The following is a 72089-nucleotide window of genomic DNA, read 5'->3' as shown; positions in this document are numbered from 1 at the left end:
ACCCTGTGCGATCCTTGCCATGTCGCCGCATAGCTGCATCGAAGTGAAGAGTGGTGCGAACCGTGATTTTATTACGGCAATCAGTTCTTCAATGGTGTCGTAGTCTCCGTTTAGTACCACTCTTGCTGCTTGTCCGTAGAATTTGTTCTTGATTAATTGTACCAACCCGTACTCAGCATTAGGAGAGATTATATTCTTCGCTTAGAAAGGTAAGTGAATATTGAAATATAATACAAAATCGCTAGTATCACAATAAGTGCGGCTAGAATTAGGAATACAATAAGAGATTATAATACGTTCGCCCTAGATTGGGAATACAATTGAAAATATGTAATTAGTAATTAATATATGTAAGTAAAAATTAATAATTGTAATTAATCGTAATAATCGATAGCGCTAACGCGAATGCGGCGTGGTCTTCTTATACAGTCAACACTCTGTTTGTTTTCAACAATAATTATGGAAACTAAACTCCAAAGGTTTGTGCTAGACTATTGGAATCAAGTTAACCCTTCCTATAGGTCGCAATCGGTTTCTGGTTATACCAGAGCCGTGTTAGACGCAGGCCGTTCAAGGAGCTCCGCTCCTCGCTAGCTCTTTACACTTGAGTGTTGGCTTAGCGTAACACCTGTATAACACGTTGCGCACCGCGAATAGGAGGTCCACTGATCCGTAGTCCTGCACGCCACCAGTGGAATAGTAGGAATTAGCTGTAGCTCGCGCTCTATCGCTGCCTAGACAGTTCAGCGCAAGCTCTTCTCTACTGATCAGAGTGTTGTCTGTTTCAGACCGAGGTCTGAGAAGATCTGCCATGAAACTGTGCGGAACGCCTCTATTTATACTCAGATCTTGCTGAGTCGGCACTTTTTTTCCGCATAGAGTTCTTGGGGTAGCTGGGTTTTTCCCGTCACGTGGTGGTCCAGCATCCCCACTCTAGAATACTACCCCACCGTATGGTTACTGGGGTTGCGCTCGCGCGTGCGCGGTCAGACGTCGATAATTTATCGGTAAACTGTTTTACCGTCCGACTTATCGACTAAACTTTTATCGATGTATTTAACAAACTCGGTTATCGACGAAAAATGAAAATGTTTATTACAGAAGTTTATACATATTAACAATAAAATAAAATAGAACACCTTGTATGAAATATAAAAATTAATTACAATAAAGAAATTAAATAAAAAAAAGATATTGTGTTTGGTTATTGGGTCGTTACACAACTGAAAATGACTATTGAGTTTAATGCTATTAATGCTTGATAATATTAATGATTACTATTAGATAAGTTCAATTCAAATACAATACTGGTTTGACAAGGGTAAAGATGCTTAACCTATTTCATATAATAATGACTATTGTTTGTCTGAAAATCGTGTAAAATATGGATAGCCTTTGATTCGCAGTTGGACTTCGTATAAATTATGATTTTAAACGTGTTATCGTATCTAGGTGTAAGACGACTTGCTCAGCTAATTAATATATTAATTGGATGGAAAATTAGCGGTGTTTGGCCGCGAGGTAACGACCTGAATGGAGAGGCTCTCACAACCCCCGAAAGGGCTTTACAGGTCGCCCCTGACAAAATATCGTAGTCGAGCAATCGTCACACACACAAAGTCGCGATAAATCAAAATTCGGAATTTTAGAATAGCGTATTATTTATAAACGGTACCTGAACGTAAAAATCGAGACGATCTAAAATGGAGAGGCTCTCATAACCCGAAGGCTTAATAGATCGCCCGTTTTGCCTTGTTGAAAATTCAATGATAATGCCGTGCTCGACGAATTAGTAATTAACAGGCTTACCGTGGAAATGTAGAATATGATATACGATAGATAAATCGCTTTGAAATCTTTTGCAGTTTAATCGTGGAAGAATCGCTGTTGCATCTGGAACACCAAGAGAGAGATGAGGAGGTTGTCGCACTAACACTTGTCGCGCGCCCGATTGCCCTTTATTGCGTATCAAAATTTTACTATAACGATCACAAGACGATTACGATTTTTGAAAAAATAATAGAATAATTATAAACGCGATTGAATTTAATACGATTTTACGCGATCAAACGGATTAAAAATGAAAGAGAAAAGATAGAAATATTAATAGTGTGAAAAGGCTTTACGCGTCACTGAGTCTTTGTAACGTATTTCCGAATTTCACCCTCGCGACACTCTGCCTACGGATAGGACTTGCCGCGCAGCTAAATCACGTGAAAGTACAAATTACAACTCTATCTCTAGACGCACGGGCTCCCGTCACGACTTACTCGATTGTTCAACGAAGAGTGATCGGAATCGATCGCGATCCTGGCCGGAAGGGCCCGTCGCGAGGATGATGTCCTGCGTGGGGACATTCCGACAAATCATAGCGCGTGACGACAGCGTCGCGTGCGTCGCTATTGGTCGAAGACGCGTGCTAGCTAAATTCCTCTAGACTATGTTCTTTCTCTCTCTTGGTGTTCCATCTCTGTCTAACGGCTTTTCGGTGTTCCTACGCCGTAGATTTTTCTGGAATATTCCATTTCTCGCTTTCGATAATCAGATATAACGAATATCAGCAATTATTTAAATCTGAATTAATGTTTAAACCAGAACCATTCAACAATGAAGCGAATAATTATGAATAAAATTTATATCCATCATACCATTATGTATTAATAATTTGATCGATTGGCAATCGCACGATTTAGACTAGCAGTCGGCGTAATTAATTAACATTATCAGTAGTCGTTTGTTCATAAATCGCAACGCGAGTTTCGCCGGCGCGCATGTTGTAAAACATTCGATGTTTGGATGAAATTCTCGATTAGCTAACATATTCCTTGATTATTAAATCGAATATAAGTTATTTCATTAGCAGCGTAGCTAGTTCTAGAACGTTCTTGCTATTTGAAAATTACCGTTGGGTCTTGGTTTCAGGCAAATTCTCGGAATTCGATACAAAGACTTTTATTGCCCCGTTCGACCCTTCGCCCCTAAACAGTCGTCGAACGCTTGCTAACGCTTGACTGCGAGGGTTCTCATTCCTCGTTCATTCTATCAACCAAATGTTCAAATAGATAGATTAATCCGCGCTTCCATTCCAGCACTCATCTCACGCATACGATCGAATTAGGGGCCGACTGGCGCCCACGCGTGGAAAAGAGGAGAGATTCGGTTGAAATTCGAATGATAAATTGATCTTTACGCTTTTGCGCAGTTAACCTGAGGAGACCCCTATAATGCGAAGCACTGGCTAACTGCGCAGCGAACGCTGTTTATGATACCTCTCCTCTGTCGAACCCGAGTTTTTGTATAGTTCGAAATCTGTTACTACGCAGTTGAGCACGACGATAGTCTCAAGGAGGGGTAATAACTAAAGAAAAGAATTGAGAGATGTAAGGAGAATAAAGAATAGAAAAGACAAAATAGAATAATTACGGACTCAAACTCTTCCCTGTGCCTTTCCCACATGAAGAAGACTCTCATAACCCGAAGGCTTGATGAGGAAACACAGAGTCGAGGAGAAAATTGAAAAAGATGAAGTAGTAATTCGCCCTCCCCACGTCCCTTACATGAGGAGACTCTTATAACCCGAAGGCTTGATAAGGAAGCGTGAGGCGGACAAATTTGCAAAATTTTCCAGACGTAACACTATGAACCATTCGATAGGTGATAAAAAAAATCAGTCTGTGCCAAGTTTCAACCCTGTATCTCATCTGGGAGGGTAGTTACAGGTACAAATGTAATCGCGAGGTTTTTGGCCAATTTCTCCTATTTAATGACATTCGAAAATTCTGAAAAAAATGAGGCACATATTACAGAATTTTTTCAGATTTTTATATTGAAAACTGAAGCCGTGAAAAATCAAAAACGTCAAAAAATCCTGAAACATGGCTATTTTGTATTGAAGGAGATGAGGTCCTACGATCATATTTTTTCTATAAGTGTATATTATTGATACTATCATCTTCAATTTTTTTCAGATTTTTGGCAGAGGTGCGCCATAGTTAAAAAAATTGAAAACCGATTTTTTCGCTGGTTTTTGCGTGTTAGAGTTACTTATTCGACGAATTTTCGTCTGTTATTTATCAAATACATGGTATATACACTGTTCAATGTTTTTACATGCAGTGGAATAGAATAGGAATTAAACTAAACAAACTTAATTGATAAAAGTACGTTACGTCCGTTATATTTCAAAAGATTGAAGGTATTTTGAACGGTGTCGGTGGTCCATCGGTAAAGCGTGACTCTCACGGCGACCGTGAAGGTGAACGGACGTGCGTGACCGCTGCTAAAGGGTAGTTCCTCGGTTACTAGTTTTTGTGTATCGATAGCACCCGTGGTCAGGAGTATTTCGTTTTTTTTCTCTCTCCGCGTTGCTGTGCTCTTGTGTGTGGTGGCTTATTTGTATATTAGCCCTCATGTAATTTTTACTGTGTTTTTCACGTGTCTGCTACACACGCCCGTAATAGTGTTTTCTATAGCGTTGTGGCGGGCTGGGCCCGTAAGGCCCATTCTGCAATGGCGTCCCCATCTACGCATAAGGCGAAGCGTGGGGCTTCGCCTAGTGACTCAGATAAACATGTGTCATCGCTCGAGCATTCCATCCGATTTAGGGAAGCTAAAACGCCTAGATTGCATTCCCTCCAACTCGACAAATTGTATAAACAAGTGATGAGTGAGAGTAACCCCAAACAGTGCAATATGGCGCCCAACCTGAACACGGCTAGGTCGCGCGCGGCCACCACGCTACCCTCTGGCGCCACCACCTTGGACAGTGCGCATGCGCAGAAACCAGGTACTAGCGGCTGGCAAGTCCCAAAGAAGACGGCAAAAATTACGGCCAACGAACCCGTAGCCCCGCTACTGGGTGGTGCAAACGGAGACAGCAATCGATTCAGTACTCTCTCATCTGATTGTGTCGAAATGGATGCTGATGATATTGACGACCCAGCCGACGGAGCTGGGCAACCTAAAGCAGCTAAAGTACACAGACCCCCACCAATCTACTCCGTGGACACATCATTACAGGCGCTCATCCATCTGGCGAAGAATGTGAATCTAACGAAGGGAGACTTCACAATTAAAGAAGTTGTGGCGGGCAGCCACACAATCTATTTTAATCGCCTAGAGCATTTCGAGCTGTTCAAGAACAAGCTCTCTGAAACCAAAGTGCATTTTTACACTTATACCCCTAAAGGCCAGAAACTGAAATCACTGATCATTAAAGGGATCAGAGGCAATTTTTCCTGCGACGATATCAGGGCCGAGATACAAGACCTTCAACTGGCTAATATGGAAATCATTAGCCTCAGCAAGTTCCATTTTAATAAGAAGGACCCAGATAGATTCCACCATATATTACAATTATCTAGTGGTAGCCAGACAGCCGAGTTATTCAAGGTCAAGTCCCTTGCTTTCCAGAGGGTGAAATGGGAGCACCTTAAGAAGCCCGCGATCTACTAGTGCAAGAAGTGCCAGCGCCTGGGCCACGCTAGCAAGAATTGCAACTTGCCGTACCGGTGTGTTAAATGTGCGGAAGCGCACACTCCGGGCAACTGTCCCATCCCTGAGGCTTCCGAAAAATCGGCGCTCAAGTGCGCGAACTGTGGACAGGAGGGGCATCCGGCTTCTTACAGAGGTTGCCCATTTATTAAGTTTGCGATGCAGAGAAGGAAGTCGCAAACGGCTAACCAAGCCAACCAAAAGCTGCGTGGTTTTGGTGCGCGGCAGAGTTTGGTAAAGAGGGGCACGAGCTTCGCCCAAGCGTTGGGCCTTCACCGGGGCGAGGACCCTCCAGCGCCATCTACTGTAGAGTTGCAGCAGACCAGTTACCCTTTGCCCGGCAAGCCTTCTGGATCTCAAGTGCCGTCGCGGCCACCACCTCGGTCACAGCGCTCTAATTTCCAGCGCTTCATAAGCAACGCGTATATATATAATAAGGCAGATATCCCTAGAATTGATAATTTTATTTTAAAACTTACTAGAAACTACTTTTGTAAACTTCCTGAGATTCAGAACCCGATAGTTCAACAGCTGGCTGAAATCGAGCCTCCTTATGCTCTCCGGCAATTATCCACAGGCTACGTCACACCGCAAGCTTTCACCTATTGCGATAACAATGGTCTAATCCAAAACGCGGATAACGTGCCTATTCTCTATCACTGGCGGCGTAATAGAGCCGACAAGCGGATCGCGCTCGAATTAACCGATATCAGACCTGGTTGTACCAATTTTAAATTCTCTGCGGCCGTCCCCCACCGAGACAAGATGGATTTCTCCCGAGCGAATTTCAAAAAATACTGGTGGCTATCAGTAAATAGTGCACATTTACCTGTTCTTATCTCGCGTATGAACCGCGCGCGAGGAGTTAGCTGATCCAGATAGGTGCTGTGCCCCTTGTATATACCCCCCCCCCCTCATTCTCTCTCCTCTCTTTTCTTTTTTCCCTAGTCTTTAAGCACCCCATGTACATATTCATCCCTCCTTTATTTCGTTTTAAGTTAGGTTAAGTACGCTAGACTGATCCGTGGGGTTTTTCTCCTCTTCTGTAATTTTTTCCCTTTCGCGTTAAGCGGTTCCTCGCAGTTATTCCTTTGGAGTATATCGTCATATACTCTGGCAATACATTAGTTCATAAGTTGACATGTGATCGCTATTACTTAATGTTAGCCTCCGAGTCCCGTCTTGTAACGGGCAAGCAGGCTGTTATTCACCAAAGATCGTATTGAATTTTTTTTTCGTTTAGTTTTTGTATTCGTGTAGCCTTAGGACAGATATATGTACAATTGTTAACAAAAACAATAAAACGATTTAAAAAAAAAAAAAAAATCGGTAAAGCGTCTGACTGCTAAAACGTTGGAGACTTCTTTTCGTAGGTTCGAGTCCGCTCAGACTTAACCTTTTTTTTTTTTTGGAAACACATTTTTTCAAACTTTTACCTACATGAGAATCGTTAATATATTTGTTTACAAATGTTTCAATAATATTTTTTTAATATTTTTATCTGTAATGTACATAAATACCATTTTGAAGTACTTTCTATTCTACCGTTTCTCTTGTCATGTATTTTGTCAGTTACAGTATTGTTTAATATTTTTCATTATCTCTAACAATTCTGGATAAGTAGTTTGAAAAAACTGGATAAGTTTGAAATAATGTATTTCCAAAAAAAAAAAAGATTGAGTCTGAGCGGACTCGAACCTACGCTACGAAAAGAAGTCCCCAGCCGTTTAGCAGTCAGACACTTTACCCCTTTTTTTTTTTTTTTTAAAGAACGTTTATTGTGCCAGAGATAACAGTATTTACAAGTAGTACAATAAACATAACGAACAAAATGATAACTAATAATGAACTTAAAAAACTAGACAAAAGGCTCCAGCATGGAGCTCGCACAGTCTCATAATTGTTATATCTTATTGCACTTAATGCTACGATATATAACTTTGACTAAGCCCTGTTTTGCTTATGTACTAGTGATGATGATTATGTGTTGCAGCATGGGCACAAGTACTGTAAATCGGTTTACGCTTAGAGAAGGGAAGGTAGGTAGAGGAGAAGGAAAAAAAAAAAGAAAATAACAAGGATATATAAAAGTATATATAAAAACGATGTATAAGTGATATATGAATTCTTTGGACTATGATAGACACTATTTATATACGTAGATAAGGTTATACTAGCGAAAAGATGAAGATATTTGGTATATTTGACTATATCTTTTTTTTTTTTTTTACTTAAACTTAGGCTTAAACTTAAAGAGAAAAAAGAAAAAGAAGGGAAAGAGAAGTATGTGGTAAGTGATGCTTGCTTCTAAGTTATTCACATTTATAACCACAGGGGTAGTACAAGAGATAAGATGTGCTATTAAACTTCTAGCTGTTTATTTCCTATAGCCACCAGTACCGCATAGTATTTTTCATGAATTTGTCTTTCTCGTCGTGACTAGATAACTTATATTTAAAACGCATTTCTGGGTCGGAAAACTGTATGTTTTTACTGTATTGGATTGTTTTATCGTAGGTCTTCCTATTATAATGGTAAATAGTTGGTTGGTTTTTGTTATTCAGTATGTAACCTTCGCTGTCAAGAAATATGAATGATTCGGGTGGAGTGTGTCCTGTTAATCTAGTTTTATCGAAGTATTGAGTATTGGGGTAGATTGAGCTATAAATTAAGCTATTAGATCGTATTTTTGGAATGTTTGCCCAACGGTTCCTTATTAATTTTAATATAAATAGATCTATTCTAATGATACTCGCTTCTTCGTATAACTTTGTGTTGCTAACCATTTTGGTGTAATTTGATTCGGGGGTCCTGTATCTATTTAGACAGGCGCGGAGACATTTACGCTCGAACAGTCTAATTTCTTCCATAGTGCTTGCACTTATGTTGTACCAAATTGGGCAGCCATATGTTAGTATCGGTCGAATTAGCTGCTTGTAGCATAACATTTTTACTTCTTTGTTTAGGTCTTTGGAGTAAAAGATTCGTTTGTTGGCGAAGAATGCTTTTCGAGCTTTATCTAACTGTATGTCTATGTGTTGGTTATGGTATAATCTAAAATCCAAATGTACAGGGTGTAAAAAAATTAAATGTCACGACCTATATGGGGTGATTCTACACCTCTGGATCGGTGGAGATCTGTCAAAGAAAGCGACCGCAAAATTGACCTTGACCCCTAATTTCAAGGTCAAACTTTTTTATTGGCTTATCGTATAGTGCTCATCGAGGGGATAAAAAGTCTGAAAGGAACCATGTACCGGAAATCAACCCTTCTCCTAGAAAAAAGCCGTCAAAGTTTCCATATACGTTAATGCATTAAACGTTGAGTCGCCCGGTACCCCTCTCCAGTGATCTTGGCGCGTCAGTCTCGTGTATCGCTCGAAATGCCACAATGCCAGCATATAGGAAGGGTAAATTCTAAGAGAGCATATTTAAAAAGACAAAATAACTACTGCGTGTAAAAGAACATAAAAATAAATTTAATTCACTGAAGTTTTGCACTTCGAATATAAACGCAAGATAAATGTTTAGTTTTATCATTTCACAGTTCGTTAACACATCGCAGATATGCAGTTAATGCATCAGTTAATTATTACGCAAAGGACTGCATCAAATATTTATTATCTTATTATATTTATTATTATATTACTTATTATTATTATTATCATCTTATATTATATATTATTATTTTATATAATTATTTTATATTATATTTTTATTATTATTGTATTACTTTTATTATTGTTATTTATATATTATATTACTTATCATACTTGTATCATATTATATTATATTACGAATGTTTCGATTAAATTCATTTTTATTTTCATTTAAACGCAATAGTTATTTTGTCTTTTTAAATATGCTCCCTGAGAATTTACCCTTCCTATATGCTGGCATTGTGATTGAAATTCAAGAATTGTCCTATACCATGAAATTCGAACGATACACGAGACCGACGCGCCAAGATCACTGGAAAGGGGTACCGGGCGACTCAACGTTTAATACATTAGCGTATATGGAAACTTTGACGGCTTTTTTCTAGGAGAAGGGTTGATTTCCGGCACATGGTTCCTTTCAGACTTTTTATCCCCTCGATGAGCACTATACGATCAGCCAATAAAAAAGTTTGACCTTGAAATTAGGGGTCAAGGTCAATTTTGCGGTCGCTTTCTTTGACAGATCTCCACCGATCCAGAGGTGTAGAATCACCCCATATAGGTCGTGACATTTAATTTTTTTACACCCTGTACACCCAGATAGCGGACAACTTTTTTGTGGGGAATCGTGGAGTTATTGTTGCTTGCATCATGGAGGCGGAATTTTTTGGCGTTAACGCGTACGTTGTTATTCGCACCTAAGTTTTTGGAAATGCTTGGTCTAAACAGTATTGTTTCGCACTTGTTGAGGTTTAATTTTGGTTTCCAGGTATGAAAGTAATCTTGTATTTTGCCGAAAGTTAGCTGAAGTTGTCTATTGATTTCTGATACTTTTTTGTTTGCTAGATAAATTATGAGATCATCCGCGAATGCAATCGCCCATTTTTTATTGCCGCTATTTAGGTCATACATCTGGAATAGGTCACTCATATAAATGCTGAACAAGATGGGGGAATTAACAGTGCCTTGTTGCAGGCCGTTTGATATTTTGAAGGCCTTTGAAGACGAGAGTTGACCCATGTTCATGAAAACCTGCTTATTATGTAGCATGTTCCAAAGTATTTTTATTAAGTGGTTTGGGAATTTCCTTTTATATAATTTGAAAAATAGTCCGTCTAGCCAAACCGTATCAAATGCTTTTTCTAAGTCGATGAGCACAGCACCGACACAGTCGCCGTCATTTCTTGCTCAGCATATGTCAGAGGTTAGTTTCGTAATTGCATGAATGGTTGAGTGCTTAAATCTGAATCCAAATTGAGTTTCCGGAAGTGGGTTGTTGCATTTAAGGAACGAATTGATGGAATCATTTATTGTGGTTTCGAATATTTTGCTGATGTTGGGTAGGAGACTGATTGGACGGTAACTGGTCGGATCACTGCTGGGTTTTCCTTTTTTTTAAATTGCAATTAATTTAGCCGTTTTCCAAATCGTTGGGAAGTATGCTGTATTTAGGCAGTTATTAAATAAGATTGAGTAGTTAAAAATGTACGAGTGGGGTAAGTTTTTTAATACTATATTGGGGATATTGTCGAAACTAGTTGATTTTTTGTTGTTTAGCTTTTTGAAGGTAACTTTTAGTTTATCGAAGGAGGTGAAGAAGTTTTCGGGGGTGATGCCAGTGTCTGGATTGTCTGCTCTGTTTGTACTGTCGAATCTACACACTGTTCTATTGTTCAGTCTGTCTTCGTCTAATTCGTTTTGTATTCTTTCAGCTGTTTGTTTGATGAGGTTGGATAGTTGAGGTTTACCCATGTGATTGTTTTGATTATGGACTGACTCGAAATGGGCTCCCAGCATGTTTAATTTATCTCTTTCGTCCGATATAATTAGGTTGTTGTCTTTGTCGGTCTGTATATTACTAGGATTTATGTCTGCTTTTGTAATAATGTCCGTGTTGTTGACTGTTTTGGGGATTTTTAAACTATCTATACTGCTTTGTTCGTTAGAGCGGAAAATGCTTCTAATTGATGGGAATAGTTCTTTCGGTTTATGTATGGAGATGTTTGAGATCCTATTTCTCCAGTAATCGCTTACTGAATTCTGGAAAGCTGTTTTAATATTGCATCTAATTTCTTTTAGAGTGCTTTTGAGGGTCTTAATTCTAGTCTCGTTGGCAGGAGTATAGTTAGTAATGTTAGGTAGTCTATTTAACTGAGTTATTAATTGACTCTTCTGTTTCCTTAGTTTTATTATTTGTGGGGTGATGTATCTATCAGTTGAGTTAAAGTCACTATTCACGCATGGGACTGCAGGTTCTATTGCGTTGGTTATATTAGAATTGAGTAGCTCTATGTAGTAGTCGATTTCGTTTGTCGAGAGGTTCCTAGTATTAGGGTTATCAACATAGGCGTTGTCAGATAGATACTTTTTAAATTTGGCCCAGTTGGCTTTGTTGAAGTTATATTTGATGTTAGGATTAGTTTCGTCTATTAATATGTGGGTATGATTTTGTAGTGCGATATGCATGACGACGGCTCTGGGAGTCGAGTCGGTCTAGTGCAGGGGGATCATGAAAATGTAGCCTGCTGTCTGCTATACAAATGTCTAGGAAAGCGTTGCTTCTCGGATATGATGGGGTTATAGTATGGAGTAAGGAGAGTCTGTATTGGATTTGGTTTTGGTGAAGCCAGTTGTTTAGAGCGGAACCTCTTTTATTGTCTGTTGGGTTATCCCAAGAACTATGTTTGGCATTTAAATCGCCTGCAAGTAAGAAGTAATTATTGTTTTTATGTAATTCTAATTTCTCAAAGATTAGGTTCAGTTCTGGTATAAATACTTCTTTGCAACTACTAGTTGCATAGGCCGAGATTAAAAATAGGTTATTATTGTCTTGCATTTTTATGTGTACAATTCTAGTTTCTAAGGCAGATGACTTAATGTAGCCTGGCTGGACGGACTTGAATTTGATGATGTTTTTTATTAGAATGCCAGTTCCCCCGGCTTGTTCAGCATTCGGTCTGTCGTTACGCTTTACCCCTGGACCACCGACACCGTTGAAAATACCCTCAATCTTTTGAAATATAACGGACGTAACGTACTTTTTAACCGACTTCGAAAAGGAGGAGGTTACTCAATTCGATCAGTATGTATGGTTTTTTTTTTTTCCTGGCTTTGTTCACCGATTACTCCAAGATGGATGGACCAATCGGAATGGAATATTTTGCGTCTTGTAGGATATGTCTTCCGATTGGTCCCGTTATAAAAACATTTCGCATTTTTTTATTTCGAACGGTTTTCATTATTGCAAAATACGTTCTGGTTCAAGGAATGCACCGATTGCGATGAAAGTTTTCACATTTCGTAGATCATTCCACGATGATTCCATTTCCCAAAATTTATGTAACTTCCTATTGTTAATAACTATTGTTATTATAATAAAAAGCCTATTCTTTAGGGTTACCCTCCAAGGAATATATCGATCGCGATTTTTCAAAGTTGTCCCTGCAAGTAAACTTCGAATACTGTTCGTTACACTAAAAAGTGTGAAATTAAATAATTTTTTACAAAAAAAAAATCCGACTTCGAAATGCACTAAAAAGTATAAAATAATTTCTATTTCATTTATATCTGTATTCCACAGCTATTAATATAATCTATTTAATCGTTAAATAAGATACTAAATATATTTCAACCTTTTCGGAGGCGGCGCAAAATTAAACATAATTTGTTCTTTGAAAAATAATAGGAATTTCATTATATCGTGTATCTTTACCATATCATCATCCCTTATCAATTATCGTACGTAATATATTTCTGTCCACCATTTATACGATCGCAAATTAAGAAGCAAGCTGTAGAGGGTAATCTCACACGTTATTAAAAATCTCCTTAGACCTAGTGAGCTGCGCGAGTTAAGTATGGTCTCTCGTGAAATGTAGTATACATGTACATCAGAAGTGCTACCAACTTCTGATACAATCGCTACAATTACAAATGTGTTCTGCCGTATCTATAACGTTTTCCTCTTACTACTTATTAATTACCAAGTTTGCCATACCGCAATTAAATCGTTATTGGCAGCATCGGTTGTTCGGGTATTTTTAATTTTTCGCCGCCTCCGAAAAGGTTGAAATATATTTAGTATCCTATTTAACGATTAAGTAGATTATATTAATAGCTGTGGAATACAGATATAAATGAAATAGAAATTATTTTATACTTTTTAGTGTGTTACGCCACGGCGGAAAATTTGAAATTGATCCGCCTTGCGTCCCTTATCAAGCCCTTTTGGGGTTCCGAGGATTTCTCATGTAAGGGTGGTGGGGTGGGTGTTTCACTTTTCCGCCAATCTTTTCATTCCCCCTCTACCTTGTACATTCTTGTCAAGCCTTTCGAGGTTCCGAGGATTTCTCATGCAGGGGTGTACAAGGAAGAGTTTGAGTTTAATTCTTTTCTATTTTTGTCTTCTTCTATCGCTTTCCCTTCGTCGCAATAGTTTACGTGACCCTCCTTGAAACTATCGTCGCCAACCATAGTAATACAATACAGTTTAATACCACGCACAAAAACTCGAGTTAGTTCGAGAGAGAGAGAGAGAGACGTAAGCATAACACCAGCGCTACGCAGTTATCCAGTGCTTCGCATTCCGGGAATTTCCCTTGGTAACTGCGTAGAAACGGGACAACCGTAATAACTTCTTTGTTAAGAAAACTGTTTATCTCTCTATTGCATAAAGCGTCAGCCGGTCCAACCAGGATCATTATTACCTGATCGGAATGATAGTTTGAAAGGATGGATGGATGAATATGTTTTTAAACGATGAAGCTAAGGAATGAGAACCCTTATAAAATCAAACGTCGCGAACGTTCTGTCATACACTCATAACAAATATTTCCTCTTACTCACTCCTGTCTCATCCAAAACTTTATCTTTCACTAGTCACCAACTTTCACCGTTACTCACTTTCGACCCTTCACCTTCCAACTCTCCCCTATACAGCAAAAGCCCAAAGTTCACCTTCCGAAATCCTTAAATAGCCCTATTTCTCAGCTCCCGGGTGAGTCTTAGTTTGGTCACGCGTAAAGCATTCTGTAACAACGCCGAGTTTATAATAAAGTTCTACTTTCCATGTAACGTCGATCTTTAATTAAATACATTCAAGTGATACCCCATTTCCTGCATCCAACATCGAGGTATTGGGTCAAACCGGGCATCACATACAAAAATTTGGTGTCAGAAGTGGGATCGCGTTCGTGGAAAGTATCGGAAAGAAGTGAATATTTTGTTATTGTTAGTGATAAGTGCATTGAACATTAAGACCATACAACATTGTGTTAAGGGAAGGAACAAAGGAAAGGAAGTTACATGAAGATCATAACAACGATTGTTCTATTGTAAGTTGATGTCATTCACTAATTATCGTAATCCACAAGAATTCTTTGACGACAGTAGTAGCTCAATTTCGACTCAGTATGTAAGCTCGAGTGAAGAATACATTAGCACGATTGCAATGGATTCCGATAAGATGATAAAAGATATGCAAGAATTAAAAGAAATTGTCTTAACGCTTGCTACAAAAATAACTTCTTTAGAGGCTAATAAAGACTCTGCGGGAAGTAGCTCGATGATGACGGAGGACCGTCACGGAGCTAATAGGATAGAATTAGAAAATGAAGATGTACCACAGTCAGCAGTAAGACTTGAGTTACCAAATATTAATTTTGACGAAGAGGAGAAGATCTCAAGATTTTTATGGAGTGAGGTCAAGGCCTTACCGGAATTTGATAATTGGTCTATTACAGTAGAGTCCTTCATATCGCAAATAGAGGAAAGTATTAGTCGAATACCTAGGCAATATCATTCGCGGTTCTCCAGGCTGATTAGGGCACACAAGATTCGTCCAAATGAAAAACGACTGCTCGAAGGTTACATTACCACACATATAGAGGAATTAGTACAAGTACTACGCACACAATTCGGTGACTTTAAAACTTTAGACGTCGTACAGACTGAGAGGAATTTTTGTCTTCAGAAATTCAATGAAAATATATTGGAATATAACAAACGGTTTATGACCTGCCAAATTGCCGTCGAACGGGCAATCAGTAACACACCTAACTTAACACCGGAACACAAACGTTACACACTCATAAATGAGAGACAAACGGGGTTGAATTTGTATTTACGGGGATTAAAAGAATCACTTAGGATAATGGTTACGGCAAATCGTCCAGCAACTCTTAAAGAAGCTCAGGATCTCGCACTGAATGAGGAAAGAACCGCATACGCTGCACAACTCGCTAGACAACAAACCTTTGGTATGAACCGCGTTCCAACGTTTAGACCTATGCAATCGAGGCCTATGCAAACAAGGTTTATACAACCCAGACCCATGTCCGTCACACCTGCCAGGAATCAGGTACCGAGAACAGGTAACGGATCTATTTACGGGACCGTAACTAGACCCAGTCAACCTACAATATCAGCACCACAACCCGTAAGGTGTTATCGGTGCAATGGAGTAAATCACTTTGCACGTGATTGCCCAAATTTTCACGGGGTTCCGAATACGACACGACCGCCGGGAAACAACCATCACATAAAATATATCGGATCAACGGAGCAACAGCAGCCGAACTCGTTATCCGCGTATGCAATAAACCCGTCAGGTTTTTGGCAGACACTGGAGCCGGAATCAACGTCATCAAAAGACGATGCACTACAGGACATAGAATTATCCACAATATCAGAAAACTCACAGGAATAAACCACTTAACCTTAACAACCACCGAGGATTGCGAAATAGATTGCGGTACACAAACTCATGTATTCGCCATAGTAGAAGATGATTTTCCGATAGAACAGGATGGCATAATAGGACAACCCTTTCTTTGTGATGAAAATGCTTTGGTAGACGTAAGACGGAGGACAATAATCTTTCGAGGTAAGACGACCAATGATAAAATTCTTAATTTTAACCACGATTACGGACGGGTAAGATTATTAAAGGAAAGAACACGATTGGAGCACATTTTATCAGAAAACGATCGTCAATCGCTGTGGTCAATCATTTCTAGATATAATGACTGCTATTATTTACCTGGAGATCCTCAACCGGAAACCAATTTAGATTCGCACAAAATTGAGCTGACTGAAAATAAAATCATCAACCAAAAGCAATACCGACATCCACCAATACACCAGGAGGAAATAACACGCCAGATCGGAGAAATGCTTGAAAAAGGAATTATACAGTCATCGAGTTCGCCTTACAATTCCCCATTGTGGGTAGTTCCCAAAAAGGAAGACGCCTCAGGAAAGAAGAAATGGAGAATCGTCATCGACTTCAGGAAGTTAAACGAGTTAACAAGACAGGATGCATACCCATTCCCTAATATCGAGGAAATACTAGACCAATTAGGAAAGGCAAGGTATTTTTCGGCGTTCGATCTAGCTTCCGGATTTCATCAAGTTCCTTTAGAAAAATCGTCACGCGAAAAAACAGCATTCTCAACGAATAATGGTCACTATGAATTCTTGCGCATGCCTTTTGGACTCAAGAATGCGCCTGCTACTTTCCAAAGGTTAATGAACAGGGCGTTACGAGGGTTGATAGGACGGATATGTTTCGTTTTTGTAGACGACATTATAATTTTTGGTCAAACCTTGGAAGAACATAACGAAAACCTCATAGAAGTTCTTGATAGACTTCGGCAATACAAATTAAAATTAGAGCCAGATAAATGCGAGTATTTGAAACCAGAGCTTCAATATTTAGGACATGTTATCACCGAGGACGGAGTAAAACCCAATCCGGAAAAGATTAAGGCTATTCAAGATTTTCCAGAACCGAAAACGCCCAAACAAATAAAACAATTTCTGGGACTAGCTGGGTATTATCGCAAATTTGTAAAGGGATTTTCTACAATAGCGCGACCACTTAATTCACTCTTAGTAAAGAACACACCGTTCGAATTTGGTCCTAATCAACGCGAATCCTTCCAAAAACTAAAAGAAGCATTATGTAATGAACCCGTTTTACTGCAGTTCCCAAATTTCGAAAAACAATTTACGCTGACAACGGATGCCTCAAACGGAGCAATAGGTGCAATTTTGTCACAGGACGATAAACCTGTATCTTACGCCAGCCGCAGTTTAAACTCTGCCGAACGTAACTACTCTACAACAGAAAAGGAACTCCTCGCAATAGTCTGGGCCGTTAAACATTATCGATCTTATGTGTATGGTAGAAAATTTAAAATAATCACAGATCACAAACCCCTAGAATGGTTATACAAAAATAAGGACCCCTCTTCGCGCTTGATGCGATGGCGAATCGCATTAGAAGAATTTGAATACGAAATAAGGTATAAAAAAGGTGCATGCAATCAAAATGCTGATGCACTTTCTCGAAATCCGGTGTTATTAGTTCAGCAGCTGAAAGGAAACATACAGATCTCCGACGAACCAATACCACAACAGCGAACAGAAAACGACACACCGATGTGTTTACAGGACGGACCGGAACACAGTGAAAAAATTATGGATCAAGAGGGAAGAGTGATAAAAGTTATTATGTATACTCCCAATAGAGAACCAGTATTTCCTAAAGTACGTAATACACCTGGACACCGAATACACCTCAACTTAAACGAGTGGTTGTTGTTTGGTAACATATCACGACAACGCGGGATGCAACTTATTAAGGATCATGCCAAACAGAATCCGGATACTCACATTACATTTCATGATGAAGAAATAGTTTTCCCAACATCAGAAGACATTCCACGAATATTAAAGGAGCATCACTGTTCAACAATTGGAGGACATAAAGGTGAGAAGAAAACATATACGCGGATTCTGAATAATTATTATTGGAAGCACATGATCAAGGACATAAAGGACTTTGTTAGGAATTGTTTGGAATGTCAACGGGTTAAAGCGAATAGGAAACCGTGCATAACACCATTGGAACTTACGGATACACCAAAACGATTCAATGATAAGATTGTCATGGATATTGTCGGGCCACTCAAAGAAACACAAAGAGGGCACAAATACATATTAACTGCACAATGTTTACTGACAAAACACAGTTGGGCGTGGCCTTTATGCAATTATACCGCAGAAAGTTGTGCTAACGTTTTTCTGAAACATTATATTTGTAGATATGGAGCACCTAAAACTATAACGTAACAGATAACGGGCGTAACTTCGTATCGGAGTTTATGAAGACCTTTGAAAGGATTATCGGAATTCAGCATGTTACCACCACCGCGGTTCACCCAGAAAGTAACGGTTCACTCGAAAGAAGCCACCAGGTATTAAAGGACTACCTAAAAATATATGTGAACAATGAACAGAACGATTGGGACGACTATTTAGATTTAGCGGTTTTCAATTACAATACCAATGTCCACGAAGCAACAAAATACTCCCCATACGAGTTAGTATATGGAAGACTTGCTAATCTACCATCGGGTGGAAGGATAAAAACATTAACGTATACGGACACTTTAAACGAATTGGCGCAGCGCATAAGGGATCTCCAAAAGACCGCCAGAGGTAATATTGAGGAAGCTAAAAGAAGAACTAAAGAGAGATACGACAGAACTTGTAGACCTTATGACTTTAAGAAAGGTGACTACGTGTGGATTACAAATGAAAGCAGGAATAAGGCCAGCGGACTGAGCGTCCCATTTGAAGGACCCTACCTAATTTTAGATGTTCCATCCGATACGAATATTCTAATTCGGAAAAATCAAAGATCTATATTAGTACATAAAAATCGATGTAAATTTGCTAATTTAAATATTTCAGGACCCTAGTGGTCAATGCGCAGGGTAAGGAGGTGCAATATGGAATTCGCGAGTTCGAAAACCTACCAACCCTTTACCTGGAACCCTTGGGACAAATGAGATTGTATACTGAGCAATGGAGGGTAGTCAGTTACCTGCCGCTTGAGGACCTGGTTCAACAAGAAGCCCACATCGAGGAAGGAATTAAGACTGTCAAAAAATTGGACCTCGAAGGTCGACACAATAGGACCGTGTATCAATTAGAGAGATGCCTGCTGCAAGCCAAGAAGGATCGTGAGCGATTATTCTCTTCAGTAGGTTACGAATTACCTTGGTCAAAACGGGTACGCCGAGGCGTATTCAATTTTATAGGTGACGTAAGTAAGATTCTTTTCGGAACAATGAACAACGAAGACGCGGAATACTATAATCAGGAGATAGATTTAGTACATAGAGATAACAAACGTAATGCTGAATTATTTAAGAATCAAACTCAAATATTAAGGGTAGTTTTAGAAAGAAACGATAAATTAATAGAAGATTATAAAGAAAAACTAGGTGTTATGAATCAAAATATTAATGAAATCAAAAACGTAGAAAGAATTAATTTGTTAGATGAAACTATTCTCGAATTAAGTGTAATGTTAGAATTAGAAATCTTTAGTTACCAACGAAACATAGATATAACTAATCAGGCAATATTAGATGGTAGAAAAGGAAATATATCGCCTAACATAATAGAACCTCGGGCTTTTTTCGAAATAATACAAAAAATAAGGGCAGAAGAAGGAACGAACCGTTTACCACAAGTCAGCGTTGCGGAACACTATTATGAATATCTTCAAATATGTAACATTGAAATAGGTATCATAGATAAGAGGTTAGTGTCCGTGGTTAAAATACCAATTCTTGAAACAAACTTCTACATGCAATATAAAGTACATTCCATACCAAGTGTTCAAACTGATGGGACTATCATTCGTTTAGAGGCTCCACAAGACTACGTGATCACAAATTTGGAAAGAACGCAAATGTCACCGAGTTCTTTCTTTTTCCTTAATAGCTGCAAGAAACTAAATAATGTATATTATTGTAAACGTTTAGAACCTAAGTACCGAGTATCGAAAGAAAAGAATTGTCTAAGTCGATGGTTAAGAGAAATTCTAGATAATAGTACTAAGATCTGCACACCTTTTATAGGAACCATGCAATATTCCTTGTATCTACCGTTGCAAACTGGAACAGATTGGATAATTATCCCTCATAGAAGCGAACAGGTACAAATCCTTTGCGGACAGACATCAAATTTTATCACAATAATCAAACCAAGCATTATCCATTTAGAACCTAACTGTATAGCCAGCACAGATTTTGTCGTATTAGAACCAATCCACATGTCCAATAGAATTGTTACAGAACTGCGATTTGATCTTCCTAATTATAATTTTACCTTCATACATGAAACTTTTCAACAACTGCAACACAAGGTAAACTTAAAGGAATTAAATATACCAAAAATAGGTAGATTAGACTCTCAGGCATTGGGCAGGAGATTAGATGACTTAGTTAAGGAAGCGGAGACTATAGGAAACCACAAACGAACGGAAAACTATATAGAGTCAGCTACAAGATTTGGGACGTACCTTGCATATGGATTATTAACAATATTAATTTTCTATGTGAGTTATAAACTTCAATTAATACGCTTCATCAAATGGTGCACTTCGATGCTGATAAGACCTTGCATTCATAATACATATAATAACCATATGCATGGTAATAGAGGTCAAATAATAAATACAACAACCGAAACTACAACAAGACACGAAAATGTTCCCGTGGTATGAGTCGATTCAACTCCTGAAGTAGATTTAACAGATATTAGGCGAATGTTAACACATGCTAATCGAACTAGAAGTAGACCTACGAACATGCGGCGAAACGAAGACATTGCCTGAAATAAGGCAATATCTTCAATTTTAAGCGATGGGGTGTCATACACTCATAACAAATATTTCCTCTTACTCACTCCTGTCTCATCCAAAACTTTATCTTTCACTAGTCACCAACTTTCACCGTTACTCACTTTCGACCCTTCACCTTCCAACTCTCCCCTATACAGCAAAAGCCCAAAGTTCATCTTCCGAAATCCTTAAATAGCCCTATTTCTCAGCTCCCGGGTGAGTCTTAGTTTGGTCACGCGTAAAGCATTCTGTAACAACGCCGAGTTTATAATAAAGTTCTACTTTCCATGTAACGTCGATCTTTAATTAAATACATTCAAGTGATACCCCATTTCCTGCATCCAACATCGAGGTATTGGGTCAAACCGGGCATCAGAGTTCGACCGCTGTTCGAAAATCAAGGGTCGTTCAAAGCAATAGACACTATTGTATTAGAAATTCTAAGAACTGCCTAGCGACAACGGCAAATTTTGAACAAAGGAACGTTCTCGAAGAAATGTTTAAATTCATAGGAAACGAAATGCCGAATCCACCGAAATAACTATGCGAATAGATTCTAAATGAACGCATAAGTCGCCACGGCATTACGATTATCGTAAATGCATTGTCCACTTTTATACTGATAAGATCTTTGTTATAAATCGGGAAAGTAAATAATTTTGATCCTGTTAAGGGAAAATATACGGATGTCGGTTTCATCTCTTAAATTATATATTTTAATTTCAAATTCATTCTGCATTTCAATCGAATCAATAGTATTTAATAGTTAATCATTTAATAATCAACTAAATCAATAGCCGCATTTAGAAGTTATACATATAAAGGAAATACTGCGTAGTTTCTAGAAAACCGTTGAAACTATCATGGCAACGAGATAGAAAGAAAAGGATCACCAAAGAAAGGGGATGAAGGATCTTCGTCTAGCTCGCGCGTCTTAGCCAATCACCGGGCACGCGACACTACCGAATACGTGCCACGATTCGTCAAACCGTCCCCTCCAAGGACGATGATCGCGCGACGGGCCCTTCGACCGTCGATCTCGCGCAAAATTTGTCACTCTTGATCGATCAATCGTTTAGGTACGTGATCGGGAGCCCGTGTGTCCGAGAGACAGAGTTGTTCGGAAATCGCGATAGTTTTCCTCTGCGGTAAAGACCTCCGCGTAGCGAGGCAGAGTGCCGTGGTAGTTGAAATCGTCGGATTCTTAACAAGGACTCATAGACACGCACGTAAAACCTTCCTTCTACCTAAATTACTATCTTTCTTACTGATTTTAAATCGTTTGCTCGCGTAATAATTTCGTATTAACTTCATTTCGCGTAAATATCTATGCCTTTTCGTTTCGTATTCGTTTGTCTCTCGTCGACGTACTCGTCCGAATAATTCGTTTTCCGCCGCGACAAGTGCAGTGATCGAAAATTGACCGTTCTTTGGTGTTCCAGATCATCAAGCGAATACATAAAGCGAACTACAAGCGAACATATTATCTTGTATTATATTAACAGCGTTTCGGTAAGTCGATCTTATTACATTTTTGAACACGACGTCTATCTGTTGGCAAAACGGGCGATCTGGTCCAGCCCTCCGGGGTTCCGAGAGTATCTCCGGTCAGATCGTTCCATCATATGAGGTATCGATTATTATTTTCGACTATTACTGCTATTCGATTGTTGCGGTTTCGTTTTCTATTTTCTATAATATCAAAAGGGACACCTTAGTCCAGCCCTTTCGAGGGTGCCGAGAGTATCTCCGGCTGGGGTGTACTCTCACGGCGAAAATACGCCGATTTCACGTTAATTCGAAGGAAAACGAAATAGCAACCATTTCCCATATCGGAATTTCCAGAGAAGACAACAGGGCCAATGCTTGGCCCGATACATGGTGACCAATGACTGGCCAGTATTTGGCATCTCATATTGGCCCATGCCTGGCATATGACTGGGCACTACTATACTGGGGAATTTCCAGAGAAGACAACAGGGCCAATGCTTGGCCCGATACATGGTGACCAATGACTGGCCAGTATTTGGCATCTCATATTGGCCCATGCCTGGCATATGACTGGGCACTACTATACTGGGCTTGACAACATGGCCAATGTTTAGCCCGATTTATGGCGACCAATGATTTGCCGGATATTTGGCATTTTCTGCTGGACTAAGTGTGTGCCCAACAGCGACCAGAATATTACTTTAGCCTAACCCAACCTATTCACTGATTAGGTAGAATAGATTGGGTTAGGTTAGGCTAAATTAAATTCCCGGCTGCCATCATAGCTACGATACGTTCAAATCATGAATACAGAAGTACACATGGTATATATTGGTCATCGGTCGCCGTGCCGCCGCCTACAGAAACAGCAGAAAAGCGGCGAAAAATTGTTCAAATTTCTAGACCCTTTGGTCTACCACCTTCACTAACACCCCCCTCCGCACGACACGCGTTTCGGACGCACGGGGTTAGTGGAGTCAATGAACGTATTCTATGATTGGTAAAAGATTTTCCAAGGAGGCCGACTCTCAAAATTCACGAAAGCTTAAAAATGCTTGAAAGAGTCCGTCTTGATCAGTACAAGTCGAAATTCACGAGAAAAACATATCACCCTCCTCAAGGGAAACATTTCAATCCCGCGCAAAATAACGTAATACAGTAATACTTTAGTGAAACATGTCGTTCAATTATTATAGACAAAAAAAGTTCCGGGCATTAAAAAAGTTCGAAGATAGTAAAGAGTGCAATAACACTGTTAACGATAACCAAAAAAGCAACTGCGTCGAAAATATTGACACTAATGTGATACCACATAGTAGTAGATTAGATACAAGTGATAGTGATTATGTAAATAGCAATAGTAACTCGGTAGAAACAGTTAACAATAGCAATAGTGATAATTATTTTGATTCTAATTGTAAAAGTGATCGTGATAGCGAAGATAACAATGATGACCCTCATGAAGAAGTGAACAGTGTTTCTAATCTAAGAACAAAAATCCACCAGTGGACACTTAATAACTTGGACACACTGCGATTAAATGTCGTGACAGATTTATTAAAAATATTGCGGGATGAAGGACATTTATCTTTACCCACAACTGCTCAAAAACTCCTAGGAACAAAACACCATCGAATTTTGCAGCAAATGAAAACCAATAAAAATAATGAAGGACAATACATTTATATTGGAATAGAACATTGTTTAAAACAGATCATCAACGCAGATATATTTAGGGAAAGAGAAATTATTGTACTAGTTCACATCGATGGCATGCAACTATATAATAATTCCGTAATGCAAGTTTGGCCTATTACTATCAAAATATTTCATAAAGATTACAATTGTAAGCCTTTTGCAGTTGCTTTGTATTGCGGTTATTCAAAACCTGCAAATGCTTACGATTATTTAATTGATTTTGTTAAAGAAGCAAGTAAATTAATTAACCACGGATTGATAATCGGCACAAAAAAGTATTCGTTCAGAATACTTGCAATTATAGCTGATTCCCCAGCACGATCATTTATAAAACGCATTAAACCACCCGGTTCATTTTATGCTTGTGAACGATGCTTAGTTACCGGAATCAGTATCGGAAAAAAATTGCAGAAAAAAAGAATATATCCCGAAACAAATTGTTCCAACCGCACAAAGGAATCTTTTGAAAATCAAGATCAACCGCAGCATTATAAAGAAAATGTCGTGTGTCCATTGTTAATCTTGCCAAATTTTAATATTATTAATGACGTTGTCTTAGATTCTATGCATCTGTTATATCTCGGGGCAATGAAATATTTGATAGAAGCTTGGACTGTGAAGAAAAGGTGTGCAAGACTTAAACGAAGTGTTATTAATAATTTCAGCAAAATAATGTTAGGTGTTACACCTAGTGTGCCATGTGAATTCCAAAGAAAAAGATTTGACGTTAATCTTGTTTCAAGATGGAAAGCCACAGAATTTAGATTTTTCTTACTATACTGTGGTTGTACCGTTTTAAAAAGTCTTTTACCTGATTATTATTACAAACATTTTTTATTATTATTTGCAGCATGTCGTATATTAAATAACAATGATTTATCTGCTTACACAATTTTTTGTATTCTTACCATCACTGTATGGGCAAAGCTCTCAAGTTCTGAGCATGCATAATTTGATACATGTAGCAGATGATGTTAGAAATTGTAATGTCCCGTTAAGTGATATTTCAGCATTTTGAGGTGAAAGTTACATAGCTATTTTTAAAAAATTAGTAAAATCTCCTAATAAACCATTAAGTCAGATAGTTAATCGATTATGCGAATTAAGATCTGGAAACCATTTAAAACTAAAGAAAAATCGTATTTTTTCGAATTGTATAATAGACGATCGCGCTGGACTATTTGCTTACAATGGATTTGAATATAAACTGATAGTGTCAATTAAAATAAATAATTATACTTTAAAATCAGTTCATTCTGATAACGTCGTGTTATTAAAAAATTCTCAGGTTTTTGTTATTAAACAAATTATGAAGAGATATAATAGCAACGAAAGTGGGATGATCATAACTGAAGATTTTTTTATCCTCGGACATGAAATGGATAATCAACGTGAGGCTTTCAATTATCCGCTTTCATCAAAAGAACTCGGTGTTTTTTGTGGAAATGGATTTAGTGCAGTGGATAAATTAATATCAATTCAAACGACTAAACAAAAATGTGTTTTATTAAACATAGAAACTGAATTAAATGCTGTTGCTTTGCTGCATTTTTAATCAATCATAAAGTGTAAATTAAGTGTAAATAAGTGACTTAACGCAAAGTAACTTAACGCTATTTAACAAAAAAGACTATATGCTATTGAACTTTTTATACGAAAACTATATGTTATCTAATTAATGTGTTATATATAATTAATGCTGTTTCGCGCTGTCGTCAACTGAACTTTTGTTTCTTTACTCCGATTCTGACGCGTCGCGGACCCCTCGCGACCCCCCTACCGTTGGCCATGCATTTCGAGAATATTCGGGAACGTTGACCGATCGGCTATTATTTCCTACAATATATAATAACTAAGTGTAAATATTTATAAGCATATAAAAGTAAAAGTGAGACAATAGACTGTGACGCGATCGACGATTGTCATTTCGCCGGAGAATCGGCTGTGGAGCGATCGACAATTATTATTTCGACGGAGACCGGTGGTGATGAGTGATGCCTATTGTGCAGTTTATAACGTGGAAGATTATTATTAGTGGTTTGAAGTCAAGGTAAGGATACAAAAACTATTCCGTTATGCATTTACAGTCAGTCAATAAAAATCGTATACCGCATTTATTGTTTTAATTTGTGTTAAAATTGGACTGTGTGAATGTGATACTTTTGCAAAAAACATGAAGATATTCCTTCCATGTTGTAGAGAATCGGTTGTACAAAATTGTAAATGCGGTGTACAATTTTTTCTGTGGCTGACAATACATGAACTACGTACACTAAATAATTGTATTTTCAATTAAAGGTGATAAAAACATGGAACAATATGCGATCGTTCGTTTCAAAGAACAGGAAGAGAATAGTAAAATTCTTGATTTGGTCCCAATTTCGTGGGTGCGTGGAGATGAGAACAGTAGATACACGTTATACCCTGAGCCATGCGATTACCAGCACATTGAAAAGTGGCTATCATGTTCGAAAGAGCCGGAGGAAAACTGGAAATCTTTTGCAATAGAAGTCATTGCATATGCAGGTATGTAACGATGTATAGCCAACAGTTCTTTTTTTTTACAAATTTGTGGTTGCTGCAATTCTTTTATTTTAATTAATTAGGTAATTTAAAACAAGAAAAAAGGCGTCTCAAGCGAGCCTTGAAAACGGAAAATTTTACGTTTACTGATGATGGTTGTAATGAGGAATTTCAACCTATCACAATGTCTATAGATTCTGTCTCAAAAAGATTAAATGCAGTGAGGTCTTTTCAACACCACGACAAATGTTCTTCACCTTCAGTAAATTCCATGACCACTGTAGGACCAAAAACCAAAAACAATTCACGTATACTAATTAATTCCACCTTTATTCAAGTGCCTGTTTTCTTTTATCCTGATATAAAGTACTTTGTGCATAATTATTTCTGTATTTTAGAAATGTGCTTGGGGAATGAAGAAAGGAATCTGGAGATAGCAGATATTCCTTTATTAGAAGAAACTGCCGCTATAGAGATACTAAATCTATCACCGAGTAAATACGTGAAATTCTATTAAATATATATTGCTTTTAAAATCCAATTTTCATCTTAGCACCAAATAATTCTTTTAATCTCAGATAATGATCCCGTTACGAAAGAATATATAAACCACAAGTTCAACGAATTACAAGAAGCAATATCGAACCAAATAGCTTCTGCTAAAAGAAGCATTTTGTACGAATTGGAAAAAAAAATAAATGGTATTAAACATACACTTTTATTCAACAGTGCGACAGGGTCATCTACCTTACAAGGTAGTACAGAAAAAATAAAAAATGATTTAAACGTAATTTTTCCCATGATAATCTTGGAAGATTTTTTACAATTTGAAGATGCATTAATGGATTCCCAAATCAAAAGAGAATCATTGGTAACTAATTTTAAATAAATAAATGTACAATAGGAAACCTTAAAGTAATATATATTAACGTTATTTCTGAACATATTGTATAATTTTTAATTTTGTTTCAGACAGCATTATTCAGAATTTTAATAGCTGGCGATACAACCGTAAAAGACAGTATCGCTAAATGTCTAGGGTCAGTGATAGTTAAAGCAATTGAACTGGAATATTCGGGAACCGGAAAAGTGATTAACGGTCGAGGAAAAAGAAATTTTAGTGCAACAAATACATATGTGTGTTTAAGAGGTAAAATAAATTTCTTTTCATATCAATTTCTGTCCTATATAACTTGTTCTTATTATGTAATACTTTTTTTAGAAGCTTTGATCGAAAAACATAACACCCTCGACATAAAAAGATTACCAGGCCAGGTGGGCATGTGGCTGTCTCGAGCTGGTGATAGAGAAGGCGGCCGAAAAAAGTGACACAAAGCAAATATTATAGAATAAATACATTTTTAAAGTAAAAACAATTTTGTATTTTTTTTTTTTTGAATATTAATGGCATAATAAGAATGGCAATATAACTTTCCTATTGCCCCAAGCTTAATAGAATTTTCATTTTATTGCTCTGTTATATAAATACATTATTATAAATATATATTTATGTAATAAAGCAACAAAAAAAGTAATCCAGCTAAAGCGGGCACACTAAGAACGCCATTATTGGCTGAATATTGGCATAATAGATCAGCCATTAATGGTTTAATATTGGCAAAATAAATTAACCGTTAATGGCCCATTCTTGGGTACCACTGTTGGCCGTACACTGGTACCCTTTACTGGACCGAAGTTATCATTCCAGAGAAGTTCCACTGTTGGGCCAGTTATGGGCACCATTATTGCGCCAATATTGGTAATTTGGCAACCAGTTTTGGGCCACAATTGGGCCGTTAGTAAACTCCTATATGGGTACTGCGCCGCTCCCGATCCTCTGCTACTGAGCCTGGGAAATGACACAAAAAAGAATACACAAGGTAGTAAAAAACAAAGAAAATATAAAAAAGAACACAGAAAATATCAATAAACCAAAAAAAATACAAGAAACTAAATAAATTGTAAACACTAAAATAGAAAATACTAAAAGTTAAAATAGAATACTAAATAAAAAACAGTAAAATACAATATAAAATGAAAAGAGGAAAATTCGCAAGTCGCTGTGCACTGATTCAAGACATAAGAAACTCTGAAAAATCGTTTATCTGTTGGCTGCAGAACAATTGAAAAGGCAATAAAAAGCTAAACATCTGGAAAACAAATTTAGCTAAAACGGTTTGAATAAACCCGCTAAAGTAGTCGGCACCCACGTGAATCTGCCTGCAGCTAGCGACACCGTTCATTGGACAAGAAGTCAACATGGCGTTACAGTAACGTAGCAATCCGCTAAAAATGTCAAACTTCACACGCTTATAACTTTTTAACCATTGGATTCCTAAAGTTAAGACTTGCATTTTTGGATTCTCCGCATCAAAAACTATAGATTAAAAAAAAAAAAGGTCCAAAATTTTGGGTCCGGTAAAGTAAAGTTCAACCTTTTTATCCGACTTCGAAAAGGAGGAGGATACTCAATTCGATATGTTTTTTTTTTTTTTTTTTATGTATGTTCACCGATTACGCCGAGACGGATGGACCAATCGGAACGAAACTTTTTGCGTGTTATAGAGTATAACTCCCCATTGGTCCTGTAAAAAAAATATTTTGCGTTTTTTCATTCCTAATGACTTTTTTTTCTAAATGTACGTTCGCCGATTGCTCCGAGACGGATAGACCAATCGGAACGAAACTTCTTGCATCTTGTAGAGTATATCTGCCACTTGGTCCTGTCAGAAAGGCATTTTGCATTTTTTCATTGCTAACGATTTTTTTTTGCAAGAACGTAATGGTTGATTTACATTTTTCACCGATTACTGCGAGACGGATGGACCAGTCGGATCGAAAATTTTGCATCTTGTAGAGTATATCTTCCAATTGGTTCTGCAAAAAAATGTTTGTATTTTTTCATTCCTAACGACTTTTATCGCAAAATACGTAATACTTCATTTATATCTTCCGACGTTTATGCTGCAGGGAATGTACCGATAGCGATGAAACCTTTCACATTTAGTAGGAGGTATATCCGCGATGATCCCACATGCAAAAATTTATGAAATCTGTTGTTTATTAACAACTTAAATTCGGTCAATTTTTTCCGGTTTATGGTTATTAGCTAAGCAACAGAAATCTAAAATCACCTTACACTATCCTACAAATACTACTGGTTCCACTAAAAAGTGTGAAAAAAAATAATTTTTAACCAAAAAAACATCCGACTTCGAAATGCACTAAAAAGTGTAAAATAATTTCTATTTCATTTATACCAATATTCCATAGTGTTGAGGATAATTATTTTTTCCTTACTGTTCATTACTTATATTTTCTTATGTTGGTCACCTGGTCTAGTAACCTTTTTTTTGGCGCGTAGAAACCCACGCTACTCGGCAGAGACGAAGCCATGCGTGGAAGGCAGCGCAATAAAGTCGTTTTATTTCCTTCATTTATATACTCGTTAAACTTATAAATATATATATTCGGTTATTATTTTGTAGTAATATGTCAAGCTAGTATTAAGTTAGTTCATAAAGTGTTTGTATTAAAAGTTCCTTTGTTAAATATACTGATATTAAAATGCAACAGGTTATGGGCCCAGACTCGTTAACTGTGCACGTGGCCGTTAAGAGTATGACGCAATTCGCCGGTCTGAGATTATTCATGCGAGTCTGCTGAAAGTGATTAATTATTACGTTTATTTGAGTAAGGAGATCAAGAGAAAATTAAAAATGGATTTTATCAAATCACAAATGGAGATCCTGACTGAGGATTCACAGGGAAACGTGAATTATATCTCCTGGAAATTTAAGTTGAATTTGACAATGAAATCGAGAGGCTTGTTTCCTGTGGCATCTGGTTTAGAAAGGAAGCCCACTGGTCTGGACAATGATGCGAATGTAATGACATGGATGAAGCAAGACCTTGAGGCACAGACTATTGTTGGGCTGAATGTGAGCAGCAATATAGCAAGAAGAATTGCAAATTGTACGTCTGCGCACCAAATGTTGGACAAACTTGAAACCCTGTATGGTAAGAAGTCAGAACATATCATTGAGAATTTGCAAAGACAGTTTTTCAATTTCAAATATGATACAAGTAAGTCCGTGATTGAGAATTGCATGACGGTTCAGCAGTATGCTGAAGAATTAAGGGCCGAAGGTGAGGAAATAAAAGAAAGTTGGATAATATCTAGAATAATAGGAGTCTTGCCACCCAAGCTTCACCACTTCCGTACTGCTTGGGACAATGCCACTGCAGAGGACAGAAACCTGACCAAGTTGTTTGAACGTTTACGTTTAGAGGAGGACAGGTTGAATAGTGGCGAACAATTGGATGGAGCTAAATGTCACAATGCTCTTGTATCAAAGCGTGAAAATTCTGGCAAGCCAAATCAAAAAAGAAACACGTCTGATGGCTTACCTGTTGAATGTTTTAAATGTGGAATGAAAGGACACGTCAAAAAATATTGCAAAAATAAGCCTTGTTCCAAATATTTGTCCTATTGTAAAAGTCACTATGCGTGCAATATATGTCATCAAAAGGGTCACTTTGCGAAAGAATGCACCAAAGGAAACCCTGGTGAAGCTGGAAATCTGAAGAGCAACGAACATGTCAACAATAATTCAGGGAAGTTCAGTCGTCGTGCTTGTGTCTCAGTTGGTTTATCGACGACGAATGTATATGATATTCATTTAAATAATGAAAACAGGGACTTGTGGTTTCAAGATTGTGCTGCAACGCAGCACATGACTCATAGGGCAGACTGGCTTAAGAATTTTGTCAAATTTGAGGAACCAATGGAGATCATGATTGGTGACTCTACCAAATTGGAAGGTACTGGAAGGGGAAATGTTGAATTGGAGGCATTTAATGGAAAGGAGTGGTACCAAATAGTACTTTTAAATGTCTTGTATGTTCCTAAGATAGCCTTCAACCTTTTGTCTGTTACCCAGTTGCTGGATAAGGGTTACCGTCAAACTGCGACTGCAAATAAATCAGTATTCAAAACCTTGGACAATAATGAAATTGTAGCGATTGCTCAACGTGATGGAAATCTGTACAGAATGCTGTTCCGCCAGGAGGAGTCCGACAGGTGCATGCTGACAGTATCTATTAAAACATGGCATGAGAGATTGGCTCACCAGAATATCAAGCAAGTTAGAGAAGTTCTGAAAAAACACTCCATAAATTATATTGATGATTGGTCCGGCTATGTATGTAAAGGTTGTGTGTATGGAAAGCAGCATCGTATTTCACATCCAACAGACTGCAAAATTGCCAGGGAACCGCTGGATCTGATCCATGTTGATCTGTGTGAAATGAACATTAGGTCCTTAGGAGGAGCTAAGTATTTTCTTTTGTTCAAAGACGATTTTTCACATTTCAGAACAGTATATTTCTTGAAAACGAAGGACGAAGCCGCCGCCAAATTGAATGCATTCCTTAAGATGACTGAAAACCAATTTGGAAGAAATGTTAAGTGCCTTAAGTCAGACAATGGTACAGAAATTAGAAATGCCGATACCAGGAAGATACTTGAACAGCTCGGGGTATTTCATGTCAGAACAAGTGCGTATACACCCGAACAAAATGGACGTGTCGAAAGGGAAATGCGTACTGTGGTCGAGGCAGCACGATCGGCTATTCATGCTAGAAATCTGAATGAAAATTTATGGGCAGAGGCGGTAAATTATGCCGTTTTCCTCGTTGAACCAAACCGGAACGAGTTCGCAAAAGGATAAGAGTCCTGCTGATTTGTGGTTCGGACGTAAAATTAGTATTGCCAAGTTGAGAATCTTCGGCAGTCGGTGTTATGTTTTTATAGAAAGCCATCGAAGAGCCAAAACACAAAGAAAATCCAAAGAAGGTATTTTCGTTGGATACGACGTGGATTCACCATGCTACAGAATCTATATAGCAGATGATAATAATGTTGTTGCCTCCGACAACGTAATATTTGACGAATGTACTGAAGATGGTAATAGCTATACTGAATGGGAAACCCCCTTGTTTGACGATTCGAGTGAGGATTCAGGAGGAGAGTATGAAAGTTGCGACACCGAAAATTCAAGCACAGACGATCAACAAGTTGTCGGTGTTGATACGCCAGTTCCAAATAATGCTAGTCAGTCGAAGTTGTTGAGTTTAAGAGATCGCAAAACCCTAAAGAAACCTGACAGATATGATGATTATGTATTGAGCTGTTCCGGTGACGACAACGGAACAAATACGACTGCAACAGGTGAGGTTGAGAATATTTCGATATCTAAAGCTTTGGAAGACCCTAGATGGCGTAAGGCCATGTCGGAAGAATTTGAGTCTTTGATCAAAATGCAAACCTGGAATTTGATTGAACCGTCGGACGATATACAGCCTCTAACCTGTCGTTGGATACTGCGACGGAAGCATGACGGCCGTTTTAAAGCAAGACTTGTAGTCAGAGGTTTGGAGCAAGTGAAGGGAATCGACTATATGGAAACTTTTAGCCCTGTGGCTCGTTATGAGTCCGTGCGACTAGTTCTTAGTCATGCAGCTTCCAGGAAAATGAAACTGATGACATTTGATGTCAAGACCGCCTTTTTGCATGGAAATCTGGATGAAAACATTTTCATGTATCAGCCTGAGGGATTTGATGACGGCACAGGTCGTGTGTGTAAGCTGAATAAGAGTATTTATGGTCTCAAGCAGGCACCCAAAAACTGGAATGAAAATTTCTCGAAATTTCTTGAATCGTTGAAATTTACTAATACTGATGACGATCCATGTGTCTACTACAATGAAGATAAAAGTATAATCATTGTTTTGTTTGTGGATGACGGTCTGCTTGCAGGTACCAACGTGGCAGATATGATTGAAGTCCTGAGGTTGCTCAATAAGAAATTTGAAGTTACCTATGATGCCGCTCAGCAAGGGAAACTATCGTATCTGGGAATGGAAATTAAAAATGGTCCGACTGGTATTTTTGTCAATCAGTCGAAATACACTGAGAGAATTCTTGGACGGTTTCAATTTGACGAAGCGAACACGGCATCAACTCCTATGGAGCAAGGCATGTTGGCAAATGAAGAGGACTTTGTAAATGACAAGCCATTAAGTAGGTCGGAACCCTATCGCGAAGCCGTTGGAAGTTTGCTGTATCTGTCCATGATATCTCGCCCGGACATTTGTTATGCTGTCAACCATTTGAGTCGTTTTAACAGCAAGCCGATGACGAGTCACTGGAAAATGGTCAAGCGTGTTTTTCAGTATTTGAAGGGAACGGTAAACTATGGAATATTCTTTGACGGAAACACGGAGCTTGTCACATATACTGATTCCGACTATGGAGGTGATAGAAACAGTAGGTGCTCCACGAGTGGTGTGCTCATTGTCAGAGGAGGTCCCATTGTATGGCACACCAAGAAACAACGACATGTTGCAACCTCTACCGCAGAAGCCGAGTATAGAGCAGCTGTTTCTTCAATTGACGATGTGTGCTGGATAAGACGGATTGCCAATGAACTGAATTTCCTAAATCTTGGTGAACCTACTACGTTGTGTATAGACAATCGATCAGCCATTTGTATGTTGCAAAACACTGTCGAAGGAAAGACAACGTGTGGAAAGAAGCATATAGACATTCCTAGAAAGTTTATTCAAGAACACATAGGGAAGACCGTAAAATTGAAGAGTGTCAAAAGTTCGGAACAATTGGCGGACATATTGACAAAACCGTTAGCTCGTAAGATATTTGTAGACCTGCGCCGAAAAATAATTAAGGAGGAGTGTTGAGGATAATTATTTTTTCCTTACTGTTCATTACTTATATTTTCTTATGTTGGTCACCTGGTCTAGTAACCTTTTTTTTGGCGCGTAGAAACCCACGCTACTCGGCAGAGACGAAGCCATGCGTGGAAGGCAGCGCAATAAAGTCGTTTTATTTCCTTCATTTATATACTCGTTAAACTTATAAATATATATATTCGGTTATTATTTTGTAGTAATATGTCAAGCTAGTATTAAGTTAGTTCATAAAGTGTTTGTATTAAAAGTTCCTTTGTTAAATATACTGATATTAAAATGCAACACATAGCTATTAATAATATCTACTTAATGATTAAATAGGATACCAAATATATTTCAAAGTTTTCGGAGGCGGCGCAAAATTAAAAATACCCGAACAAACGATGCTGCCAATAACGATTTGATTGCAGTATGGCAAACTTGGTAATTAATAAGTCGTAAGAGAAAAAGCGGAACGTTATAGGTCCGGCAGCACTCCTGATGTACTGTTCCTTGCAGCTAACAAGGAAGGTTAGGGAACCCGGAAATTCCAAAAATTATGAAACTTCGCATACAAGTACAGTAAGTCATCCGTAATACGACCCTGTTTTCCGTTGGTGCCATAATTCGGTTTTAAAGGGTGAAATTACCCCTTGAAAGAAATTCGGAACTTTCTTTTTTGTGGAATATCTTAAAAACGGTGAGAGATATGAAAAAAAAGTTTAAACAAATGTTGCACAGTTCTGTTGTGTTTACAAAATGGCGTCAAGAAAATGTTGGGGGGGGAGGGGTAACTAAAAAATTATGCACTTTTCAAAAATTTTCTTGACGCCATTTTGTAAACACAACAGAACTGTGCAACTTTTGTTTAAACTTTTTTTCATATCTCTCACCGTTTTTAAGATATTCCACAAAAAAGAAAGTTCCGAATTTTTTTCAAGGGGTAATTTCACCCTTTAAAACCGAATTATGGCACCAACGGAAAACAGGGTCGTATTACGGATGACTTACTGTACTTGTATGCGAAGTTTCATAATTTTTGGAATTTCCGGGTTCCCTAACCTTCCTTGCAGCTAAGTTGCCGAGCACCTACAAACTGAACCGACAGCGGGGCAAGGGGACTGTGCGTTCGCTCCACCTAATCCCCTCCAGGAGTCCGTAACTTGAGAAGTGAGCGGCCAGATTGCATAGGCGTAAAATTTCCATATTTGTGGAAGATACATTTAATTATATAAACATGCGATTTTTTCAGGATATTAATGGATTTTTTATAATACTCGTTCTTGACAACAGTTGTTATTATGCAAAATTTATGGAAATGACATGATGGAAAGTGTAAAAACTCTTCTGTTTTCTTAATAATGTAAACCCCGAATATACCTCTACGCCAATACATTCAACTCGCCGCTCGCTATCGCTTCATCTCATTCTGTTTCAATATCTGTCCTTGGCGACGTTCGTCACGCGATAGATTTGCGGATGTAAGGGCCTCAGCCAATAAACATAATACGTGTGACTGGAGGCAGGTCAACGAATTTGATTGGACGGCAACTTAGCTGCAACGAACAGTACATGCACTATACTGTAGCTCACAAGAGACCATACTTAACTCGCGCCGCTCACTAGGTCTAGAGAGATTTTTATTAACGTGTGTTATTCCCCTCTACAGCTTGCTTCTTATTATACTTTGCGATCATATAAATGGTGGGCAGAAATATATGACGAAATATATACGATAACTGATAACCGGTGATGACACTGTAAAGTTTCACGATACAATGAAATTCCTATTATTTGTCGCAAAAAAAATGATGTGAACGCAAAGTAAGAAGCAAGCTGTAAAGGGGAATCACACGCGCTATTAAAAATCTCGCTAGACCTCAGTAGGTCACTAGCTGCACAAGTTAAGTACGGTCACTTGTGAACTGCAGTATAGTTAATTCGCAATGGGTTTGTTGATTCCCGTTAAATATTGTTTACTTGAAATTATCAAATGGGTGATTTATCATATTCTGCCGACGCCGGAGTTAGGATCTTCTTAGTAGAGGAAAAGTTTTTAATTTTGCGCCGCCTCCGAAAACTTTGAAATGTATTTGGGATCCTATTTAACGATTAAGTAGATATTATTAATAGCTATGGAATATTGGTATTGTTGGCGAAATTCCCTACGTACACGCAGCGTGACGAAGTTGGCAGCGAAAATAATTCGTTGGTGCGTCGTTACCGATAGCGGCAGCACCTCACGGGCCCCCTTTGTCCACGCGGTCCCCTCTCCACGCGGAACCGGCACGATCGACGCCATCATCGATTTCCTTCTTCTTGATCGAACGCTCTGAGCAGATACACGTGTCCACGCTTACGCTTAGATCAAGCTTCAGTTTATCGTTAATATAACAATTTCGACCACGCTTTGCCCACGCGATTATTTGTGCTCACTCTGTGCAGTGTCCGCGATTCGCCCACGCATTTAATTGTAATTATCGGCCACGCGAACAACTGGAAATACGCATTGTATATATTTCTGTTCATTAAATATAAGTGTGCTCGTTAAAAAGCGTGTCTCATTCACTCAGACCTCGCAGACCTCGTGAACTCGCAAACAGGTATAAAGAAATAGAAATTATTTTACACTTTTTAGTGCATTTCGAAGTCGGATGTTTTTTTTGTTAAAAATTATTTTATTACAGATATACTATACATTCCCATATACAACGCGATTTACAAACTTGGTTACACTTTTTATTATGCACTTTATCCCATTTATTTCAACCCAACAACAATGTGGGGTGTGACACCAGGAGACGAAATGACTAAGGCGCTTGTAACAACAACGGGTATTTATTTGTACAACAACGTATTTGCGACTGTTCACGACGCGAAGTTTTCGTCAGTACTCGTAACGAAAGTCTATTACGTCGTTTCTTAAACCTTTGCGTGCTTATCTCGAGGCGCTGTAGGTGGCTCCACCGCTGTGTCGCTTGTGGCGTGGTTGCGTCATCGCCTGTGCGTTTCCGCTTCCGGCGCTCGATTTCAAATTGTTTATTTAATTCAGTTGTCCTGAATTGCAATTGTCCTTCATCCAACGGCATTGAAACACGTCATTTAAAATCGGAGCCGTGAAAATTTCAGAATCGCATTCCTTGCTGAATTTTCTCTCGTGAGATTTCCTTTTTAAAGTGCGTTTAGAGTTCTCGTGAACCTTTAAGTAATTTCTGTTTAGTTCCAAGTTAATTGTGTTTCGCGTATGTACGCCTTCGTCTTTTCGATTGATTTATCTGTTGTAATTCTTGTTATTGTTAAATATTTTGTGTTATTAAAACTCTTAAGGTTTGGTTTTAATTAATTAATCTGTTCAGAGTTATTTGCGATTAAATCGAGATCAATCTTATTATGCATGAAGTGTGGTGAAGGTAAGAAGAGCACGCAATTACCGACGGAGGTTTCTTTCTGAGCACTCGAACTACATTACCATCAACCTACACGCTGTTAGTGATGGCTAGAACTAGTGATGGCTAGAACTGCTACTTGTGAATCACGCGTGATTTGATCACGTTCGTTCCTGTCATAGGGATAATGGCTCCCTTCTCAATATTGGTATGCGTGTCTGTATTGGTATGAGTGTGAATATTGGTACGCGTGGATGTTTGTAGAAGAATCGAAAAAAGGAAAGAACCGGTATGTGTGATAAGAGAATGTTTGTAATATTCATTAAGATTATAATAATAAATAAATGTCCAAGCACACAAACGAAGAAACAACAAATTATTTACGATCACGGCCATAAAATTAAACGCATTTACGACAGTTCCCAATCACAATCATCTTTCACAGTGATTCGTGATTTTTCATGCTGTCTTCTGAATGGTCGAAAGTAAAAACCGTAATTAACTGGTAACCTTTGACTAACCAAAACTTATGATTAACTGAACGTTCTTTGCATATTATGCTCAGATATTTCTATACAAGCTATATTTAAGCATTTTATAAAAAAATAGTTGAATCAAAATCAAGAATTACGAAGAGCAATCATTCAAGATAAGAAAATCACGATCACGATTTAAAGGCACAGACTCCTTCGAGGCCTCCTCCGAATCGATGTAAGCGCCATTGGAAAGAATCGGGGAATCGTGAAAACACATAATTGAGAAATTCGACATTTGACAGTGTGACATCTAACGTCATTATGCAGAATAAGAAACGAAAGTGAGGTGGCATAGTTGCCAAATCACATCATTTGAGAGTTCTATCCCGGTGTTGCCGCATCTGTGACCATCTAGCAAAATAAATTTGCTCGAGCCGAGCGAGATTTTGATCCCTGACGGACATAGAAAAGGACAACGCGAGAGAAAGAGAAGGAGTACATATCATGAATGAAACAACGTAGGGCTGATCGGCGTAAATATAGTCACACGCTACGACAGATTCGATGAGACTCTGTAATACACATAACGTACGTGACTATAAAACTTATAGGAATAAAAACTATATGGCATTAATAATTTCAGGAAAGGAATGAAAAATAAAGACATGTAAATTGATCTATAATATACAATATTTATTGATTGAAATATAATCAATAAATATAAACAATGCCTCTTCTTTCTCCGCGACGTCTACATCGTCGATTACCATGACAGCTACTCCAGCCACGTGTTATTGAAATTTTTTTCATCTGAAATATAATAATGAATTTTAATATAATTGTACCTGCATATACAGGGTGTCCCAGTCTAAGTGTGACAGAATTATATTAAAATTCATTATTCATTTCTTTATTTCTTATTCCCTTCTTTAAATTATTATGTCAGGTAGTTTTCATTCCTACAAGTCTTATGGTCGCGTACTTACGTTATGTGTATTATTTCATTCGTCCTATCCCTACCAGCATCACGAATCCGTCGTTCTTTGATGTTTCCGAACATAGAAAAGGATATAATAGCGCAAGATGGATAAACAAAGAGAGAAAGACTCGCAAGCACAACATTTAACCCAATATTATGCTACTAAATGTTGATCGATTTATATTGTGTTTAGCTTCATTTTAATTAGAAAAATCTTCTCCACATGATAGTGAAATTTTTATTAACAAAAAGTACAAAATAAAAAACTTTATTCTGTGCATTAGTATGGTCACATTGACACGGGACATTTAAATGAAGGCAATAAATCCCGGTTTCAGTCCCACTTTCGTCTTTAGCTATTGACTCTTTCTAATCAGTGTTTACTGACTAGGCAATCAAATTTGAAAAATGATTCTCCTATTCCAAAACAGTTGTGGAGTGGACCGGCAATAGTTATGTACATTTATCGAGTTTTCGCTGTATATGGTGCAAGTTTTATAATTCATTTTTCTGTCATACCATTTCAAGTATTCTATCTGTCATTTAATTGATAAAAAAACATGATTATAAATATGAATAAAAAAGTTTGATGGTTGCACACATTAGTACATGTATTGTTTCATTCTCGGACCTCTTTCTCTCTCGAGCGCCCTATTCTTTTCTATGTCTGACAGGAATCAAAATCGGCTCGTGCCTGTTGCAATTGTAACAGATGTGGCAACAGCGTGACAGAAGTCTTAATACGTTGCGGCAACTATGCCATATTTGTGATTATATTCGCGTAGCCGTTTGTGGTGTCAAATTAGAATTTACATTTATCGACTGATTTGTGTTTTTATCGACCCCGATGATAACGTGGTCATGTAGGAATAAGTGATTCCTTAGGAGTTAGGATTCCTACTTTATCAATTGATGGAAAACAAGCTCACTACCGCTTTTCATATAGAATTTTATTAATTGTCAATTATTATAAATTTGTAATTACGATGTATATTTAACTGGTCCTAATGCACTTGACACAGCTTAGAACGCTCAACAACGGTTTTAAATTCTCTGATGAGAACTCCCACGAACGGAATACAAAGTTTCTCAAAACACAAAGCTACCGCTTCAAACGTCCCCACGAGAATGGAAAAACTTCCATCCGGAACGGGAAAACGACGCTTTTCCCGGAAGTAGATGTCGCGGTAAATTTATCGGAAGTGTACGCTTCGGCGAGACGGTCGACCATCAGCAGAGGTCGCCACAGTCAAATATACCATCAATGCCTCTGACGGAGAATCAGTGAACTATTCTTACGTCTATTTTACGTCTGATGCGTGCAAATCGTAAATTTCGTTTTACGTCTTCCAGAAGTAATAAATTGTGAAAAATCGAATTTCAGTGATATTGTGCTAGTTCAAGGAAGGGTGGTCTGGTGTGCTATGGGTGAAAAAAACATTAAATCGTCCAATATTTGCTAAAATGCAGCCGAACGCAGCATTCGGCAGCTATGTTGTTTGCTTACAACAGCGTCTGTCTCAATCTTACAGTGTCGAAAATACCATTTTTCTCAACGTATGGTGTTTATTAGCGTTCAAACGGACCAGACCACTTTGTGGTGAAGTCTACCCGTAGGTGCTGTACCCGCGAAAATTTCATTTCTGCAATTATCGAGATGAAAAACGAAATCTACAAAATCGAGTGTCTCTCTCACGCATGGCGTATACGTGCATGCTTTTCGTTGATTGTGTGAGTGCACGCATACAGATCATGGCACAAGGAGTCTGCGCACAAGAAGTCAAAGAAGCGACTTCAATGAAACATGGTTTTATCATCGTATCAACTGTAGGATTATAGCACCGTTTAACATGTTCAACAAGTAATTTTAAAATAAACGACTTACCGCTACCAGCTCCTCCGGTAATAAAAAGCAACATTTGTTCCGTATTTTCATCATTTTTTTTTTGAATATCTTTTTCAATTACTGCAGAAACTGATTTCAATAAGCCTTTCTGTTGAATATTAATACTTCGAATACTATTAAGGAACACGTCTTCTGGCATTGCAATTGTTTCTTGCTGTTGATCTTCATATAAGTCAACTTGATTGTAATGTATTGTTTCGTCAGCATGAATTCTGATTCGATCTCTTAAATGTTGTAACCGTACATTGTACAGTTACATAGTATAGATTTTTCATGGGAAATCGGAACTATAGCGATGGTACCACTGATATATACACTATGGATTGGAGATGCTTGAAGCGATTTGAAGGTGGTTTTGGTGTGATGCGCCACCATCGTTCGACCGGTGTACTTTACTTCCCCTCATCCTGCGACCACCCGCGGTACCCGCGTCGAGAGACTGTCTCGTCTTTCGACAGTCTCTCGTCGGTGGCGGTACTCAAAATCTTACCGCTGATTGGCTATTTCCTTTAATATGTACATCGGTCGAACGGTGGCGGCTTTGGCGAGTAATGTCTTCTTCAATTCGCTTCAACCGCTGTACAGCTTGTTACGGGGAAAACGTAACTTTTATTACTAATACACTTAACGGGCGGGTTCCGTAGATACTCCGAACGAAAAGGAAGGAAATAAAACAAGCGAGATCCTACGTTCTGACTGTCCAGACAAAATCTGAGCGTTTATTCTGTTTGTGGTCTGTTTTTATATCTTCGGTCGCTAGGTTCGGGGTACAGAGTTCAAAGGGTTTGGTGTTTCATCTAAAGTGACTCAGTAGGGTTGACAATATTTGACGGTGCGAAGGCTACTATGACTTGAAATGGCTAATATTGTTATCGGTGATGATTTGTCCGTCTGACCGTTACACACTCCCCTTCCTAGATTTGATTTGGTCCTCCAAATCTTGTGCGTTTCTTAAATTTTAATGTTTCTGAGGGTTCTACGGTGGGGATGCTAATTTCTCTGATGGTAGGTATTTCTATTGGTCCGGATAATCTGCTGCCCTCGGTGCGGGGATCCAACGCTGGTGGTTCCCTTGTTGCTGTGGATTGGTTCTGTGTGTTGGTTTGGCAGAACAAATTTATGCAGATGCCACTAGGGAGGAGTCTGCCCACTCCCGCCTTCTTCAACAACCAGAGTCCAACGAGTATTATGGATGTATACCCGATGTAGTGTAGGGTTGACGTGGCTGCTTCCTTCCAGGATTTGATGCGCCTATGACTGGCTAGTTCTTCTAGTTGTTCTCCCATGTTGTTTAGCTGATTGTTGTAGTTGTCTATAATTTTGTGGTCTATTCGTATGGGTAGTTCTGGTATAACATTTTTTAAGTCGTTTAGTTCAGCCGTGAAATTAATCTGTACCGTATTTTTATAGATTGACTCGAACGTTAAATTTTTGGAGCTTCCCATGGTTCTAAACAAGTTGTTGGTTGTTAGAAATGTACAATCATCTATGCCTGATACGAGGGTGGGCTCCGAAAATCTAACTGTTTCTACCTTCTTACATGCTATTTGTACATCGAGTGTTTTTTCCGGAATGATGATGTATCTGTTGCTGGCTGACAGATGTACAAAGGTTATTTCGTCAATATTGACCGGTTTTATTACACATTTTTCTAAGCGTTCGCTCGTTTTTAACAATAGTTGGGATTCGCAATTCGGTTTTGAGACAATATTATGGATGGGTAACGTCTGCTTACATACAAGTTCGTCATGGATATTTTTGCACTGCTTATTTAAGTACGTTTCATCGACGGCGATGTAATTATTTTCTCTAATGAGGTAATGATAGTGTGGAGTTATAATTACGGTGTGTGCTTTCACTACTGTGTTGTAACGTGGTATCGGATACAATTTGTTCAAATGCCAAGTCTTGTCGTTTGTTATTGGTGTTTTGATACAGTAAATAATGTTACCGCGCTGCGTAAGAATTTTGATGTTGCTGATACCGATGAGTGTTGGAAAGTTGTCTTCTGTTAGGGGAATGGAAGACCTCTCCAGTCCCTTGCTCTCTAGCTCCTTTAGGTGTTGGATGAATTCGTTTGGCTTCAATAGATGGGTGTGGACCATCCCGTTTCTACCGATGTGTACAGCCGTTGTTAGCACGTCCAGATTGATTTCTAACTCATCTAACAGCGAAGTCATAGCGAGGAATCGGTTTTGCAAATTTAATTTCCTATTAGTTTGGTTGTACAAGTCTATGTTTTCCTGACGGAGATGTTGTAATAATTCTATGTTTTGATTACTGATCGCGGTCCTAATGATCTTGGTTTGGTTCGCTATGATTGCGCTCATCTCATTTTGATTTTTAAATAGCGTGTCAATATTCATATTGATAAGTTTTAAATCGTCCTCATCTAATGTACCAAACAAGGATTTCGAGATACTACCGATTACGTTAATTAATCCTCTCTTACTTCTACTACCTAATAATATGCGCAAATTATCCTTAATTATCTTTACATTGGTTAACCTATTGCGAAGAATGGAGATTTCGTAATTTGACTCGTTTTCCAAAGCATAGTATTTTAAGGTCATGTCGAATAATTTCATAACGTTGGTGTACTGTTTGTCTATGGAGTCCGTATTGACGTTAACGACTAATGTCCATTCTTTGTTGTACAACTGGACGCTTTTCTCTATTTCTACAAATACATCTAATTTCCCTAAACCGGTACTATAAAGGGTTAGGGTCGTTTGTACTACTGCAAGGAGCGTTGCTAAGAGTAACATCTGAAAAGCGAAATATACAAGGTTTTAGTCTGTTCCCATGTACTCTGGCTATAAGGGTGTCCCTTAATTTTATGGTGTACGTTGGAGGAGAGGTGTCGAGGATCGGATAGGGTCCTAGCCATTCTGGTTCTAGCTTGTTTTTCCTGACGTTATCGTTATGTAGGAACACGTAGTCTCCTACATTAAACACAGGTTGCGTGCGAATGATACCTTCATTGGTCCTCCGTTGGGTCCTTGCCTTGGATTTTTCTAAATTGTATCTGGCCTTATTGATGTAGGTGTTGTGCCTATGTTTCCAATGTTTGAACAATTCTTCCCGTGTCAATAGCGGCGTACTCGCGATTGTCGAGGGGAGGTTCGCCTTGTGCCCGAAGGTAAGTTCAAACGGAGTATACCCGGTCGATTCGTGAACCGCCGTATTGAAACCCATACAAACAAGTTGCAGGTTCTCGTCCCATTCATTGTTTTTGTCCCGCATACAGGTCCTAATAAGGTTCAATATCGTGCTGTGGGTTCTCTCTAAACTGCCGTTGGACTGTGGGTGAAATGCTGTCGTTTTTATGTGTTTGATATTAAATTGAGACTCGAATTCTTGCATCAGCTTACTAATGAAATTAGAGCCTTGATCGGTAAGTATGTGTTTTGGTGCCGAGAAAATGTATATATAATGCCGAAGAAGTTCGTCTATGATAGTCGCGGTACTTACTTCTTTTAAGGGGATTAATAACAAATACTTAGTTAAAACATCTTGAATCGAAAGAATATATTTATTATCCCTATTAGTGGGTGTTAAAGGTCCGAGGATGTCCATCGCGATTTTATCATTGGGCTCTTGCGGGGTGTCAGGAATTACACCCAATTCCTTTCCTCGAATCCTAATTAATTTTTCTCTTTGACACGACTCGCAACTCTTTACATACTCCACTATATCTTTTTCCATATTAACCCAAATGGCTCTTTCCTGTACCCTTTTTAAAGTTTTTGACTCCCCAAAGTGCTGTGCAGCGTTGCTGTTGTGGCATTCTTTTATTAATTCTGATCGGTCTTCTTCGCTTAATTCCACCTGATTTTCGGAAAATATGAGTTCGATTTCGTTGGAATACCGGTAACCTAGGTAGCTGAGAATTTGCCGAAGTTCCACGAGTTCTATTAGCCTAACTGGTTCGGGTAGATATAATTTTAAAACGGAGCGTCGTTGTTCGATAGAAATTCGTATGATTCTGTCTAGCTTTACTAACCATTTTCGCGTGTCATACGGGCCTAGCATTTCTTTATGGAGCGGTTTCCAAACTTTGCCAACAGGATTGGGTCTGGTAGATAAGATATAGGTAGGGTCGGGGTTCTGTTTCCAATTCTCGTATTCGGTTAATAGTTGCGTCTGCTCTATTTGCTCTGGGTTGTCCATATTGACCTCTGCGTCACTGTTTCCGTCTTCTTCCTCTTGTGAAGATATGGGATATATACGGGATAGACCGTCTGCTGCTGTATTTTCTTTGCCTTTAGTGTACTCGATTTCGTATTCGTACTCTTCCAGTCGTAATCGCCATCGAAGTAACCTGGATGAGGGGTCTTTAACACTAAACAGCCATTTTAAGGCCTGGTGATCAGTAAGGATCTTAAATTTCTTTCCCAAAAGATATTGTCGCAATCGTTTGACAGCCCACACGATCGCCAACAATTCCTTCTCGGTTGTTGTATAATTAATTTCAGCTTTATTTAGAGTACGGCTAATATAACAGCAGGGGTGACCTTCTTGGGACAGGATAGCACCAAGTCCAGTATTGGACGCGTCGGTGATCAGCGTGAATGGTTTCTCGAAATCAGGATATTTTAGGATGGGTGCTTCACAAAGTTTTTGTCTAAGTATGTCAAATGATTTTTGTTGAGCGTCAGTCCAGTGGAATGGCGTATTTTTTTCTGTTAACTCTGTCAGTGGTTTCGCGATTTTGGCAAAATCCCTAATAAACTTCCTATAGTATCCCGCAATCCCTAGAAAAGATCTTACGTTTGTTGCGGACTTTGGTATGGGAAATTCTCTGACTGCCTTGATCTTATCTGGGTTAGGCTTGACTCCGTCTGCAGTTATGACGTGTCCCAGATACTCTAATTCTGGTCTAAGGAATACACACTTATCAGGCAGGAGTTTAAGACCTAGTTCCCTGAGTCTTTGAAACAAGATTGCCAGATTTCGATTATGTTCTTCAAAGGTAGTGCCAAACACGATAATGTCGTCTAAGTATGCGAAACAAATTTTTCCGATAAGTCCTCGCAGCGCGTTGTCGATCATCCTTTGGAACGTGGCCGGGGCGTTTTTTAAGCCGAACGGCATTCTAAGGTATTGAAAATGTCCCTGACGTGTACTAAATGCGGTGTACCTTTTAGATTTCTCGTCCATGGGGATCTGGTGGAAACCCGAATTGAGGTCTAGCGCGGAGAAAAACTTTGATTTCCCTAAATGATCTAGGATTTCGTCGATCGGCGGTAACGGGTACGCGTCCTGATCTGTTTCTAAGTTCAACCTTCGAAAATCAATGACTATCCTCCATTTACGTTTGCCGGAACTATCTAATTTTTTTGGTACAACCCAGATGGGCGAGTTATAGGGAGATTCTGATTTTTCTATGATGCCTTTATCTAACATTTGTTCTATTTGTTTGTCTATTTCTTCTCTGTGTACTTCGGGTGGCCTGTACGATTTAATATTAATGGGTTTCTGGTTTTTCAACTCGATTACGTGTTTAGTTAGGTTGGTGCACGGCAACTCCTCGTTTTCGAAAGAGAACACGTCGCTATAAGAAATGATTATTTTTTCTAAGCTCGGTCTTGATTCTGGGTCGACGTGTCGAAGGTTAATTTTCTCTTTTAAGATTTTAATTCGCTCTGGTAGGGTACGGCTTAGCTCATTTATTGGATATATGAGTGTTTCATTGGTAGGGTTGTAAAGATGTGCTATGTAGAAATATTCATTGATAGGAATTTTCGTGGTATACGTTTCGTTGGGTGGAACAGAAATTTCGGTCTCGTGTTGTACGGTTTGTCCGTCCAGTGTCAAGTCGTTGTTGGTGATTTTATACTGATATTGCTCGAAAAATTTTCTTTTTACTACTATGCTTATCGTTGCCCATTAGAAATGTCCTTTCTTCGCTCACAAATTTCCGATCTTTACAATACTTATCTTTGATTAAATTTAACCCGGCTCCGGTATCGAGAAGGAGACGTCCGATAGTTTGATTCTTAAACCTTACTCTGATGAAACGCAGTCTTTCTGATCGAGAACTAACGTTTGCAATTCTGGGATGTGTATTTCCTCCTCGTCGCAGATTTGATTCACCCGCGGTGGTGGTTTTAACTGAGGCATCATTTGAAAATTTCGGCATTGATTTGCATAATGTCCCGACCTTCCGCACCGATTACACTTTACGATTCGGACTTCGCGTGGTTTGTCGAATTGACGTATTGGTCTCGGATTCGCTGGTTCTGTCGGTCTCGAATTCGTTTGTTCTATTTGTATTCTATTGTTTTGTACCGCGGGTCTATAAGAAATGCGTTTAGTCCTAGAGTCTCTTTCCCACACTTCGGCCTCTAAGGCATAGCCTTGTGCTTCCGAGATGCTGTTGGGCTTATTGGAGTAAACTAACGTGCCGATTTCATACCGCAAATTTTTAACATAAGTTTTGGTCGCTTGCTCATCACAAATACTAAGGGCGATTTGCCTAGTGGTGGGCTGCGCGTGTTCGTTTTGTATGGCGTATCTATACTCGTTTAATTGTTGCCTGAAGCGAAGAGTGTAACTCATGACGCTTTCAGTTCTACCCTGCAAAATGCTATGCATTTTGTCTCGCGCGTTGTCCGGGGAAACGGTTGGGAACACGTACGTTCTTAATGCCTCGAAAAATTCGTCGTAACACGTGATTTGCAAATGTCGGATATTTCTTTCCGCGTTATCAATAACTCTTGTCGCAAGAATTTTGTCGAGTAAAATGTCGGGTTCGGAACATCGTGATTTAGCGCGAGTAACCATTCTAATAAAATCTTCCACTCCCGAGTCGTCTCGTCCTCTGAGCGGTTTAACTGTGTCAAGTAAATCCTTGGCGGATTTTAACTGGCATCCCTCATACCTGGGTTCCTCATTTTGATCGGTTACCTCGGTGTGTCGGCGAGATGTACCTGGTCGGGGCTGTTGGGACTGGTGCCCTGGTGGCTGCTCTCCTTCCCCTAGTTCTTCTTCCCCAGTGTGGTACATGCCAGACGCCCCCGTGGTTGCATCGTCGTCCGTGAGCACTGGTTTCAGGATCTTCTGGATGGCCTGGTTCTCCAATCTTCTCTTTTCGTTCTCGGACCGTAGTGCCGAGATACTTTCGGTTATCATTTCTTGCTGTGTAGCAAGGATTTGTACTGTTTTGCTAAGTGCCAAAATGGCCTCCTCGATGGAATTGGGCATCTTGGTGGAGGATATGGGAAAGGATTCCTCGTCACTGATGTCGATAATTGGAGGAGGATTTCGATAATCGGTGAAAGCCAGCGTTTCGGCTTACCCTGATTTTTTTTTTCCTTTGGTCTGTGATACCAGCTGAGACGATCTTCCGGACGTATCCCTCGGCTTCCAACAGGTTCCGTAGAGTTGCTGGTTTTCCAAGTTTTCCGACCGTCTTCTCGTGGTATCCTGGCAGGATCGCCAAAATGTTACGGGGAAAACGTAACTTTTATTACTAATACACTTAACGGGCGGGTTCCGTAGATACTCCGAACGAAAAGGAAGGAAATAAAACAAGCGAGATCCTACGTTCTGACTGTCCAGACAAAATCTGAGCGTTTATTCTGTTTGTGGTCTGTTTTTATATCTTCGGTCGCTAGGTTCGGGGTACAGAGTTCAAAGGGTTTGGTGTTTCATCTAAAGTGACTCAGTAGGGTTGACAATATTTGACGGTGCGAAGGCTACTATGACTTGAAATGGCTAATATTGTTATCGGTGATGATTTGTCCGTCTGACCGTTACAAGCTGGCTTATGGGAATCTCGTATCCATAGTATACATATCAGTGGATGGTACGTGCTATCCCTTCTTTTTCGTCACAGTGGAGCGCGTGCGCGTATCCCCTCCTTCGAACGCCGGATCGAAGGAGCTCAGTGTCGATCCAGCGATCGACACCAGGCCCTCGAAAATCCCGTATTTCATGCTGTAACGAAAATTAGTTTCGCGCAGAAAATCCAGGCGGTGCTGGCGTCGATACAAACACATATAAATGATATCGGCGAAGTACACACACACAAGCACATGGTCCCTATATACGTGTGCATGGTCTTACTTATTCAAAACTTTCAAAAATAAAAATAATGAAAGGGGAAAAATGACAATATCATATTATAACGCAGAAACATGTCCGTGAGTGACGCTGAGACGTTGTACGCATGCTCGAAAACAAGGCAGAAAAATATTATATGTGTACTCTTACAATGATAGTATAGTAAATCCCTTATTAAGGGACACATTTTAAGGGATACATAAAAACTAATTACGTCATCATTGTGGGTGCTTCGACTACTTTTTCTTTGTAAAAATTTACTGCGCATGTCTATCTCTTACGGTTTAGGACTGCGCAGGGGGTCAAGGTTTTCATGAGATAATTGCGGATCCTGCGCAACAAATTTTCCAACAAATCAAATTGATGCATTTTTACAACACAATGTAGTTTACAACGAAGTTTTTAATTAAAAGTTTCATTTGGTTTAATATCATGGAATTGGAGCTTGGGGTGGATGTTGGGCAAAGTCAAATTTATATTTTAACCGATTTATATTTTAACCGATTTATATTTTAACTGATTTATATTTTAACTGATTAATTCCCCGTGCATAGCACGGGGCGTTCCACTAGTATGTATAATAAAGAAAATATATTAAATTTTTACAAAAATATAATAAATATATATTATATTGATATTGTAGAACCATATATGTGTATTACAATTACTGAACGCCCATCCTGTATCCTATACTACCCGCAAGGAAGGTCAAGGTACGCCTTAGCGTTTTAATCGGCAGAACCCGAGGAACGTAGTAACAGTAAAATAACCACCCTTAAGGTGGGACCACAGCCGACTCTAGTACTAGCCGTGCTGAAGGAAAAATGGCAACACCGCGGGAGTCTGATCTGAATATATCAACACTCTGAATATATCAGAGTGCCTCCCGGACTCCCAGCCTCCCACCATCATCAGACTCCCGGCTACACGAGTTCCATCTACCGGCCGTTTAATTTCCCGCTTATTTTTCAAGAATATATATATGTATACGTCATCTGTAGCAACATAAAGCCTCTTAAATAATAATAATAAAGATAAGTACAATAATACAGATAAAGTTTATTTATTTATATTAATTCCTCGGCTCCTTTTTTGTGTGTAGCATTTTCATTTAATAGAATTTATAGTCTTTTCAATATATTTCAAATAAATATTAACAATATTATCATATATGTATATTATATATATAAATTTTTATAATTACAACGTCATATTTATTATATATAAAGTTTTTTACAAATTTCATATTAAATTTATTAATTAATAATGCCACGGCGTTGCTGTGTTCCCAATTGTAAGGGAAATTATGACAGCACTTTAAAAGATAACAATTATACTTCAATATTTTTGCTACCTAAAGATGAGGAATTACGGAAAAAATGGATAGCTGCTATTCCTCGTAAAAATTAGACACCAACAAAATATTCTGCAGTATGCAGTCTGCATTTTGCAGAAACTGATATTGAAAGGTATCAGAGTATTTTATCTCCTACTGGTGTACTGGAAAATGTTTTGTTGAGATGTCCAAGGCTTATTACGGATGCAGTGCCTTCTATTTTACCTAATTCACCTTCATATCTAACAAAACATGTGCTACCACAGAGGAAAGATCCTGCAGAGCGTCAGGAAAGAATTATTAACAATAACGACAATTTAGTTAAACAATTTATTGAATTTGATTTAATTAATAACTATACAGAATTAGTGAATACTTATAAAGTAAAGCTTATAATTGCTAATTGTTGGAACATTAAAGTAACCACTTCAAAAATTTATTTTTATATGCTTGTAAATAATGATTCTGATTTTTTGACAGTTTCAACACAGATCGTGATTGCTGATGACATGACGCTAGAAATTTGTGAAGAAGGTAATAAATTATCATTTACTGATTTAAAGTGGGTACTGCCCATAGATCAGAAATTGTCTAGGTGGTCCCAACTTCAGAATATATTAACTAGATATAAAGTTAAGGTAACACATGCTACACATTCTATTACTGATGTATGTCTTATTGAAAAGCATCTAGAGAAGTCTCTAGAAGAACTTAATAAAGCATATATCATTGCTGAATCAACTGAATTTGCTTACACTAAAAATCTTGAAATAGTAATAGATCAAATTAGACAAATTAAAGCTAAAAAAAATAGATACAGTTCATGCACCATTATTATGGCCTTCTCATTATATAGCCAATCGTCGGCTGCGTATAATTTATTAAGAAGTTTTTTTATTTTACCTCACAAACGCTATTTACAATATTTATCATCTAATATAACTGTTTCACCCGACAATGATATAAAAAACGAGCATTATCTTTTTAATACATCAGCAAATTTAACAACTAGAGAAAAAGTAGTAATTTTATTAATTGATGAAATTTATATTAGTTCAAAATTACAGTATAAATCAAATAAACTCGCAGGCTGCGCTACAAATACGACCGAGTTAGCAAAAACGATTTTAGCGTTCATGATAACTTCAGCTTTTGGAAATTTTTCTGAAATCGTTAAATTATTACCAGTTTATAATATTACCGGAAATGAAATGATACCAATTGTTTACAAAATCATAGAATCGGTTCAAAAATGTGGTTTTGAAGTCATTTGCATTGTGACAGATAACCACAGAATTAATAGAACTTTGTTTTCTAAATTATCTGATAATGGTATAAGTTTTCCAAATCCTTCACAACCCAATAAAACAATTTTTCTTTCTTTTGATTTCGTTCACATACTCAAAAATATAAGAAATAATTGGTTAAATTTTAAAAATATTGATCAAACTTTTCATTTTCCTAACTTTTTTACAAACGAATTACAATTAGCTCATTTTAACGATTTACGTACGGTTTACAATCTGGAGAAACATTTGGTTATTAAGAAAGCTTATAAATTAAATTTCAAATCATTATATCCTAGTAATTTTGATCGGCAAAAGGTTTCCCTCGTCGATAATATTTTCGATCATTCTACAATAGCAGGTTTGAAAGCTTTTAATTATATTAATACGGCACATTTTTTGGAAATATTTCGCAACTGGTGGGACACTGTAAATAATACTAGTAGTATAAAAGGGAACAAAAAAAGAAATGAATTTAGCAAACCAATTTTGAATATTAATGATTGTAGATGTCAATTTTTGAAAAAATTTTTAACCTGGTTAAACTGTTGGCGAAGTGCAGAAACGAACGGGCATTTGACAACTGATACTTTTACAGCGTTACATCAAAGTACAACAGTTCTTTTATTACTTATACAATACTGCTTTCAAAATTTTGATATATCCTATCTTTTACCAGGAAAATTTACTACAGAAAAATTAGAATAACGATTTGGAAATTACCAACTTCTATCCGGTTATAATTATCATATTTCATATAATGAAGCACTTCATGCAGAGAAAAAAATTAGATTAAAACATATATTTACAAAATCGGCAGCTTCGTTTTCTTTTACTGACATTAAAGATAAATTTCAAATTTGTGATGCAAGTGGTGATGATCTTCGTGATCTTTCCATTGATGTAACTTCTTTTCAGGAAATATTTGATACTGACTACTTGTCCAATTGTGTTATAGATGATTCAGTCATGCTATATATAGCTGGCTATGGGTCCCATGCAGTTGCTAAAAAATTAAATTGTAACATCTGCCAGTTATTAGTTGTGAAGGATAAAGGTACAACTTTAAATAATACATATTTTGATCACTTACAAAGAGGAGGCCTTTCTGTTCCAACTGAAGAAGTGGTAGCCTCATTTACACATATATATGCAATAATGGAAGCCATAATAAATGATGCCAATTTAGAGTCCCAATTTTTGCATTCTGAAAACCATAGACATATTTTACTTAAATTAACACACATTAGTATTCAATCAGATATTCACTATTTATCATTTTCAGATACATGTATTTGTGGTAAAAATTACCACAGTATCTTGTTTAAATTATTATCAATTTTTTCAAATATTTTATTAAATGATTATGTAAAAACTGTAAATAATAGTCAATTAGAAATACATACAAACACCATTTCTAAAAATCGCAAATTAAAAACTTTTAACAGAAATTAGATTTTCAATGACCTTTGTTTTTAAATTTTGTTAAATTTTCATGTATTTATATTTCTTATATTTTTGTTATTAAAAGCTATTTCACACGAGATTTAACGTTCTACTAGCAATTCAGGAGAATGTCAAAGTAAGTTTTGTTACATTTCATTACTAATATTATTTAAGAATATTTATTATTAGTTCAAAACTTAATACTCAATTTTTCTATTTACATAAGAAGTTTATATTTTTAGTTCCTGAAAATAATTGCCAAAGTGATATTTTTGTTATTTTATTGTTATTGTTATTTAAGATTATTTTATTTACTGTTGCCTATTATAAAATTTAAGATTTCCTTTTCTTATTTGAAAGTTTATTTATTTTCTTTTCATTAAAGTGATATGTACAATTTTCTTTTACGGAGAATCGAAAGTTATATTTTATTTTGAAAGATTAATTTTATTTTATAAAATGGGATGATATGGCTATTGGCGAACCACCCATTATAATAAAAAAGGGTAACGCGCCGAAGTAATACCCCTAGGGTGGTGAGGAAATTTACAATTTTAATACTGTCCTCTAAAACGGTTTTGTAATTAACTACGCAACTCTTCCCTTCAATAGCTAACTATACTAACCTCTTTTCCACATGTTCACATAACCTCTTTGGCTTCGTTCCGATAATTTCGCTTGTTTCAAGTTTTTATTAACTCATATACACATTTATCAATTCTTAAATGTTTCAATTTGATCCAAAGATGATTTCATTTTGCTTCATACCTCAATTTTCATGAAACCGCTGTAAATATTTCAAATATTATGTATCACAACACCAAACTACTTCGAGAGTACACAAAACATATATCACATTTATAACAATTTTATACTACCACATCACTTCTACTTACCATAGTTATAATATTTATATATTGCTTATACATAATCAATAAAGAATTGTATATTTTAACATTATTTTCTATGAAAAAAAGCGATAATTATAATCCGAAGTACAAGACTCCCATTATTGAAAATAGTACTCCCGATTGTCACGTGAGCGGTGTTGCCACGTTGTTCAGCACGGCTAGTACTAGAGTCGGCTGTGGTGGGACGTAACACGTTAGTTATTTTTCTTTTAAGAAGGAGAGTATGACGCGAGTAGTATAAACATACGATTTCCCCTGCGATTCTCAAGGAGTGGTTCGCGTTCGCGAAGGCAGAAGGAACGGTGAAGTCAGTAACGAGACGTAATTTTGCGGTGTAACAAAATATCGATTTATTCAAAATTAGATACTTGAGTATGGCAAAAGAGCCTATCACAGAATGGTGGAAACACCGCAAATCTTATGGCAATTTATGCGTTTAACAATCAACGGAACGCAATTTTCATCCACTAGATGTTCAATAGACGCGCTTATCACAAGATATAACATACGACGGACTTGACTAGATTGATCGTCAATGATTCGTACAAAGCACGCAGATCGGATTTATGCGCGAATCAGAAATGTAATACAAAAATAATAACGCAAAAGAAAATATCTCAACCAGTCGAGCGACTTTGACGCGACTCAAAAAACTCAGTCTTCTTTTATACGGAAAAATGACTGATTGAATAACGCACTTTAAGAACCGCGGAATAATTATAAGAGAATATAATATAATATAAGAAAAAATAACGAAAATATACGAAAGGATGCCAGAACGCAGTATCGTGACTCTACTCGGAATGCGAAAAGTAATATACACACGACGTGACGGTTACAGAATTCCGTCGGTCGTCTACGATTCAAACGCCTTTCACCAAGGACGAGTTATTGTTCGCTCAATTCGCTTAGGAAACATACACCGAAATCACGATGCACGAAGGTCGCGTGATCGTGGAGCGCGTAGGCAAAAAGGAACGTTTGAATTTACTAACCGTGCTGTGAAATATTGACTTTACGCGCCTCTCAAATCGCAGAATGGCGAGCCAGTGGAATCCGAGGATACTTCCGGTCCAGCGAGGTTTCCATTTGCGAACCTCAGATGGCCGGGGGCACTGACTTCACGATTTCACTCACAATCAAAGGATGAGAAAGTCGCGCACTAAGTCCCGACGCTCGGCTCCTTTGCAGATTGAAATACGTGAATTTAAGAGTAACCGATAACCGTGGATTTGCCGGAATCCGTCAACGTTCTTCTTGTCGTACAAGGCGTACTCAATGAAGAATTTAAGACTGCCAAGAGCGGGATCACGGCCCTCCAAATTGCAATATGAAAATTGCCAGAGCATAAGCAAAACGATGCTGACTCGACCAGGTTTCCCTAGGAATCAACGACGTCTTGGATATGCCTGCGTAGAGCGATCTTTCGAGGGTACTGAGTCCCAAGACAGAAGGCTACTACAAGATGAAAGGGAGAGAGGCTACTACAAGAGCTCGGGCTCTAGTCACGACTTGCTGGATAGCAATCTTAAGGGGGTAGACACAGTACGTGACGTCACCGATTCGGGACGTCGGTATTACAGTAGTTTTTTCGTTGGGCCTGGTGGAGCCACTTGCGTGTTTTGTTACGAACTTGAAAGGTTTAATTCTCAGCTAGCGTGCGCGCAACACGATCTAGGAAGGCAACAGCGCCTCAAGTATTTTTACAAACACATTCAAACGCTCATCTCGCCAGAGGCATCGCCACGATACGCCTGAAGAACGAAAGCGAAACATTGGGGCGCGTTTAGAGTGAGATGTACGGTGATCATGCTATCCTTCTTTCAACCCAAATGATAGAATTGTCACGCTCCGATAAATTCTGACTGACCAAACGCGTGGATTTTACATAGCACACCGTAGCACTCCTCGCTGCTGAAAAATATATGCCTGCTCCGAAGGAACGGGCAATCCGAGAATTATTTTTAGAAGAAGTTATTAACTTTTTTAAATAAATGTTTTTTAATTAATAAAAGTATATAGGATACGTCATGGTATGATAATGTATATTTTTCTGTGATTTCATTTTCTTCGTGAATGCAACGATGCACTCAAAAAATGCAAATCCATTTTTTATATAAGTAGAATTGCATTTTTTTTTTACTTGTGTTAACTCCTTGAAACATTCTGCATAAAAAAGTAATATGGTACTATTAGAACTAATAAATGGAGGGACCTCGCGTCTGTACAGTAAAAGTTGAATATGTGCAACAATTCATATATTCAGCAGAGGTGTCGAATCTGGGATTATATGCGATGGCCAGCCAAGCGTGAACGTAGAAAGGGACAGACAGTGGAGGAGAGAGCGAGAGGTCCAATGATCAAAGGAAACAGCCGAAACATATCGGTGTGACTAATACTAATTCAATTATAAAACTTTTTTATTTTTTACTTTTTTTAAATGAAATTTTTACTAGCGCATTGGTGAAATTTTTCTGATTAAAATGATACCAAACACGATATAGTTTGAATGAGGCGAGGTTTGTTATGGGGCGCTGTGAAAAATCCAGGCGGACGGCAGTCAAATCTTAGAGAAAAGGGGCAATCTCAACATGCAGAATGAGAGAAGGACAGCATGACTGTAGTGCGTCTCACTCAGCGTTCGTGCGTTGTTGCCTTTTTCGCTTGCCTTCGCAGCACAGTTCGAGTGACGTAATCAAGCTGACGCTTGATTCTGGTTACGATTCCAAATCGGCAGCCTTTCTACTTAGACGCCACCTTATAACTACTAGCTGAACTAAATTTGTCACGTGACTTGCTCTGTATTATCCAGAGAATGGCGGAATTCGTCTGTGAGAATGCAATCGTGATTTTTCGCTTTTCGTCCTTATATGAGAATATTTGAGGCTGGGTGAGGGCTCATTCGAAAGAGAAAGGTTCAGTACAGCGCGCTCTGGTCATCGTTTGAATCACAAAACTCTTTTAGTGACCTAAAAATACCTTGGATTCTGTGGATGTATTTTCTCGATTTTTCCTCTACTTTGGACACTCATATTATTAGATCTTAACAAAATCTCGTTCAATCATGACCAGAGCGCGCTGCATTGAACCTTCCTCTTTCGAATGAGCCCTCGCCCAGCCTCAAATATTCTCATATAAGGGCGAAAAGCGATAAAATCCCGGACCCCTTGTTAGGCCCATTTTTGCCGGTAATGTCACCTCGCTGCATTACCCGTGTCTACCCCCTTAAGGACGATGCAACATCTGTTTAGACTTGGAAAGTCCACCATTTCCGAATTTATTCCGGAAGTGTGTGAAGCTGTTTCTGAGTCACTAAAAGATTTTATTAAGGTAAGAAAATAAATTCAATTGTTCATTATATGGAAAAATATTTACTTTTCATAATTGCAAAATGTTCTCAATAATGCCGTGCTTATAATATCGTTGGATATAGCTTGGACCTGGTTCGTCTGCCTCTGAGAGGCAATGTTCTCCAGTCTAGTTTGCGTTAAATATGATTGAACCTGTTGTTGAGCTTTTAACGCCTGTTCTATTGGCATATTTTGTAGCTGTAAGCCAGAGATGGGCAAAAATGTATCTAGATAAAAAATTTTAAGTTCGAATAAAAGCTCAAAATTGTATTCGAACTTCGTCGAAGAAAAGATACTTTATTCTTATCCGTTATTCGAAGTTCGAATAATCACGAAGTATCTTATCCGAAGCGCCACGGATGAACTAATTTATTCGACGAGAATTTATCCGACGGACCAAAGATACTTTTTTTATTCGAAGGTTTTTCACTCTGAGCTTCGAATAATTTTTTCATCTTCATCTGTGTCTCTATTCGAAGTGCGAATAACCGAAAAGTATCTTATCCGAAGTGCTACGGATAAACCAGTTTATTCGACGGGAAGTTATCCGCCGAACCAAAGTTACTTTTCTTATTCGAAGGCTTTACCCTGTGAGCTTCGAACAATTTTTTCACTTTTATCTGTATCTTTATTCGAAGCTCGGATAGTTTCGGCAGGTGCCTGTTGGGTCCTTCAAGGGCCGAGGCGAGCGAAGCAACGCAGCGGTCCCCTGTTACAGAATTCGCTTCGCCACGTGCCACCACTTTTACATTTGATAAAGTTCTTTATTTCCCGTCTTATCGATATGAAAGTAACATTAATGGAATTATAGCATTCTTCCGATGAAAGTGTTAAAATATCGTGCAAATCGGACAACTTTTAACGAACTTGACTTTAAATTCTGGAAATCAATTTTTCGTGTAATTTCGTTAATTATAGTCCGAATTAAATCGAATTCAGTACTATTTTTATCGGGAAAACACATGGAGTCAATTGATGACACTTTCGCAAAGATCCGATGATTTATCATGATCCATTTCTTAGTGACTTGTGCCATCTTTGTCGTTTATGGCACCATTAATGTCGGGTGTCGAGCGCTAGGTCGCAAAGTGTCCCAGGTCCTGTAGTACACTGACTTTGATAGTAGAGTATTAAGTTTTGGAGCGCTAATTCCCTTATTGCATCCGGCCCTTCAATCGGACCTTACACTCAGGTGATCATAAACGCTCTTCAGGAGCGTCGCCTTCCTCACAAATGGTACACAGATGTGGACCTTACACTCAGGTGATCATAAACGCTCTTCAGGAGCGTCGCCTTCCTCACAAATGGTACACAGATGTGGACACTTGGGAACGTGCGGAAAACTCCGGAATTGCTTTTTAGCATTTTTAGCAACCTTTGAAGCATTACCTTGACAGAGTAGGGATAGATGTGGAAGAAATGCAGTTACAAGAATCCTAAAATCAGTCTTAGGACAGCGACAGCAATCGTCACCAGAGCTTCGTTCGAGCATTTCAGAGTTGTAGAGACAGTTTATAAAAATAACATCTTTACTTTATCTTTAAAGTAACATAGTTACTTTAGTTTACTTTAGTGTAACATAGTTAGTGTAGTGTAGTATAGTTAAAGTCTAGCGTAGTATAAACATTTTACAATGAGTGACACTGAGTGCCAAACGCAGGGCAGTTATATTGCTAGTGAATCTCAGGAGTCGACATCGACTTTAGATGCATACCAGAGAAATCCAGTGTTGACTGTGCTGTTGCACAGGGACATATATCATCAACCTCTAATTTTCGCTCACATTTAAAGCGAAAACATACTGCACAGTTTGAGGAATATTGTTCAGAATCGGCAAAGAAGAAACGAATATGTGGAAGTAGTGAAATTCTGAAGAACGGAAATCAAAATCAATTTGAAGTCGATGTCGCGAGATATGTAATCAATTCAATGATACCGCTGAAATCGGTAGAGGATCCGTACTTTCGCCGAATATTTGAGAATTTGGGAGTAGCAACAAAAATAAGTCGACGCGGACTGGGGAGAACAATTTCCAAAATGTACATGGACAATATGTGTGATGTAAAAGAAGAGTTGAAGACCGTTGAATTTGTCTGTACGACTGCAGATATTTGGTCAGGAAGACGACGGAGCTTCTTTGGTGTTACAGCCCATTGGATCACACCAAATTTAAAAAGAGAATCAGCAGCTTCAGCTTGTCGCCACTTTCCTGGTATTCATGCTTTCGATAAAATAATCGAACTTTTACACAATATACATGCGGAATTCGGATTAAACGGTGAAAAAATTGTTGCGACTATCACTGATAATGCCAGCAATTTCGTAAAGGCATTTAAGATATTCGGTGTGAAGGAAACGTCGATCGAACCTGAAGCTGAAGAGGATTATACGAGTGCTTCCTCCACTGATTCTTCCACTGAAGAAGACGACGAAGAAGAAGAAAGTGCGATAGATAAATGTGGTGTTATCGACTTATTACCACGTCATATTCGATGCTCGGCACACACATTGAATTTGTGTGATACGACGGACATGATGCAAGCCATTAAGAAAAATGAAGGTTTGTCCATCATTCATAATGATTTGTTGCACAAATGCAACATATTTTGGAAGGCAGCGATGAGGCCGAAATCCGCTGAAGTAATACAGCAGACAATTGGTCATTCATTAAAACGACCCGGCGAAACACGCTGGAATTCTTTGTACGATTCCCTGAAGCAGATTGTACAAATCAAGAACAAACTGAATGATCTGGGAAAAGCTTTAGGATTTAAAAACAGTTTACAGGAAAACGATTTCATTTATTTGGAAGAACATTTAGAGTGTACCGCGCCGATTGCGGAAGCAATCGACATTTTACAAGCTGATAATATTTTCTATGGAACACTATTACCGTGCTTACTATCCTTAGACAGAAAACTATCAAAAGTGGCAGAATCACAGTGGAAATTTTGCGGACTAATAAGCATATGTCTCCGTGACAGTTTTCAAAGGAGGTTCATTGCTTACCTGAAATTTTTGAAGCCGGAGGCAGATTATGCTGCTCTGGCAGCACTATCGCATCCGCAATTTAAAAATAAGTGGCTGAAATGCATTCCGGAATATCATCGAAACAGACTGCTGGATCTCTTCAAAAATGCTATAGCCACAGAACTTCAATGCAATGAGGAATATTTAATAAGTACGCCACAACCATCGTCTACTCAGGACAATTTTTTTGATTTTGAAGATGATACTACGCAAAACGTAGCTACAGAATATTCTGCCAAAGCAGAACTTGAAGTGAGTAGTACTTTCAGTCATTCAGTATCATCTTTTTATCATTTATCATTTACTTACAAGTACTAGGTCTGTTGTCCGCTTCGCTGCTAACACAATAATGAGCGCAACTCGTATTCGGTAAGGGCTAATCTGCCTTGATGAATAACTTATGCTGCTCAGCATATTTGCTGCTGAAGAATCTCTCCTCCCATAGTAATAGTTGACACATTCATTTAAATCTTCTTATCTCCTTTATTGACCTAAATTTGCTAAGTTTCTTAATCGTTGCAATGCCGGGCGCTTACGGTTCCATCCGATATGATTGTTGATAGAAGTTAACCGTGTTTTAGGGAACGACGGCTCGATCACCAATCCTGCCAAAGAGCGAACGCGCGAGAGAGCAACGTATGTAAGCCCTAGTCCAAATTCCGAATTGCCAATATCAACTACAGCACGATCAACTGTAATTCCTTGAGACTTGTGTATGGTTATTGCGTAAGCTAAATCAAGCGGAAATTGTTTGCGGGTGCAAGCCGTAGTTCCTTTTTTGTAACTAACCGTCTGGGGAAGAATAGGTACCAAACCGTTGAAAATAGAAGGACCATTGTAGTTATCGAAACGAATTAATACGCAGGCTGGGAAGTCGGACAAATGATCATCGGTATCAGTTGACAGATAAATTACGTCAGCGACCGTTCCTAGCGTGCCGTTGCATAAACCTTGTGCAGTCCATAAGCTTTGCGTAAGCATGACTCGGCAATCCGATGCTAGCCACAATGTTGCTGGAAGGCCTTGGGCGTCATCGGTTGAACCAGCGATTGCTGTAACGTTATTGTGCTTAGCACGTATTATCGCTACGGGTTTATTCAGTTGGCGGAGCATATGCTCATTATATTCGATGATGTCTTCCTTTTTTGCTTTCAAATGGATGCATCCACTGAACTCAGTGAAAGAACTCCTAACGTTTGACGCAAACCTTGATTGCAGGAGATCGTAGTCATCATCGGTCACTTTGCCGTTAGCAATGTTGATTAACGTCTTGCGATATGCTTCTTGTTCGACTCCGACCTGTCTCATTATCTGTTTCAGCTCGAAAACCGTATTAAATTTTTCGAACAGCAGCTGTCCTCTGATTGCTAGCATGTTGGGCGATTTAGCAATCCCTAGCAGTGATGTATCACCGACTGGCGGCAGTTGATTGAAATCACCGAGCAAGTACATTATAGCGCCACCAAATTCCACCGATTGATTCTCCGGGTATGCCTGTCGTAACCTCTGATCAATTGTAGCAAGAAGCTTCATTCCAACCATAGACATTTCATCGCAAATGATCACTTTAATTGTAGACATTTTATCCTGAAAATTACGTTCGCTTTCCCCCGTTAGATCTGGCATTGCACCACCTCTCGAAAGCATCAAGTGAAAAGCGGAATGAATTGTTGTTCCGTTGATATTGTTGGCAGCCATGCCTGTTGGCGCTATGAGCAGCACGGAGCTAGGTCCGTGTATTGATTCGACAATGGTGACCATTTTGCGTATCAGGCAAGATTTTCCTGTTCCAGCTGCTCCTTGCACAACTGTCAGCTTTCTAGTTGTAACTCCTACCAGTTGATTATGCAGATGGTTTATCACATTCTGCTGTCCCGGATTTAGATCCAAGTTGTCACTGGTTGCAAGTTCGCGCTGGCACACATAATTTTCTTTAGCTTGTCGGATGAAATTGATTTGGGCTTCCAATCCTGGATAGTTTCTAATGATTGCGTACCATTCAAAATCTCGATCCTGATCTCTGTATCCAAGCACAGTGTCAGTTACTGCTTCGTGTGGAAATGCCTCGGCTATGGCCATCCAGTCTCTTGGTTCATTTTCCAAAGCAGGTATGTCGTCAGGATCATGTGGTGAAGTGTTGTTTTCATCCAGTTCCCAGACAGTTATGTTAGCTGCAAAGAATGACTCTTTCCAAGAATCACAAGTTTTCAATTCTTCCACAGATCTCCATGGTTTGTTTAGCAATAGTTTTTGTTTGTAGATAATCTCATCTTTTTCGTCATCAATTCCTAGTGGATACTTAGGTAATACCTGAAGCACACGCATTTTTCTACATTGTTGAAGTTGGTTGCGTACTGCATTGTATCTCGTTGCGAATTGACTCAAAGTCATGTCATTCGTCGTCTCTGGTCTCGTTCGATAGCGGTCGAGAATTGATTGATGTACAAATTGATCAGAGTCATCCAGAGGTATCAAATTGAAGTCGTCAAGTCCAATATATATTTTGACAATGTGCCTTGTGCAATGATATAATGGAATACCAGCCAACAAATGCATGACCTCGCACGATGATATATCTCGAAGCCCTACTATTTTGATGAGCATCTTAGAAAATGCCTTCTGTACGGGATCATCAGGATGACAGTCGACGAGAATGTTGTTGAAAAGGTCCATGAAGCTCTGCGATTGTGGTTCACTTTTAGATGCATACTTCGATAAGTAGTTTAGAATTGCGTGCTCCGATGTAATTACTTTGCAGTCTGTATTTGCACGCCATATTTGGGCCACAAAGATGTTGTGGTCATTGAGTAAAGCATCATTTCTTCTGGGTGTATACTGCCAAATACCTTTTTCGTCTTTTTGAAGTGTCGATACATCTTGTAGTGGCTTTGGAAAGTTGAAACGGCAAGTCTGTACCCGGCGATTGGATTTTAGACAGTACCTGGAATGATTAGTATGTCTTTGAACTCTGTTCAGCAATTGCGACAGTTGGTGTGTATCATATAGTTGTAGTTCAGTATGTTTCAATCGAGAAGGATGTACTTCAGCTGGAGGCTCATTAATAAGCGGATTCATGGCAGATGTGAGCGAATCATAGAACTTTTTATGAGTTTCGATCTCCTCCTGAAAACAGTAATCGAATGTCCGTACGTCGGGTGCGTTTTCGAGCCAGAGAATGGCATGAATGTGAGGGCTACCACGATGTTGGTATTCAAACCGGTACCAATAATCAGCGATATTTAACTTGGTCTTGAGGATTTTCATGAAGATTTCAACCCTCTTCGAGAAGTATTCATCGGCCACCAGCGGATTTTCGTTTAGTTTTTCCTGCATAAGACGTGATAGTTGAGCTTCGGTCATGCCTTCTATCTCTGTTGAGCTGATTCCAAAGTGTCTCATCATGCAGGGCCACCAAAGATCAGCTGAGCTTAGTGTTAAGAAAAGAGTTGGAACTCCAAGCTGGTTCACCATTGCTTGCAATTCTAGTCGTCGTTGATACCAATAAGTTGAAGTTCCTCGAATCTTGGATCCCCAACTCAACAACTTTTTGAGTATAGCTGGGTTGCGAATCAATTCTGTACGTAGTTGTTGTATACTGCCGGTAAAATCATTCTTTTTGCAAAAAATTGCACTCTTTATCAAAGCTTCGTGGCGTTGGAGTGTGTTGAGACAATGGAACCTAAACCGACAGTCATTTGCGAAACGTTTATCTTTGTAATGCATCAGAAATTCACACCATTCAGAGTATTGAAGTTTTTGGTTTCTAGTGAAGTCGACAATATCTGCCTGGCCATCCGGAAAGAGATGAGGAAAAGCCATAGAGATATACCCTTCCGTTCTGAACTCATTAATAGGCGTTGTAGAACTCGACGGCCATTGTAGGGTTGACCTGATTGCTTGTTCTTGTCTTTGTTGGATTGTTATTGGTACTGCTGATTCAGTTATATCAGTTTCGTCAGTTACATCTTCGGTGAAACCACCTTCGTTTAAAAAGCGAATCTGATGCGAAACATCACCATCTTGGAGAAGCGACGCAACATGTTCCATATCAATGTTAACGTCAGAGTAATGTGGGTTGTTGATTTTGAGCCACTCGAGTGCTTTGAGTACCTTATCGCGTCGCACTTTGAAATCTCTATGGCCAGAAACCCCGTCACGCTGGACAATGAGGACGTTTACATCAGCTGGCGTCAAAGGTAAGCGTCTTGTAATTTCGGTGATGTCTTGTTCCACATTTATAATATTACCGCTATAACGTATCTGACCAGGTCGACCGGAAGCTCTTACCTGATATACTTTCATGACTGAGTGCACTCTAGCAATTAACATTTGTTCGATGACAGTTAGATCTTTGAGCTCATCAGGCACATCAGCAGGTCGCATCTTGTTCGCCGATGTGAATTTGGTGGTATTGCGCTTACAGTGTTTGCATGTAAATTCGTTAGTACATGTATTAAGAAGGAGTCTATTGCAGTTGATGCATGTATTATACGATTGTTCGTTTAGGAATCGACTGAAATCATCCACGTGCTTCTGATCATGGATGCGAGTATAATGGATGGTAACATATTCAAGCTGCGTGGCCTGTCGTTGGCTGACAGGTACATATCGACGTGCGTCATGAGTTCGTCGACTTAAGTTCGTTCGTCGTCTAGGAGGCATTTGTAGTGAAAAGCTTAAATTAATGGTGTTTTCGATTTGTAATGAAATTTATCAACGTTGTTGCGCGTCAATGTTTAAAGCGAAGCTCTTCTTGGCGCGATCGGCAGTAAGATCAGTTGGAAGGAATGTTACGATTCCCCTACAGGGGAATTTCGGTCCCCTCTCCTCTAATTCTTTCATCCAGCGAAATTGCGCGTCAATCGTGCGTACAAGAACGTTCGCGACAAAAGACAATCTCGCTCTCGCGTACGGCAGAGCGACGTTTTTTTCATATTGAATTGTACCATAAAAAAATTACAAAAAAAACAATTCTAATTTATTGAACTGTAAATTTACGCGTTATGACTTGAGCTTCGCTCTTGTCGGCTGTCCCGCGACGGCCACGTTTTTATTTCAATGCTTTTTCATTGAAGATCAGTTTTTTTGTGATTATTTCACCATGCTTGGGCCAATTTTTTATTTCAATAGCCTATGACCATCACATTGTGGTCATGATATGCTGTGCCAAATTTGGTGAAGATTGGATAAGCCGTCTAAGAGGAGTCTCTGGAAAACGAAATGCAGTTTTCGCGAGAAATTGAGCTTCGCTCGCTTCGCTCGCTGCACTCAATCATTTTTTTATCATTTATCATTTACTTACAGGTATTACACTTTTTTCAAGAAAGAAGTACAGAATACACTATCCTGGATAAATATGCTGCAATAAAAAAGATATTTTTGAAATTTAATACTCCACTACCATCGTCGGCTCCTGTGGAGAGATTATTTTCATACGCCACAATTATAAATTCTCCGAAGTCCAACAGACTATCAGATAGTATGTTCCAACGGAGAGTAATTTTAAAAGCCAATTTAAAAAATTTGAATTGGATTGATGCTCTGCAGCCAAAGTCAATGGGACCCTTTACAGGACCTGGGATCCTTTGCGACCGAGCGCTCGACACCCGACATTAATGGGGTCATAAAGGATGGCACAAGTCATTCAAAAATGCATCATGATAATTATAATTAATGTAGTTGAACTCTTTAAATAAAAGACGTCTTCCAGTTTGTAATCAGAGTTAATTTATTTGTGAGCACAGTCGTAATATGCGATTCGCGGAACCACGCTCTTTCTCGTCCAAGTATTTTTCCCATTTTCTACAGATCGCCCTCATATCTTCTTCCTTCTTTGCTAGTATTACTATGTTATCCGCGGACGATAGCGAATGCATTTTCCTATTCCCTACTTTTATGTCTCCCCATCCAGCTTTGTTCAATTCAGTTTCCAGATCTGCCAGGAATATTGTGAATAGTGTGGGACTTAGGATACAGACAATGATGTACGTATTTGTAGTCATTTAAAACCATAAATCAGTTGTAGACCTCAGAACTAGGCAGACCTGCATCCTTGCCTTTCGACGGACCTCTCTGTCTGACTAACGTTGTTCGGGTTGTACGGTATTTTTGGGACACTGTATATTTATCACTATTGCGATTAATGATCTTCTGAAATGTTTTTAACCCTTTTATTATTTACTTTTCAAGAAATATAAATTAAAAGCATCATAATATTATTTTAATTACAAAATATTAAATACTTTTAAAACACTCATATTATTTGATCATTTTTTATATACGACTGGAAAATTTAATTCATATTTATAATTTTGGTAATAATTTTTTACAAATAAATATTTTATAAAAAACTTGAGAAATGTGGGGACACGAAAAATTGATTTCCAGAATTTAAAGTAAAGTTCGTTAAAAGTTGTCCGATTTGCACGATATTTTAACACTTTCATCGGAAGAATGCTAGAAATCCATTAATGTTACTTCCATATCGATAAGATGGGAAATAAAGATCTTTATCAAATGTAAAAGTGGTGGCACGTGGCGAAGCGAATTCTGTACGAGGGGACCGCTGCGTTGCTTCGCTCGCCTCGGCCCTTGAAGGACCCAACAGGCACCTGCCGAAACTATCCGAGCTTCGAATAAAGATACAGATAAAAGTGAAAAAATTGTTCGAAGCTCACAGGGTAAAGCCTTCGAATAAGAAAAGTAACTTTGGTTCGTCGGATAACTTCTCGTCGAATAAACTGGTTTATCTGTAGCGCTAAGATACTTTTCGGTTATTCGAACTTCGAATAGAGACACAGATGAAGATGAAAAAATTATTCGAAGCTCAGAGTGAAAAACCTTCGAATAAAAAAAGTATCTTTGGTCCGTCGGATAAATTCTCGTCGAATAAATTAGTTCATCCGTGGCGCTTCGGATAAGATACTTCGTGATTATTCGAACTTCGAATAACGGATAAGAATAAAGTATCTTTTATTCGACTTGCCATTTAAATAATTTTTTATCTAGATAATGCGCCACCATATTAAAGGATCATTGAAATCAACATATGTTGAGATTAGAAACTTCCTGTTTTTTGCAATAATAATCCTTGGCAATGAAAAAATGCAAAATTTTTTTTAACGGGACCAATCGGGAGACATACTCTACATAATGCACAAAGTTTTGCTCTGATTGATCCATCCGTCTCGGAGTAATCGCTGAACATCCGCCGAACGTCTACAGTATAGACTCGTTATAATCTAAAGAGATCTCTACGTTATTTGCAAAGAAACTATCCCCACCACTGGGGGGTATACCCCTCGAGACGCCCTGAAGCTTGCTCGCCGAGTAGCGTAACATGATCTGGGATCAGATATCGGTGAGGCAACACTAATGCAACAACCTAACTTTGTTATTTTCCATTTTTTTTTTATAAAACTTTTTGCATGATATTTGTGACATTTTTCTAATTAAAATGATACCAAACACGATATAATTCGGACCATATTTACCGTGTAAACTAGTCACAACTAAACGCACGGGACCGGATTTTTGCCTATAACGTGTAGTTCCACTATTGTTTGATGTTAGCCGACTGCTTCGAACGTAGAAAAGGACCTTGAGTGAAAAAGAGGACGGAGCGAAAACAAACTGTTCTATGTCGATGAGGCAACTGAACTTTGTTATTTTTCATTTTTTTTTTATAAAACTTGTTGGCGCAGTTCACTAATTCGCTGGCGTGTGAATGAATAATTACACAGTGCGTTTTTGGAAATGTAGTAAAGATATATTTATACAGTGCTCTTCTAATAGAAATAATATTCGGTTGTACAAAACTTTCTCTATACAAAACGAACTCTTCTCTAGGAACGCTCGCGACGTAGTAATAGAAAAACAAAGAAAAGCGCATGGACCCCGTTGCACGCTGCAAGCGCAGCGTGGCAAGGAGAATGGTGGTGGGAGGTAGAGCGCCGAGAAACGCTTTCTCCAACAAAACTTTTTCCATGATATTTCTGACATTTTTCTCATTAAAATGATACCAAACACGATATAATTCGGACCATATTTACTTGACACAACTTATTATGTATCATTATCATTTCTATTAAATTAGAAAAAAGTTTTACCTCAAGTATCTGTTCAATCAGCTACAGTATCACAATAACCAGGTTTTATTAGATTTTATAAATATTTGCATTTCATTATCAAATGATAGTTTCATTTTATTAGTAAGACTACCAAGTAAGAAACAAGCTGTAGGGGGGAATCACACACGTTATTAAAAATCTCCCTAGACCTAGTGAGCTACGGGAGTTAAGTATGGTCTCTCGTGAAGTGCAGTATACATGTATGTATGTACATCAGGAGTGCTACCAACTTCTAATACAATCGTTACAATTACAAATGTTTTCTACCGTATCTATAACGTTTCGAATTTTATTTCTTACGACTTATTAATTACCAAGTTTGCCATACCGCAATCAAATCGTTATTGGGAGGATCGTATATTCTGCTCTGTTTCATTTTGCGATGCCTCCGAATAGGTTGAAATGTATTTAGTAAACCAATTTAACGATTAAGTAGATAGTAGTAATAGGTGTGGAATACTGGTATAAATGAAATCGAAATTATTTTACACTTGTTAGTGCATTTCGAAGTCGGTTTTTTTTTGTTGAAAAATATTTCTCATATATATGTACATAGAAAATCCAAATTTTATTTTAACCCTGCAAGTTATCAAACTTAAACAACAAATAAAAATATTTTAAAAAATATTATACACATTGTTCTCTTTTATCAATTAACCAATAACAACAATAAACCACCTTACGATATCCTACCAATTCCGCTCATCCCTCTAAAAAGTGTGAAATAAAATAATTTCTATCAACAAAATACAACCAACTTCGAGATGCACTAAAAAGTATAAAATAATTTCTATTTCGTTTCCACAATTACATGACAATTATTAATAAAACCTCTTTCTACATTAACAAAATGCAATAAAAAGTATAAAATATAAAATAATTGAATAAGACTTAGCTTCCGGGATGGAGCCGCGTTGTTTGACGGTTTGTTGCCGACGTTTCGCAAACATTACAGTATGCTTCATCAGGGCGAGATACCACCTGATACTGGTTGCTCCCGTACAGGGTGTCCCTATTTAACCTGAACTGGAGTCGCTGTAGTGTGACGTTCCAGTTGAGTGGAGATGACCAATCGGGTGGCTGTTTTTAATTGGATGGCCAGTCAATTAAAAAACCGGGAGGATGCTATTCCAAATTGGATGTGTTTGGTATCCGGAGTCTCTATTGATGTTGTTGGGATGTTTGTGGATTTCAAGTGCTTCTCTGTATTTACGTGGGAAGTATTGTTTTGAGTTCGCCAGGCTGGTGGTCTGGTCGAACCGGATTTGGTGGCCTGTTTCTGTTTGACGCATCTTATGTGTTCTTTTAAGCGAGTACTGATCTTCCTCCCGGTTTCTCCGATGTAGACTTTTCCACAGGAACACGGGATCCTGTATACCCCTGAAGAGCTGAGAGGAGGGCGTAGGTCTTTTGGAGATTTCAGGAATTGACCGATTTTTTGAGGTGGTTTGAAGATCGGTTTGATTTTGTTTTTGCGGAGAATTCTCCCTATGGAATCGGTAACTCCTTGAACATATGGGAGGAAGGCAGTTTTTACGAAGGGTACGGTTGGTGTTCTATCCGTCTTGGGGGGTTTTTGGAGTTTTTTGATGGTGTGATTGATTTGATGGGATGTGTACCCATTGGATCGGAGAGTCTGGTGTAGAATGGATAGTTCTTGGTTGAGGTTGGTTGAGTCAGAAACTGTAAATGCTCTGTGTGCAAGGGAATTGATCACTGATTCTTTTTGTGAAGGGTGGTGGTGTGAATCTGCGTGTAAGTACCTGTTGGTGTGTATGGGTTTGCGGTATACTCCGTATCCTAATTGTCCGTTGGGTTTTTTGGTAACCAGAACATCTAGGAATGGGAGTTGGTTATGGTGTTCAGTTTCCATTGTGAAGCGTATGTTGGGATGACGGGTGTTCAGGAAGGCAAGGAAGGAAAGGCGGTGTTCTTTTCCGTGGCGCCAGATGACGAAGGTATCATCGACATATCTGAGCCACACTTCTGGTTTAAGTTGGGCTTCGGCTAATGCTGTTTTTTCAAAGTGTTCCATGAATATATCTGCTATGATTTGGGAGATCGGGGACCCCATTGCGGCGCCGGAGATCTGTTCATAGAACTGATCTTGATACAGAAAATAGGTGGATGTGAGGCAGTGTTCAATGAGCGGGAGAAGATGTTGTGGTATCTTTTTGGAAGATTTGATGATTTCCAAGGTGTCCGGGATGGGAACACTGGTGAACAAGGATTCTACATCGAAGCTGACCAGTATATCGTTAGGATGAAGTTGGATCTGTTTTATTTTCTCGACAAAATCTTTTGAGTTGAGGATGCGAGAAGTGGCGTTACTTACGAGAGGTTTGAGTTCGGTTGCTAGGTATCGTGAGAGATGGTACGTGGGTGAGTCGATTGCACTGATTATTGGTCTTATGGATACGTTAGTTTTATAGATTTTGGGTAATCCGTATAGTCTGGGGGGATGGGATTCTTTGGGTGCAAGTGATTTTTTGACAGAGTCCGTGAGGTTACTTTCCTTAATTAGTAAAGTTGTGCGTTTTTCTAGTTTTGCTGTGGGGTCTTTAGGAATTTTGCGGTAAGAAGAGTCGTTTAGGAGAGCTAGGACTTTGGTATGATAATCGGTTTTGTTGAGGACAACTGTGGCGTTCCCTTTGTCGGCTGGAAGTATGATGATGTTCGGATCGTCATTTAGTTCTCGTAAGGCTAGGCGTTCGTGTCTGGTGAGATTGGATTTAGGAGCTTTTGCTCTGCGTAGGATATTTGCTGTTTGTCGCCGGATGTTGTCGGCTGCTTCAGTTGGAAGTCCAAGGATGGCATTCTCGACTTGAGAGATGATTTCATCCTTTGGGATCCTGGATGGTCCGATCGCAAAATTTTTGGACCCCTGGACAGGGCTGATATTGCTTCCTGAGAGAGATTGGTGTTGCTTAAGTTCTTGACCGTGTTTTGAAGAGACTGGTCCTTTGTTTGTGGGGCAAGTTTTTGGTATTTCTTAATCTGTTGTTCCGAGCTTTGGAGGTAGATGCGTTCTGCTTGTTCCGTTGTTATGCGGTCTATTGTTTCCCAGATGTCAGGTCGCAGGGTGGATGCGAGGAAAAGATGAAGACGCATTGTCCGTTCTGAAATGAGCTGTAATTGTAGTTTGGTGTGCGTAATGCGTTCTCTGAGTAGTGCTTGGCTGGTGCGCTTCAGTATCCGTTTGGATTTTTCTGTGCCAAAGAGATCCTTCATTCGTAAAAACTTTGGGATGATGTTGTTGTCCCTGCACCGTTTTTAAAAGGCTAGATTGGTCAGGTGTTTGGATAGAGATGACCTGTATTTGCTGAAGGAGTTGACTTCAGCAAGAATGCCCTCCCCGTGGAGGAGCTTGATAAGGTAATTGACTGGCCATCCAATTAAAAACAGCCACCCGATTGGTCATCTCCACTCAACTGGAACGTCACACTACAGCGACTCCAGTGCAGGTT

General features: G+C 38.5%; 3 protein-coding genes, 1 long non-coding RNA gene and 1 pseudogene across 4 annotated transcripts; 3 read left to right on the top strand and 2 right to left on the bottom strand.

Moving 5' to 3' along the window:
• The first annotated feature begins 26246 nt into the window (after window positions 1–26246).
• Window positions 26247–27894, top strand: LOC114882146. Its single transcript, XM_046289884.1, has 6 exons — window positions 26247–26568; window positions 26649–26873; window positions 26964–27059; window positions 27144–27320; window positions 27538–27715; window positions 27788–27894. Exons 1-5 carry the CDS (start codon window positions 26352–26354, stop codon window positions 27594–27596), a joined length of 774 nt encoding a protein of 257 aa, XP_046145840.1. The 5' UTR covers window positions 26247–26351; the 3' UTR covers window positions 27597–27715; window positions 27788–27894.
• A 22474-nt stretch (window positions 27895–50368) lies between these two features.
• On the top strand, window positions 50369–52464 carry LOC123989201 (annotated as a pseudogene).
• Window positions 52465–52692: 228 nt separating this feature from the next.
• On the bottom strand, window positions 52693–54219 carry LOC123989187. The gene is made up of 4 exons (XR_006830477.1): window positions 54099–54219; window positions 53829–53989; window positions 52850–52963; window positions 52693–52762 (listed from the first exon to the last, which is right to left on the bottom strand). It is a non-coding gene; the product is annotated as an uncharacterized LOC123989187 (long non-coding RNA).
• Window positions 54220–59500: 5281 nt separating this feature from the next.
• On the top strand, window positions 59501–60811 carry LOC123989200. The gene has a single exon (XM_046289901.1). It carries the CDS (start codon window positions 59501–59503, stop codon window positions 60809–60811), a length of 1311 nt encoding a protein of 436 aa, XP_046145857.1.
• Window positions 60812–60976: 165 nt separating this feature from the next.
• LOC123989199 lies at window positions 60977–64876 on the bottom strand. Its single transcript, XM_046289900.1, has one exon. It carries the CDS (start codon window positions 64874–64876, stop codon window positions 60977–60979), a length of 3900 nt encoding a protein of 1299 aa, XP_046145856.1.
• Window positions 64877–72089: the final 7213 nt, after the last annotated feature.

The sequence above is a fragment of the Osmia bicornis genome, unplaced genomic scaffold, assembly GCF_907164935.1.
Source record: "Osmia bicornis bicornis unplaced genomic scaffold, iOsmBic2.1, whole genome shotgun sequence".
Classification (NCBI taxonomy): Eukaryota; Metazoa; Arthropoda; class Insecta; order Hymenoptera; family Megachilidae; genus Osmia; species Osmia bicornis.
This window is presented reverse-complemented; position numbering and strand designations above follow the sequence as displayed.

Bases quoted from the DNA above. Each gene is read 5' to 3' on its own strand.
- LOC114882146 (XM_046289884.1), top strand. From the start codon at position 26,352: ATGGAACAATATGCGATCGTTCGTTTCAAAGAACAGGAAGAGAATAGT. The intron at 27,060-27,143 runs GTAAATACGTGA...TTTTAATCTCAG, and splicing joins GATACTAAATCTATCACCGA to ATAATGATCCCGTTACGAAA. The intron at 27,321-27,537 runs GTAGTACAGAAA...ATTTTGTTTCAG, and splicing joins AGGGTCATCTACCTTACAAG to ACAGCATTATTCAGAATTTT.
- LOC123989200 (XM_046289901.1), top strand. From the start codon at position 59,501: ATGTACATGGACAATATGTGTGATGTAAAAGAAGAGTTGAAGACCGTT.
- LOC123989199 (XM_046289900.1), bottom strand. From the start codon at position 64,876: ATGCGACCTGCTGATGTGCCTGATGAGCTCAAAGATCTAACTGTCATC.